Source organism: Eucalyptus grandis, chromosome 9 (genome assembly GCF_016545825.1).
Source record: "Eucalyptus grandis isolate ANBG69807.140 chromosome 9, ASM1654582v1, whole genome shotgun sequence".
Lineage (NCBI taxonomy): Eukaryota > Viridiplantae > Streptophyta > Magnoliopsida > Myrtales > Myrtaceae > Eucalyptus > Eucalyptus grandis.
The window spans coordinates 21,361,689-21,433,777 of record NC_052620.1 but is presented as its reverse complement, the minus strand read 5'-3'; the positions used below and the strand labels follow the sequence as shown (position 1 = coordinate 21,433,777).

The 72,089-nt window shown below is 38.2% G+C and overlaps 3 protein-coding genes across 4 annotated transcripts in view; 1 reads left to right on the top strand and 2 right to left on the bottom strand.

Annotated features, from left to right (window-relative positions):
- Nucleotides 1–18,346: 18,346 nt before the first annotated feature.
- On the top strand, nt 18,347–20,040 carry LOC104418570. The gene has a single exon (XM_010029951.3). It carries the CDS (start codon nt 18,547–18,549, stop codon nt 19,738–19,740), a length of 1,194 nt encoding a protein of 397 aa, XP_010028253.2. The 5' UTR covers nt 18,347–18,546; the 3' UTR covers nt 19,741–20,040.
- An 11,521-nt stretch (nt 20,041–31,561) lies between these two features.
- Nucleotides 31,562–40,691, bottom strand: LOC104418569 (zeaxanthin epoxidase, chloroplastic). Of its 2 annotated transcripts, none has more exons than XM_010029947.3 (16): nt 40,067–40,691; nt 36,934–37,096; nt 36,735–36,809; nt 36,296–36,396; nt 36,034–36,149; nt 35,422–35,633; nt 34,967–35,058; nt 33,419–33,533; nt 33,239–33,327; nt 33,061–33,106; nt 32,871–32,935; nt 32,675–32,761; nt 32,406–32,460; nt 32,239–32,327; nt 32,058–32,145; nt 31,562–31,911 (listed from the first exon to the last, which is right to left on the bottom strand). In XM_010029947.3, the coding sequence occupies exons 1-16, from the start codon at nt 40,576–40,578 to the stop codon at nt 31,831–31,833; spliced, it is 1,986 nt and encodes a 661-aa protein (XP_010028249.2). In that variant the 5' UTR covers nt 40,579–40,691; the 3' UTR covers nt 31,562–31,830. The 2 variants fall into 2 exon arrangements, with proteins under 2 accessions (XP_010028249.2, XP_010028250.2); XM_010029948.3 differs by having other exon boundaries at nt 33,239–33,321; nt 40,067–40,690.
- Nucleotides 40,692–71,639: 30,948 nt separating this feature from the next.
- LOC104418568 (zeaxanthin epoxidase, chloroplastic) overlaps nt 71,640–72,089 on the bottom strand; it is a 6,219-nt gene continuing 5,769 nt past the window's right edge. The window contains exon 16 of the mRNA XM_010029946.3: nt 71,640–72,015. Coding sequence (XP_010028248.2) covers nt 71,935–72,015 — 81 coding nt within the window. The 3' untranslated portion in view covers nt 71,640–71,934. The remainder of the gene's footprint in view (nt 72,016–72,089) is intronic.

Here is a 72,089-nt window from a genome sequence, read left to right as displayed (position 1 = left end):
TCCTTCACAGCATGAGGTGGTCTACAAGCTGGAACAATCTTTGTACAAGTTGAAACAGTCATACTGTGCTTGGTTTGGCCGATTCAGCATGGTGATGAAAATATGGGTACATTCAAAGTGGAGCAAGTCACACATTGTTCTTGACACATTTATTTTATTCAAATTTCTTTTAGAGGATCAATTAAATACCTTTGCACACAATGGGAACTCGTTGATGTATTTCTTTTTTCTTTTTTTCTGGTAAAAACTTGTTGATGAATCCTAATCTTATGGCTTACACATTTGATTTTTTGAAAATTCCGAACATTTAAAACTTCTTGTCGAGCCCCAAATTTCCTATCAATCCCTAATAAACAAGTTTGAGCCTTAATTTCATCACGGGGAGGGGGCGAAGGGGCCAAACCTGGATGAATGAGGATGGCGAGCGATGATGATGACCGACGGTGGTGACCGACGACAACGAGCGATGACCACCTCTGGGTGTGAATGGCGACGAAGAGAAGGGTCTTAGACCTAGTGTGAACGCAAGTGAATGGAGAGGAACGGCAACAGCCACGTCTACTTAAGCCAAAATAACATAAACAACATCGTTTAGCACTAAGGAAAAACGATGTCATTTAGGTCAGCCTAGCCAGCGTGGATGGATGACATCGTTTTTGTCATCCACGTGTGCTCTGAGTAAATGCCATGTGGTTGTGTTACAACATCTTTGTCTCTTACACGTCAATAATTCGAGCTTTTCTTTTTCACGGACGTATTTTCGACATGCATCTTTACACAGTAACTTTTCCCTTAGTAAAGCTTGGCTTATTATGCTTGTTGTAACCATGCCAGCCATATTAGCCACGACTGTCCCGAAGCAAAGTCGACCACAATGGAAGCATGCTACTTGACTCCAATTCCTCCGATTCTTGACTTTTAACTTCTTGTTTCAAGAAGCCGACACCATCACCAAACTCACAATCATTAGATTAGCAACATATTGAAATCTTCTCGTTAATGGAAGCTATGAGGCATCATACACATCGCCTCATCTCGAATTCATTGAAATTATTTTTATCAAAGATTTATTCTAATATTGCTAACATTTTTTATTCTCTAATTCTACAAGTGTCATACCCCGAACCTCAAGCGTGTGCCCATCCCTTGATGGTCGATAAAATTTTGCGACATCCTAGGACGCGTCGCTGACTATTTGTTTTAATGCACATAACGGAAGCGTATAAACTGATCCCTTGACAATAACATAGATTGGATAGAAAAGCAGGATACTCATTCACAACCAAAATACTTTTATAAACACCCCGGTTTATTATACAACAAGAGACTAAGGTCAAGATTCTACAGAAGATCAGTCCTCAAAACAAGGCTATCCTATGACCAGCTAGCCAGACCCATTCATTGATCCTTCGGTCTCCACAAGTTCCAAGGGCGTCGAGTCCTCCACAACACCATCAGGAGGGTCAGCTGCATTCTTGCCCAGAGCGGCATTGAGCGCAACGGCAAGGATATCAAATCCCTGGATGGGGCCTACCCTATACCCATTGCGTCCATGGAGGTACCATGCTTTGAATCAATGAGGTACCCTCTCAGATAGGCCCTCATCAACTCAGACGGTAGTCACCACTAGCTCATAGACCCAATGACTACCAGGGACCGGGACGTCCATACGTTGCTCAGTAATAGCCCGCAGCTGTCCAAAACATTTCTGAGGAACTGCTATCTAAGGACCTAAAAAGAGTGAGCCCACAACGAGATGAGACAATATCTCGGCAAATTCACCCCCTAAACTCCAACTAGGAAGGAAATACGCCCAAAGGCAATCTATGTGCACACAAGACAGATGACTTACCTTACCTCAGTTCCTTCCTGCAAGTTAGTGTAATTCCTATGCCACAAGCATCTCAAATCACATCTTCGTCAATCACCACATCTCAATCAATCAATCCATCCATCAATCTACCACAGAGATCTTGATTATAAGACCAAATTGTTATGACACATTGCATACCATGTCACACAATTTCGTCCCATAATCCGCACGTTCAACTCATTCAATCATGCATTCCAAGTGATTACAGCTATATAGGCATGGCCTATCATGCGTTTCAATTGATTACGGCCACACAGGCATGATCTAACCGTCACACAGTTATCTTCCGGCATAGTCGAGCGTCATCTCATCCCATTGAGCAAGGCTATATCTTTCCTAGATGGCTTTCACATAGGAGCATCATCCAACTTCTGCTACAACCGAAATCTGTTGTCGAGGGCTTTCCACATAGGAGCATCACCCACCCAACACAAAGCGGGTGACAGATTCTCTTAACCAACACACAATTATCCAATCTCGGCCAAGGACATTGTGCTTCACACACCAATTCCTTGATTAAAATAACGCACTTGGCCTAATTTCATCGTATTAAAATACCCGATAAAAATAATCATGTGTGAGTACACGGTCGGTCTGAGCCAAAATATCATATATTTCTTTTCAAAAATCTCACTATTTAGTATGGTGCCTAAAAACATTTTTTGCATTAAAAACTGATGCCCCGGTATTTTCTAATTAAAATACTAAAATTCCCCAATTTTGGAATAAATAACCAAAATCACCAATTCCACTCAATTTGCACAATTTAGCATTTAATTAGATAAACCAAATATGCCATCGCAATTAGCACGAAATTCCAGTCACCAGTTATCTCGGTATAATTTCCGGAAAATAATAAATAATTAAATAATTACAAAAAATATTTAAATAAATGCAATTAAATGCCAAAAATAGAAACTTAGGCTGGAAATGCCTAATTAAATACCGAGACAGGCTCGAAAAATTTCCGAACCAATCTAAATAATCAGCACAACCTATCTAGTCCTTAATTAGGCTATTCTAGCCACCTAAACGCATAAACAAATATTTAAATCGTTAATCCATTCTACCTAACCACCTAAATCATACTTAGTCTAAACTAATCAACTCTTAAGCATCATTAACTCTCTAAGCAGAGTTTAGTGAGTAAAACTCACCGATTTCGCGATCCGGTGAGTCCACGGTGACGGCAATGCGAAGATGGGCAACAAACCTCCTAATGGCGACACCAAACGAGGACATGATGAGCCTAAAAAATGGGCCTTGAAGTCCGCGAACCCTTGCTGGCTTCGGTTTTGCTTGGCTGAGCTTGCTGGCCAGGGCTGCTAGTGGTGCAGCTAAGGAATTCTGGTGGTCTTGGTGATGCGATGAGCTAGTGAGGAGTCGGGCCTTAGGGCGGTGGACGTGTAGACGTGTGGGCTGAGTTGCGGGCTATTGGGCTCGCTGGAACACTGGAGTTGGGCAATGGCATCATTGGAAATGGGGCTGATGCTTGGCTATTAGATGCAAATTGGTGGAATAAGTGAAGGAGTCAACTTTGAGGGAGGCTTCGCTGGGTTTGACCGATGGGGGGAGATGGGCTGACGTGTGGCAGCTGGGGAAGAATTCGATGGATGCTGCTCGATTGAAGTGCTAAAGATAGGAGGGAAGTGGGCTTGTAATTGCTGCTGTTAGGGTGGGTTGCGGAGACGAAGAAGAGAGACGATCGTGGGACAACTTCAGTGGGGCTGTTGCAGGCGTGTCAGCAGGATGGAGGCGGTAACCGAGCAAAGGAACAACAGGATGGGAGGAGCTACTTCGAAGAAAAGAATGAAAAGAAAAAGCAAAAGCAGAGGGATCGAGGAATTGGCATGCGAGAGAGAAGCTGAATGAGGGGGACACTCGAGGCGTGCTTGAGAAGTTGGAGAAAAAGAGGGCCAAAGTCTATGTAAATATCTTTTTCATCAATGCTTGGTCCCCCAAAGTCTTCATGCACATCCCTTTGTGTCCCCGCAATACTTTCTTGTACATTAAATTCCACAATTAGCCAATTTGGTGCCAAATGTTGAAGCCCCCATACCAACCTCCGAATTTCACTCACTTGGACTTTAATTTCTTCAATTTGATGTCCAATTTTGTTGAGGAAGAAACCCACACAAATTCCACAATTTCCCTTTGCCTAATAGCTCACTAAGGAAGCCACACGTCCACTCAATTTAGCCCCTCCGAATTTCCTTTCATTTCCGAATCGTTCGAATTGATTTTTCGTAAAAATCTCAAGCTCGCCTAAAATTTTCAAAGGATAAATCGACGTTCGTAAAATAAATCGTGATATGACTGAACTCTCAATTTCTGAAATCGGGTTCAAATTCGTGGTAAATTTCAATCTAACGCGATTTTAATGTGACTTAACCTATCAAGTAGCTTTTAGGAATTCTTACTGCAATTGACCCGTGGTCGATTATTTTCAAGCCACAATATACATCTTCGACACATTGGTAACTCTCGGTTGTCGTGAAAATCTCTAGATTTCAAATACGGACACAGGGTACTAAAACGATAGAAAAATCGATCTAGTACCATTCGACGGAATTTTTGCAATCAAGTGGTATCACCCACACACTAATCACATGCGTCTGTCGAATTGACCTATCTTCGATCCTTGATCGATTTTGACAATGTCATAATGACCCTTGTAGACTAGCACAGTCGAGCAGTCGATTCCTGATTGAATTCTCAAGTCTATTGCATTTATATTCCTTGACGGCTTCATCTAATAAACTAGTTATCTTGTGAGTGGCCAACTCAGAGAAAAGAACTATAGGCGCGTTGATGAAAAAAACAATTTATTCAATCGAAAACAAAGCCTGAAAATCAGGATATCACAACAAGTGTCAGAATGGTGATTAAATTCCTCTTGAATTGGTACATCACGGTGTACAGCTTGTGTAGCCATGGAAAGAATAGGTTATGCACCTAATTTTTACTTAAGACTCTTCATTGTCGCTCAGCTGGTGTAGCAATTCACTCCATATTTTCATACATCGAATGTCTATCCTAAAAGGGCTGCTTTGAGTTTGAGCGGCGTGATGCGAAACATATTTTATAAGGGAAAATCTCAAATAAGAACCCAAAGTGAGCCTATTTTCTCAAATAAGGACCTGAAGTGGCCGTTGTCCCAAATAAGGACCTAAAGTGGCTAACAAGTCTCAAATAAGGACCTAAACTTGCTGGCCGGCCAAAATGTTCATCGGCCAGCGAAAGTGTGACATTTCCAGTGGCCGGAATATGGGTATTTTTGTCCAATATATATATATATATATAGAAATTAACAAACCCTAAAAACCACCCCCCAAACTCTTCACATTATTTTGACCTAAAAAGAAAAACTCTTAATGTTCTCACGTTTTTCTTCTTTTGCTCTTCATCTTTTCCGTTCTTTGTCCTCTCTTGCTTGGAGCACGGAAGTTTTTTGTTAATAGAACACAAATTGAAACACAACAAGAAACCCCTACCTTCGTTTCTTCACATCTTCTTCTTTTGTTTTCTGCCTTCGTTTCTTTCCAATGAAGAAGACAAATCTTGAGTAAAGCCACGTTTTCGTTATTGAGACACTCGTGTGTAACACGAGGGCCTCGATTCTTCATTATATTTTCCTAGGTTCGCCATAAACTTTGATTCACACTCCCTTCAATCGAGGTCAATTTCGTTCAAAATGAGAGAGGGAGGGAGTGAGGGAGGGCACGTACCTTTGGAACTTAGGGAGACAGGGATCTTGCTCCTTCAACAAAGAATTTGGGTTCTCCAAATGAGAGTGGACAAAGAAAGTAAAAGATGAAGAGCGGAAGAAGAAGAACGTGAAGAGTTTTGAGGTTTTGTTTTTAGGGTTTGTTAATTTCTATCTATACCAACCAAAAAAAAAAATTATATCTATAATTTTTTGGGACAAAATTGCCCATATTCCGGCCATCGGAAATGTCACACGCTCGCCGGCTGGTGAACATTTTAGCCGGCCGACGAGTTTAGGTCTTTATTTAAGACTTGTTAGCCACTTCGGGTCCTTATTTGGAACAACAGTCACTTCATGTCCTTATTTGAGAAAGTAGGCTCACTTTGGGTCTTTATTTGAGATTTTCCTTATTTTATTATCCCACGGGATGACTTGTGCATAATCGTCAATGAGATATAATATAACAACTCATGCTAGAGAGGAATCCATAAATTCATAATCAATCCCAATTTGAAAAGTAACAGGGGTATTGAGAACATTCTTTGTTTTTTTTTTCCCTTAAAAATACTATTTCATATAGCTACAAAAAGAGAATCATGATAATATCAAAGGTCATACTGAACTAGTATTTCATTTATACCGTCATGGTAAAAATATTGTATAATTAAAATTCTTTGTTGCCACGAGTACGCAGCATCCTTCTCAATCTTTTACTTAATCATTTTAAAACAATGACGGAAATTTCCAAAAATCCTTTAGTAGCAAGGCCTATCTCTCAAAGATTCTCAAACTTGATTTTGTTAAAACGTACTCTCTAAACTTGATCAGTTTGATGAGCACATCGCCATTGTTAATAATTGCTAGCCAATGAGCACATGCTCGTTGTCATGCGCCTCCCAAGGTTATCGTATCCCTTAATGACCCTACCCAATTTTCTAACAAACAATAAAGCAACAAGTTAGGTTCGCCTTAGTCCATAACATTCTCATTACAAGTATCCACCTTGAGCTAAGTGATCTATCATCTCCAATTTTCCAGCCTATGCTCGAGAATCTCTAGCTCTTTCTTATTGATTTGAAAAATTGAGACAATCGAGGCTGCTAAGGTTTTCAATTGTGCACGGGGTGGCAAGGGGTAAATGTATTTTTTCGAACAGAATTCCCCTAAAAAAGGCATGAAACATGTGCCTGACGAGCACGCGTTTATTAATTGTCAATTATAATTATTATCAGCCACGGCCAACTTAAAGGATTATTGAATCAAAATAATCAAGTTCAAGAGTAATTGGGAATAATATACAAATTGTAGAAAACCTATAGAAATGCAACCCCACTTCGAAGGATTTTTAGAATTTTTCCAACCAAAGGGAAAGAGTGTAATATGAACTGTGGCTTCTTCAGAGAAATCAAGTTCCCAGCCCCAAGTGATGAGAGAAGACTTAAGTGCACAAATCTTCTTGGTGGTTCTTAAATTGTTTTCTTTTTATCTGACCATCTTGTTTGCTTATGTTTTTTAAAAAGCAAAAAGCAACATCCGCTTAAGCAACTTTAAATAAATATTTGAAAAAATTACCCGTGGATTTACCATCAATATTTCCATATAAGTTTCGGGTGTTTCAAATTGGAAAAAATTCAAAATACGTTCATCAAAAAGTTTTAAACTAAGCCATAGAAAATAGAAAAGTAAAATCCTTGCACGCATTACTACAAGTTGCTTTATAGCTTATTGTGTACGTGAGTTTGTAAAGGCTAAATGATTTCTTCTCCACATATGTCCCGTGATCTACACGAGATCCCCCTAAAAGAAAAGAGGCATCATTAGAAACCTCACCTTTATTCCATCCTTATCGCACGCACACACATGACCCATCAATCTTTTCTTTTCTCTTTGGTTAAATCCTTTCATATTCTTAGCAACCTATCAACCTTTGGAGCGTAAAAGGGAATGTGGAAGAAGAAAAGTTGAAAGAGGAGCTTCTATGCACCGCACGAGGGGCCACTTTTTCTAATTAAAGTTCGCATAGCTTTACGTCCATTTCGAAACTCCTCGTCGACTTCAAGATGCGATGTCCTCTTTGTCCATGGAATTCAATGCTACGTTGCAAATTTGCAAGCTTCCAATAGATTTAAAGCATGATCAAATCGAATTTCAATGTTGGGTTTTCGTGATTATTCTCCACATATGAAACCCGAAAGTTTGATGTTCACGGATACATTTTCTTATTTAATGGGAAGCATCATCATCACTTTATTTAAAGGCCATTTGTTTTCTTCACCTTGTGCATCGGAGTAGGCTTTGCTTTTCATAGAAGCTAGTAAATACTTCTAGGCTTAGAAAATGGGGGAGCGAAGGTTCACCGAACCTTATATCCATGCTTCTACTTTATTTCTAAATTTCATCTCTCAGTAATCACTCAAGAAAAATGAGCGTTGTGTACTCGACAATTGCTGATATGACACAACATAGCATGACTACAAATAAGACTCAGTTTGATATAAAGGCAGAGAATTTGCATTTTATGTAAACCATATCATACATAGGCGAGGGTTTCCAACACGAAATAAGAATACATAGTTAATCTTGAAACCTACTGAGTGAAGTTGGGTCCATCTTAATCATTTTCGTGTCAAAATTGTGCTAGCTTGCTTTACAGGGGACTATATTCACATAATTTACTTATACTAGTGATGAGACACGCGTTACGCATGCACATGAGGTAGAAATGTTACATAGGATTGTCATTTAAGAGAACGAATGATTATTTAATTGATTGAATATGCAGTGAGCAATTATTAAAGATGTGTGAAGTGGGTAGCTATTTGATGAAGAGAGTAGTGAGTAGTTTTAACTTTGGATGCAAAGTTAATTTGGAAAGCCAAAAATGAGTTAACGCATTTTTTAACTTAAATATATAGATGATTCCAAATTCACCGATGCAATCGACTTAGGTAGTGATATTATGAGTTTTTTTTTAGTCATATATCATCTAAAAATTTTTATTAGGTTAATTTAGTTCTAAATTTTTTTGACAATTTTTTAATATAGTCCTTCTAACTAATTTTGGCAAATAATCACTTATGTAGATGTTAGCCATTCTATGTGAGCCTTTCTTAAGTTAATGTGGATAATTTTTGCAAATTAATGTGGATAATTTTTGCAAATTTTTATAAAATTCTCAATTTTTTTCATTTTTTTATTTTCATTTTTTTTCCTCCTATTTCCCTCCACCAATAATCGGGACCTCAACGATGGCCAAAGGAGGTTGCTAATGCAAATCGATATCTATATAATTGGTTTGAGACTTTTTTTATAATTGTCTCGGGCAACTATGCATTTAGGTACTTGAGAGTTGCATTAGATCCCACACCTTCTGAAAGTGAAAGCACCGCCGATGAGTCGCTTAAGGACCGTCAACTATGAAAGCATTAAGGACCAACTATATAAATTAATCCTAGCTAGGATCTTCCTAGCTCTCTACATGGGTGGATATTTACATGATCAATGACATGGGCATGATATGAGTCAGTGATAGAGCATTATATATAGATCATAATTCAAAGTGTAAGATCTACTCTCTTAAGAATGATGATGATGATAGTAATTATATAAAATTGAGATATAAAATTAAGAGGAATTTGTCTTGGCCCAGTAGAGTCTATAAAGAACCACACAATACATTGGGATGATCATAAGGTGAGAGTGCATGCTCACAAGAATAAAAATCATTTCTCAGGGTAAAGATCTACCAACTTCCTTAACCTTATTTTAATGGTTGCCCTTGGATTAAAGATTCTTCCTTAACGCATGATTTAATCAATTTAATCAGTCCAAGAGAGAGATGTACCACCCCATGTGCCCCATAAGCAACGGGAAAACGGGAGGAAGAAGATTTGTGCTTCGCTTAGGCTCTATAATTAGGAGAATCATGGGTGGGTAAAGCCTAACACAACTTGGCTTTTCAAATATTATCGAGTATACTATGATTATATATAATAAGATCGATTGCTTGATTCTTTTGCGAGACCCTAAAGCTAGATGGGCGATTAGTACTAAAATAATCTAAGTTAAAGGTACAAAAGTATACTTGATTAAGAAGGGTCCTTTTCACGAAGGTTGAGAGATTAAGTGGACACACAGAAACAAGAAAATGATGCTTTTCCTAGGGCACCTAACTGTATGAAGCAATTGAAAATGACATGATGCATGTAAACTTGACGTGGTATATAGTGCTCTTGAATATTATTTTGTGAAAGAGATCGAATTTACACATGGAGAAAGTATCTCATCAATCGTATACATCATATATCATTGATCATGATTATTTTTCATTTGCCACGTATCAAATGAGTTGAGATAGTTAGTGGAAAACTACCTATCAGTATTAAATCTATTGTACAAATGTCGATTCAATTGTAAAATTTTCAATTTTGCAAATTTAATCATAAACCTTTAATGTAGTCTTTTCGATCTATTTTCACCAAAAATCGTTGATGTGGTGGTCTAGTAGCCACCGGCTGTCTTACATGACACATCACTATGTCAATAACTTTCAACAAAAATTGACCTGAATGATTACATTAAAATTTTGTGCAAATGTGTAAGACTAAATTGATAAAATTGAAAAAAAAAAACTCAAAATTCAATTGCTATATGCACAATAAGTTGAAGGATTGATTAGACAATTTTTCCATGGTTGTCTAGTAACGTAATTTGTTATTCCAAAAAAAAAAAAAAAATCACACAACCTCCTTGGTTGTGGGCTATAACATAAATGATCTTTTTTAGGTCGTGCGCTTTCGTTTAGCGAGTATAGATTTCATCGATCAAGATTCCTTGTAAATTTATAAAATAATGAAGCTAATGTTCAAAGCTAAAAAGGGAAAGGCAAAAAGAGCTATTAGAGACTATCAGCAAGGTTGATTATCTAACCCAACCCCTACTCATTAGTAAAAGGAGATGCCATGGGTTGATGTCCATGTCGATAAATAGTCTCAACACCCATTCCATGTTGGTTTTACTAAAATCTAGCTTTCCAACTTTGCTCATCATGTCACACGCCATATTATCAGTTGATGTGGTGCTTATATGCGGCAACCGAATAATATCATGTCATAAGTGATTGAAAGACTGATATTCCCCATAATAGAGAAAAGTAGAGAATTGATCTATTTCAAGTGATATATTCCGATGAATCTAGAAAAGGAAGAACTTAGAAGTCAAGAAAAAAAAAAAAAGACATTAAAGGAAAAAGATGGGATCCTTCCTTGAAAGAACTTGCCCTAATTAGGGGTAATTGCGGATGGGAAGAGATGTAATGGGCATGACTAATCACTTTTCAAGGAATATATCGAGGCATAAGATTGGAGAAGACAAGGAAACCATGTAGCCCACTAACTCCACGAGCATCTGATTTTGTGTATCTAAATGGACCACTCCTTGTTCACTATCTCCATGCACACAACACATCACAAAGTCATGGGAGTGACCGACTGGTTCCACAATCACACCACACTTCATGACCCTTCCTCAGACTTTTGTAGCTTCTTGGCTCCATGTGATAATTGGTCCATTCTATACACTCAAAAATTCGTGCACATTCTGCTTGATTATTTGGTGTTTTTGACCATCTTAGTAAGTGTTTGACTTTTGGACAATGTGCAAGTCGTCTTCTTTTTTCTGTTTTCTTTTTTTTAACAAATGGAGTAACTAATAAGTCATTTCACAATGTAAAAAATTGGCCAGTGGAGGTGCAAAGAAGAGATAGCTCAATGGATTGACAAATGTAGACTGTCAAATTGATAATTCCTAATGAGAAAATTACAGAGTCAGTTCTCAAACAATTGTACAAATGTAATTTCAATCGTAAGTTTTTAACTTTGCTAATGCAATTCTAAAATATTTATTGAAATTTCAATGTAGTCATTTCACCAATTGTAGTCTAAAATTGCCAATGTGGCAACCTATTCATTGGTGGCCATATTACGTGGCGCGACCGATGATCTTACATGAATAAACTCAATTGCAATGACATTGTTTTACTTAGTTTCTTGAATTTTCTAATTTTTTTATCCTCACTTTTCTTTTCTTACTATTCATCCTCTTCCTTTCTCTGTTTCTCTTTATTGAACATTATCCACACCAAACACCAACCCTACTGTGTAGAATGGTTGGCAAAAACTTGACTGCCACATCAGTATTTTCAAGTAAAAATTAGCTAAAAAGACTACATTAAAAATGCATGAAATGGTTTAGAACTATATTCATTAAATTCAAAAGTTTGGAATTAAATTAACATTCATACAATACGTTCAGAAGTGGTTTGATAATTTTCCCATTTTGAATGGCACCCATTTATATTGTGGATTGCTTGGATGCAATTTTTTTCTTTTTTTTACCTTATATTAAAATATGGCCTGTGATGCTACAATTGCACTATATTGACTTCACATGGAAGCTGCAAAGTTCAGGAAACTCGATTCCCCCGGTTGACCGTTCACCTGTAGCCAACCAAATTGATTCTGACAGTAGCACAATAACATAAGAAGATTCTAATTTTCTTGATGTTTAAACGATACCTAAGGGCTCCTTCACATGCCAGTACCTTATATTTGCATGTCGTAGTCGAATTCGTTCCATAAAATATTGGTGACTTAATTTGAATTCGTTCCATAAAATATTGTACCCACGAAACGGTCCTTTCCTCGCCAGATTCTACGGCAAATTCAAATTTATAAATAAAGAAAATCGGTGACTTAATCATGTGCTTAGAGTTTAGATTAATTATGAAAAAAATAAATTCTCGTTTTGATTAAGAGGCGCTCTAGATTGCGAGGAACGCTCCAAAGTCATGATTGCCCACCTTCGGATTTTGAAAGCTGGAGCGAGTCAGCCATTTATTTTTCTTCATTGTCTTATCGGTAATAATTAATTGAAAGAAGAAAGAACCAAGAAAGATCCTGAAGAATATCATTTTGTGAATATATGACGTCACATTTAGTAGAAAAAGCGGCACATTTATATATATGATGACCGAATTATATATTCCTCGAAACATTGAATTCATTAATTTATCACACATGATCAGATGCGGATATATAAAAGTATAATTTTGATTCTCAAGTTTTCAGCGATGTGCCACAGTCATTAAATAATTATATTCAAATTGTAAAATCATGAAATTTGACAATTGTAAATAGCGTATGATCCTAATCATTATATGAATAATGATTTTGGTTCTAATGATAAATTTGATGAGAATTGATTTTATTTTTAGTTTCTTTTGTTTTAAATTTTAGATTTAGTTGTTGCGATGTTTCTCGTCTACTTTTGACATAGACTGTTAGGCTACTCGGTCGAGGATGCACCGATGGAATCATGAAGTAGTTTATATGTCTCTCTCACAGATTCTTTCCCCATGGTAGAGGTACTTTAAATATTTGCATTTTCTGGTACTTATAACATAAAGTTTGCTTTTAATTTGAGCATGCTTTTCATCTCCTAGCTATTGTGAAACATGCGATTAAGTCCCAAAACTTTTCTTTTTATAACTAAATCTCAATACTTGTCTCTACTCAACTATAACAATTCATTAATTTGCTGACATGGTCAAAAATTTTCCAATTGAAGATGATGTCCCACGCCATATTAAGGAGGAAAAAAGAAAAGTAAACCAGTAAATGAAGAGAGAGAAGGGGGAACTGGCGAGAGCTGATGACCTTTCCGGAGGTTAGGGTAATAAATGTCGGTGGCCTTTGCTTGTCCTTCAACAAGGGACGGCAAGGGCAAGTTAGCCCTTGCTTGGATCGCTTGGATGGCGGCAATTAATGAAGCATCCCCTCGGGCACCAGCAAGGATCATGGTCTCTCGGTGGTGGTGGAGTCTTTTTATACAAATCAAACAAGTTTTAGAATTCGATTGCATAAATCAAATAAATATATCAATTATGGAACAAAAAGAATTGAGGACTCAATTGCATGTTTGACAAGAGTTAGGGGATAGAAGAGTCCATGTAATTCTTTAATCTCTTTTGTCGTTTACAATAACACGAGAGACAAGGTTTTTTATTCTTTTTTTTCGAGGGGGTAAGTATAATCTTACAATTTCACACTATATGATCTTACCATTCGATTTTGTCCATCTCACTGCTTACCTTATTAGAGCAGAGCCTTAGCAATCTGGAGTTCGCGCAATTTTGATCTTCATTATGTAATTTGATCTTCCTACTCTTTCTCTTTAATCAGCCATTAACTTTGTGGATCAAAGCCTAAAAATATCAATCTTCTCACCTTTTTTTTTCCTTTCAATTAAATCTTTAATTGGTTCGATTTGTCAAATCAGGACTTAATCCTCATTGTCATGGTTATCGACTCCCATCAATCGGAGGAGGACGCTCAACATGTGGAAATTACCACATAACCCACTCACAAGTTTTTGTGGTCCGAACATTTAACGCAAGTGTTGACTAATCTGAAAACCGCATTGGATCATAAACTCCACTGAATAAGGAAAAATTGTGCGGCAATTACTTTGGAGTTATTCAACGTGCCAGCAATGTATGCTACAGAAAGAGAGAGAGAGAGAGAGAGAGAGTAAATGAGAGCTTCAGCAATTGCCGGGCTCCCGTCCAGAAGCGGTCTGAAAACCATGTGACTGCTGCACCGACTCATCTTCCCATCTTGTGCGTGAATTTATTGCCCCCCACTCCTTCATGCTTTCCAGATGAGGCTCCTCCTTTTCTCTTGGCTACATGTGAACCATATTTGATTCAGCTCTAACGCACCGTTCCATGACTAAGGCAAAAAAAAAATGCGAGCCAAATTGATGCGTATAATGTGGCGAATCCCATTAAAATTCACTGCCGTCGGATGATTAAACACATACCCATCTGTCGAATAGACGGGTGTGAATATCTTTCACGCAGAGTCAAAACTAAACTGTGCAATTGACCTTATTCTCACTTTAATTAATGTTTCATTGCATGGTGGGCAGCCCAAAAGCAAGTAGTGGAAGTGTCCTGTCGTTAAGGGACATTAGCTCCTTGATAATCCCATGCTGAATGGCCAATCATTAGTTGATAACTTTCATTAACAGCGCGCCTGCCCGCCTTTTACTTCTTTTTCTTCCCTGAAAAAAATAATCACAGGGAAAAAAAATAGATAGAAGATAGATAAATATATAAAAACAAAGAATGATTAAAATAAGGGCACGACAATGTGGTATTATCATTGTCTGGGTTCTCTCGCCTTTTTCATCTCCCTTGTTCCCGCGAGTAATTATTGCTAATAGGCCCATGATCTTTGGTTTTATTTGCAGAAAAGAGCAGGACATCCAAAGTACATAACAGCAGAAAAGGTCTATGCTTAATGGAATCGAATTCCCTGGAAAATTGTGGTTGTATGAGAAATAGTGCAGATATTACCGGCCAAAAGTAAAAGGGGGTAAATAAAGAAGTAAGGATTTTTGTGAGGGGCCACCACAAGGATAATCCTTGAATTCTTTAAGAAGACTGTCCAATAAATTTCGATTTAAGTGAATCAATTATTTAAAGTTTAGCAGCAACCGACCTAAACATGTTTAAGTGATATCATTATGAAGATATCGACTGAAATTCTATGTTCGGACTCAAACAATGTGCGTGGCAAAGTAGGATCTGGCTTCATCACCATCGATGACAGAACCATACTAGCACCGTCAATTTGAGTTGAGTCATATCCGGCTCTGTTGATGTCAAGAAAGCCAAGATCGAATGCCTCGATCATAACTTATATAGGTTCAATCTATTGTAAGTACGCATGCACGAGAGAGAGAGAGAGTAGTGAAATATATATGTTTTTGTGGGATTAATAAGGGTTTTTAGAAGTATGGCTTTTTAAGATTAAAGAACACAAATGAGTGATAGAGTGAAAAATCAAAAGTTGTTCTTAAGGCTATCGAGAAAGCTCAAGTCGACCCAAATTGAATCAAAAGTTTTAGGTCTTTTCAGGTCGGATCTCCTTTGATTCAAATAAAAATTTTAAAATGGGGTTTTTAGAAGTATGGCTTTTAAGATTAAAGTACACAAATGAGTGAAAGAGCGAAAACCAAAAGGTGTCTTTAGGGCTGTCAAAAAAGCTCAACCCAAATCGAACCAAAAGTTTCAGGTCTTTTCATATTGGATCTCCTCTTATTCGAGTAAAAGATTAAAAGATAGGGTTTTCAGAAGTATGGCTTTTTAAAATTAAGGTACACAAATGAGAGATAGAGCGAAAAACCAAAAGTTGTCCTTAAGGCTGTCAAAAAAGCTCAACCCAAATCGAACCAAAAGTTTAAGGTGTTTTCACGTTGGATCTCCTATGATTTGAGTAAAAGATTAAAAAATAGGGTTTTCAAAAGTATGGCTTTTTAAGATTAAGGTACACAAACGAGAGATAGAACAAAAAACCAAAAGTTGTCCTTAGGGCTATCAAACAAGCTCAAGTTGACCCAAATCGAACCAAAATTTCAAGTCCTTTCAGGTCGGATCTCTTCTCATTCGGGTAAAAGATTAAAAAAAAAAAAAAAACAGGTTTTAGAAATATGGCTTTTTAAATAAAAGTACACAAATGAGAGATAGAGCCAAAAAAACAAAAGTTGTCCTTAGGGCTATCATAAAAGCTCAAGTCAACCCAAGTCGAACCCAAAGTTTTAGGTCTTTTTAGATTGGACCTTCTCTTATTTGGGTAAAAGATTAAAAAATAGGGTTTTAGAAATATGTCTATTTAAGATTAAAGTACACAAATGAGAAATAGAGCGAAAAACCAAAGGTTGTCCTTAGGGCTATCAAAAAAGATCAAAGTTGACCCAAGTCGAACAAAAAATTTCAAGTCTTTTCAAGTCGGATCTCATCTGATTCGGGTAAAAGATTAAAAATGAAGTTTTCAAAAGTATGATTTTTTTTAAGATTAAAGTACAATGAGAGATAGAGGGAAAAATAAAAAATTGTCATTAGGGCTGTCAAAAAAGCTTAAATCGACCCAAATCGAATCAAAAGTTTTAGGTCTTTTCAGGTCGAATTTGCTCTAATTTGAGTGAAAGATTAAAAAATCGGGTAGTGTAATTGTCTCACTTCAATTCGATGGGGGCGGTAATAGCGAGAGAGTGGAGATAGAAGGGGCCGTGGTGGTGGGGAAGAAGATGGGTTCTAGGGAAAGAGACAAAAAGGGAGGGGAATGCTGCAGAATTTGATGCCGGGAGAGGACAATACATACTTATAATTATTTCAATAATAAAAAAAAAATCAGGTCAACATATCAACGCCATTAACCACTTACGATAATTCGAAACAAAAAAATCATGGTGATCATCTTTTATTCGTACTGTGCGAAAGTCGGTGCAATTTTTTTGAAAATTTCAAGAGTGAAGCCAAATAAATCTCGAGGGTATGCAGACGCGGATTTTTTTTTAATCGCCTTGAAAAGAAGTTCGAATCTCATTTGTATCTAAACTCCAACAAATTTCTTTTAAAATGTACATCTTAATGTTTTTCCATTTCAACAGGAGAATCAAAAAAAGAGCAGACATATTTAAGGAGGCATTCTCAAGACCGACCACCCAAAAGGTGGGGGTGAAATGCAACAGCTGCTGCTGGAGCCGAAGACACCTCCACTGTACTCCCATGCCCTGTCAAATCATTTCCCGGGGAAATACCGTTTAGAAACAGAAGAAGATAACGTCGCGAAAGATAGGGATCTCGATTTCCATTGTTTCTTCTTTTCTTTTTTTTTAATTTTCCATGAACAGTTGATAAATTATTTAATCTTTTTTTTCCCCGTACATCGCCCATGAAAAGAGCCGTTGCTTCCTGTTCTGCAGACCTAATCTTGGGAGTATGCCGCCTTGGCTCTGACCTAATTGTAGCATGATCTAGGAAGTCATTGAATAGAGCCAAGAATATTAAACCTGCTCTCAAACTTGTTATGACAATCGGTATTTTGAAAATTGAATATTTTTCCTCATAAAATATTACCAAGCATTAATTAACAGGATCTATTATGATTAATTTAGTTTTATACAGATATGAAATGGAGAACTCACGTCTTTTTCAGACAAGAAATTAAGTACATTCAATATGTTCTTCATTTCTTTTTAGTGTAGATACAAGAAAGGATATACACCAATTGTATATCATGGGAACCCTAATTAAATGGTGCAAATTGAAATAATTTGGACAATTAAGATAAAACATACAAGATATGATATAAATAGCGATAGATCTGTTTCGATTTGGAACATTACTTATGTAATGGATGAATTGATGATAGTTAAAATCGCTTAAAATTTATATACTCTCATATTAGGTCTATTATAAATTTGGAATGGAGTGTAATGTCATTAATTAGGATCTATTTGATTTTTATTTTGCTTAATCTTGAAGCTTACACACTTCTGATTAACACGCAGAAATACAAATATTGCTCTCGATATCTCTCGTACACATTTTAATAGAAATAGTTTAGCCCTGAAAAAAAGAAGAAATTTGGATGCATATTGTTGGGTTGGTAAGCACTCGAGCTAATAATCTCAAAACGCACATATCCTTTTCTTTCTTTTTTCGGTAATGTGTAGCATTAGCAAGGAAAAAAATCAAGGGAACTTTCATTATGGTCAAAGTCCGCGACCCCATTTAAGTAAAAAAAAAACATATTTTCTTAATTAAAAAGAACAATAAACTAAAAATCCGAAAGTGGGGGCCCACTCTTCCACCTGCTATAAGTACTCCTCTCCTCTGGAGTCCCTTTACTCTCTTTCTTCTCTCTCTCTCTCTAGCAGAAAAGCACTCGGTCGTCTTTCCATTCCTCCATTTTCACACTTCCGAACACTCTCATTCACGCAATCATCATCATCATCTCCTTCCCTTCTCTCTGCCCCACCATACGCTCGGACCGAAAACCCTCGCGACGAAAGGGAGCACGAACCTCGGCGAACGACGCGGCCTCCGCCACCCGCCATGGTCGACGTAGACCGCAGGATGACCGGCCTCACCCCGGCCCACATCGCCGGCCTCCGCCGCCTCTCGGCCCGGGCCGCCGCCGCCCCCTCCACCCCGGCCGCCTCCACCCGCAACGGCCTCTTCTCCTTCTCCAACCTGGCCGACCAGGTCATCGCCCACCTCCGCGGCTCCGGCGTCCAGGTCCGGCCCGGCCTCTCCGACGCCGAGTTCGCCCTCACCGAGGCCGAGTTCGGCTTCACCTTCCCGCCCGACCTCCGCGCCGTGCTCTCCGCCGGCCTCCCCGTCGGCCCCGGGTTCCCCGACTGGCGCGCCGCCGGCCCCGCCCGGCATCAGCTCCGCGCCTCCATCGACCTCCCCATTGCCGCCATCACGTTCCAGATAGCCCGCGACGCGCTCTGGCCCAAGTCGTGGGGCCCGAGGCCGTCCGACCCGGAGAGGGCGCTCCGGGTCGCGAGGAACGCCCTGAAGAAAGCGCCGCTCTTGATCCCCATCTTCAACCACTGCTACATTCCCTGCAACCCGCCGTTGGCCGGTAACCCGATCTTCTTCGTCGACGAGAGCCGGATCTTCCTGTGCGGGCTGGATCTCTCCGATTTCTTCGAGCGGCGGAGCTCCGATTCCGAGCCGCACACGCTCCGGAAGCAGCGATCCCTGGGGGAGAAGAACTCGAAATCGGCCGGCTCCCTGTCAGAGTTCTCGCGGCGGAGCCTCGACGCCGCCGGGGGCAGGACGCCGAGGTGGGTCGAGTTCTGGAGCGACGCGGCCGTCGACCGGCGGCGGAGGAACTCGTCGTCGTCCTCCTCCTCGTCGCCGGACAGGTACCCGGACATGCCGAGATCCGGGATGCCCAAGTGGGTCGAGGAGTACGTGGACCGGATCGGGTCGGTGCTGAGGGGAGGCGGGTGGAGCGAGTCGGACGTGACGGAGATCGTGGGCGTGTCGGCGTCGGGCTTCTTCGAGGGCGGCGAGATGGTGCTGCTGGACAACCAGGCGGTGCTGGACGCGCTCCTGCTGAAGGCGGATCGGTTCTCGGACTCGCTCCGGAAGGCCGGGTGGAGCTCCGAGGAGGTGTCGGAGGCCCTCGGGTTCGACTTCCGGCGACCGGAGAAGGACAAGAGGCCGGCCAAGAAGCTGTCGCCGGAGCTCGTGGAGAGGATCGGGAAACTGGCCGAGTCGGTGTCCCGGTCGTAGCACCGGGCCTTCTTCGAGATTCTTTTTTCTTTTTTTCTTATTTTCCTCCCTTTTTTATTAAATATTAACCCCCTTTTCTTAATTTGGTTTTGCAAAAATTGAGGCCTCGGGCTTTGGGTTTTCCCTCTTTTGGGTTAGAGAGAAAAAAAACTTTTATAATTACAAAGTGAATACAAAACACATGGGGAAACGCGACGATGTACTATGTGAGGAAGATGTTGGAAATTACGTAATGCCATTGTTCATACACCAAGTAAAGAATTTAAATAAAAGAGTCTTAGTATGTAGTTTCTATTTTTATATTTGTATATGTATCGTTCGATATTGTTATGTGAATAATTTTACAGCTCATCGTTATCGGAGGCAGCACTGGCTCGGGTTCCTAGAATCGGCAGCACCTGTGCACGTGTGCGTCGCTTTCGAAGCCCCAAAAGCAAAGGGTTGTCTGGTGGAATTGGATGGGATGGTCTGTTTTGGATCGGTGCTGCTGCTGCTTCCTGGTAGCTAGTTGCTTCTGGGGTAGGCTTTTGGAATTTAAATCGAATGAATATGATCGAAGATCGTATGAGGGACGATGAAGCTTAGCTTCGAAATTGATTTGCACGTTCGACCGGCGATTACACAAATTGATTTTGGGGGGCCGAGTGAATTTCAATAGTGATGATGGTTTATAAGTGTACCCAATCATGTTGTAACTGGGGTGATATTTTGAGTCAGTTTGAACAAGTTAGCCAAATTCATTAGGGGTGATCAATTGTAGAGTAAGTCGATTCTTACCTCAAAATCAAAGACAAGACAAGACATGATTGGTTTTCATTTTATGAAATCGGGAACTAACCTTGTCCACCCTCGATCTAGACTAGTTGATCCGAGGAGTTGGTGGTGTTATTATTAGTTTTTTTTTTTTTTTTTTGAAATATTTTGTTTTTTATCTCAAAGATTCTCAAATATATAAGAAGTTACTTTAATGAAAAACAAACACTAACACATGAAAGTTACTAGTAAAAGTAAAAGAAGACATCACTCTCACAAATTATCTTTACTTTTTGTGCCGAATAAAAAATAAAAAATCAATTTCAGTCTGGTTTCTCCCCATGAATGGGAATCAAATCAATTTTCTCTTGGGAACTACTTAGAACAGTTCAATTCAGTCCGGATCCAAGGTTGAACCGTGCACGTCCTTGATTTTTTTTTCTTTAGGTCGTAGCACGTCCTTAATTTTAAATAAGTAATAGATGTTTTGAATGGGGACATTAGGTTTGCTTTTTGCGTCTTCCTCCGGACGTGGGTTTTCTTGGTTGGAAAAGGAAGATCCGAGTGACTTTGAGAAGCGCAGGCACAATCGCACGAGCACATTTTGCTCAGAAAAGTCTCTTCTTTTGAAAGGGAGAAGAGACCCAAAGCGAGACGGAGACATTCGAATCGAATTGAGGACGCAACTTTCTCTTTTCTCGTGTTTTCGGCCCCCCTAGAAAACAGGGAAAGATGGTTTTGTGACAGCAGAGAGAATCTGACACGGAAACCTTCTCCGTGTCCTAGCTTTTGAGAGGCGGAACAACGAGGGGATGCTGCTTCTCTGTGTTCTGCTCGAAAAAGAGATTTGTTTTACGGATTCCCGTTTGCCTTTGCAGATCTTCCCAACTCGGATCGCGGAAGATGGTCCCGATTCTTATCCGAACTCGACCCGGCAATCCTTGAGTAGAAAGATCTTCCCCAAAAATATATATAAGTTGGATCCCATCCTTAGAACCCGTTCGGTCGATCCTCCCGTATAATAATAAGGTATTTCATCTTAAATCTCATACAAAATGTCGCGACACACAAAACTTAAAAAAAGTTAATAGTCGGCAGGTGATATTTACTCTTGCTTGATTTTAAGATTCTCTGGTTATTATAGAAACTATTGTATAGCTACGTCGTGACTCGTATCATTTGGTGAGGCCCAATTCCCTAAGAAACTCCAAACTTTAAATCTGGTCTCAATTCTTTTCATACTTTTTTTTTCTTCATAAAAAATTTAAACCCATACTCTAAACTCAAATCTATTCACATATCCAAAAATCCTCCCTAATTTACTCAAAATTATCAACATCAGAATCAGTTGGAAGTTCATCAACATCCTCACCTTGTAAGGTATAATAGCAACCTTCTAATGTTGATAATATTGAAGAAATAAGTGGTGATTTTTTTTTACTGCAAGCAAATTTGAAATTATAGTGAAAGTTGAGAATCTTTTATGAGACCAAAAAAGGTTGGGGCAAAATTGAGCATCGACCTAAAGTTGAGGATTTTTTAAGGGAATTTGCCCGTTTTGGAAACCTACGTTTACATTTGCTACACCCAATTTTTAGAAGGGGGAAAATTTGAAATTGGGAGAATGACACAAATAATCAATAAATTTTGTCCCAATATGCAATTTGATCCATAAATTTTTTATTTGTTTAATATGATCCTTAAATTTTAACATAATATATAACGTGATCCCTAAATTTTTTATTTGTTTGATATAATCCCTGGAGTTTAGGTACATATTTAAATTAGTCCTTGAATTATGAGAAAATATTCAATGATGTTCCTAAACATGAATTAAATAAAGGATAGTATTGAACATCTTTACATAATTGAGGAATTAAGTTGAACATATACTAAAAGTCCATAGATCATATTAAACAAATTAAAAGCTCGGAAATCACACTACACGTTGAGTTAAAATTTAGAGATCACATTAAATATATTAAAATTCATGGATCATATTTTATATCAGGCCAAAATTCAAAGTCGGTACGAGACATTAGCGCTTGGAAATTCTGAGGGATTGAGGGAAGGAAGAGGGGGATGAAGTGAATAGCGCGAGAGGAGAAGGGCGAATCGGGGAAATCAGGGGGGGAAGGGAGAGTTGGCGCTCCCAGTGGGGGGGGCCCGTGCACGATCATGAGATCGTAGGGTCAGATGGTTGGGGGATCGAAGAGTACGCTCTCGTGGGGGTGCGGGCGCTTTCGCAGAATCCTTCACATTTGCTTGTCTCCTTAACTGGTCTTTTCCATATTTTAAATTTATTCGTGTCTTGGCTTATTTTCGGAAACGACGATGGCGATGGTTTCACCTCTGGGTCCACGTGACAAGGCGTACGAAGATCCGAGATCCGAGATCCGTATGTCGAAATTTGAAAATTGCTGGAGCGTGGTGGATTTCGATCCCAATTGAACCGGCCTGTCTCTTTTGGTTCGAGGGTTCGAGTTAGTGCACGCACGACGATTCTGAACCCCCCTTGAAAACTGGGTGATGTTTCGATACGGATCGCCACGAAGCACCGTCCTCCTTCCTTCTGATGGAAGAGCATCGACGCATTTGAGGACGGGGAGATTGCTCGATGAGTGCTTTCGCGGCGCTTCTTTGACTAAATTATCTTAACAGTTGAGTGAGACCAGTTCGAATGAGAGATTACATTAGTAGCATATTCAAACATATGTTTGTTGGGAATCACTTTTGGTGATTCTACTCCGGGTCTCATTTTAGGTAATTTTCATGTATGCATGACTAATAATGTATATAACTAACTAAAAAAAAAAAAAATAAAAAAAGACTAATAATGTATATAGACTTTAGCCATGCGATGCGCATGGTTGACTCCTAATTAGTGATTGGATCCTAAGTTTTATGGTGTGCCGTTATTCTTGAACATCTTGTTAGAGTAATTAAATGATAAACAATGCCTTTATTTAATAATAGTTTAAGCTTTTAGAAAAATCGACAGTGATCTTATAAAATCTCAAATGATATCAGCAGATTTGAAAGTGATGAATTCAAATTTTTCATAACTCCATTTACCTCCTCAATTAAATTTCTACAATTAGTACTAAATAAAAAGAGAAGACTAAGTACGAGGGGAGGGAGAGGCTTAGACTAATTAAATAGTCTCACACGTCTTACCAAGTTTTGACGGGGCTTGGATTTTTTTCCTTTAGAGAGTTCGATATTCGACCCAACATCCAATGACACATGGAAGGATTTACAGTAGGTTGATTTAACTTCTTTCTTTTTTTGGTTCACACAAAACATTAATTGTACTCTTGTGGTATCAATCTATCCACTAATTTCATTACATTAAAGACGGGTTCGTTAGTTGGGGACTCTCATAATTCTCATTGATTTCTATTGGAAAATTGGGTAGGCTAGGCAAAGCATCATCTCAACTATTATCAAGCATTCAAACTTATAGTTGGTGGACTATATATAATCAGGAGTTGTTGAGTTGAATTATGAATGTCTTGATAGTTGAACTTGAACTAATCACTTCATAGTAGTTAATTCGGTATGGCGGCGTGTCATTTTCACTCAATCACTACTATTGGTAGATCGCATCATTATATATGACAACCTACATTGAGATAAAATATCACTCACAATCTTTGTCATGCTCTCACTCAAAATTTTCCAAATTCTCCATCTACCTTCTTCTCTTTTGTTCAGAGTAGTCCATGTGCTTTTCATAGAAGTTCACCGTGACTTCTTCGGTTAAGTTAGTCCGTTGGAGTACTGATATGGACAAGATGAATACAAGCATCATAGCCTTATTGGCACATATGATGCTAATACGTCTTATATGGCATGAAATTGCTATGTAGGAATCTCTATTAGCAACGCAAGAAATTGAGAGATAAGCCATGGTAACTTCTTGCACCCTCTCTCACATGTTGCCGGTCGCATGGGGAGGTGACTGCTGCTAGTGCTCTCTTAGATCTCATATAATAACTGTAATACAACCTAATTCGATGGATATGGATCAAGATGAGATTTTTCCCTGTAGGTCCTTCTTATCCCAAATACTATTTATATTATGATTCATGTTATTCATAATTTCTTTGATATATGAAAAACATATGCACATTCCATAAAACAAAGATACACGAAGAAAGTGGAAAAATGTAAACATAGGCTATTGCCGAATCGGCTATGCTTAAAACCTTTGCGTGGCGGGTGGCGGATTACAGCCGAAATCTTCCAACGGTAGGTCTCCACATCCATAGACAAGCAAAGGGAATTATCAAGGAAATACAAAAAAAAAAAAAAGCAATAAAAAAATATATGTGGAATATATATAAAAGTTCTCATGAAAGTACCTGGATAAAGACTTCACCAATCACAAATGTTTCTATAGGCCTACAGTAGTACAGCTAATCAGCTCAACCTAATTAATAAAAAAACCAATTCATAATATTTTCAATGTGCAAATTTATTTCAATGTACAAATTACCTTAGATTTAGATTTCGTTGCATCGATTTGTAACAGAGAAAGAAAAATAGTAGAAGAGAGATTTTATGGCACTTTTTTTTTTGGTCGGTCCTACTTTAATATTCAGATTTTTGCCCTGCCTCCTTATAGGGTGTAAGAATCAAAATCCACTATAAAATGAAATCGTCTCTACCTCAATTCTCCATGAAGAGATGTGGATTTGAACCCCCCACCTCCCCCTCTCAAATTGAAAGAGTAGCCACTAGGGTGAATATCCCGTGGTTAGATTTTATGGCATTTGCTAAGTTATAACAATGCTACAAAATGTTCTTTACCAAAAAAAAAAAAAAAATGCTACAAAATGTATTGTGGTAATGAAAATATTTATTTTTCTTCTATGATGGGTAAGTCAACTTTTCATGATTCCATTGCCTAGAAAGTCAAATAAGTAGGCTTGATAAATTTGCCATGGGCCCATAGGGACCGTATCTTTTCTTTTCTTTTTTTTTTTTTTTTTTTTTTTTTTTGGGATAGGGCCAAAGTGTGGGGACCCACTTGGAAAGAACCTTAGAAGCAAAGCAAAATAAAAGGGAAAAGAAAATACCCCAGAAAAATATATTGGTCAGCTAGAAAATAGTCGGCACCAGAAAATCACTATGCCCAAATTGCTATCTTTTATTCAATTTTTTTTATTGAAGTAATTTCTGATTCTTCAGTAGATATTCATTATATATATGTATATATATTTATTGAAGTCTCCAACGGTCGCTGCCACCAGCCCACCACCTCCTTTGTTTACCGTTGGGAGTCACGTGTCGCCCCACCGCCACTCATCTTCCTCACGTGCTTCTTTTCCTTGTGATTGAAATCTCTCTCTCTCTCCCCCTCCCTCTCCCTTCTTTTCTACCATTTCAGTGTCTATCGTTATTGGCCAAAAATATGTCCCTTCTCTATTCTCCACTTGAATGTCGGCCATTTAATAAGAATTATTATTATTTTTTAATTAAGACAACGGTTTATATGACAAAATATAGGATCCATCTTAAACATAAATACCCAATGGATAAAAAAGAACATCCGACAAGATTAACGAAACTTCAAAGGCTAATTGGATTGTGAAAAAGGGAATTCTCTGACTTCCCCCAAGATCTTTTACACACACACACACACACACACACACACACACACACACACGTGTTTGAGTGAAATTCTCCTTCATCAAAAGTTTTGCTTGTTTCATAAAAAATGAATTATTTGAAAAATATAATGATAGTTTATATCATTTAAAATAATTTAGTCAATAAATAATATTTTTATTATTGATAATAATTTATTTCTACACAGTTTGTGGAATTTTGTGGACAATGAAAAATGTTTTTCATTCTTTGTAATTGAATTAAACAATTATCTTTTAAAAAATATTTTTCAAATCATTTATTTTCTGCGAAATATACGCATCTAAGTCGAATCCTTTGCCAAGAGAGCAACAATTTTTTGGACGCTCGAGGATTTGAATGAGGGCCATGGGGGTGACGAAAGAGCTGGGCCAATTCACCAGTAGCCTAGCCTTTTGTCTGCTGGTTCGAAGACACGGCAAAGACTTTAAAAAGTCCCATGAAATCAAACCCCCACTTTGAGCGATCCAACTCTTAAGATCCTATCTTTATTTGTCATCAATCCTGCGGAATCCATCTTTTTTTTCTTTTCATTTAGGATGAATCAGCAGATGAAGTAGGACGACGGATCGTGACAAATTCGACCTCAAAGATCCATCTGTCCGCCATCCTCCCCTCGGCCCCAGACGAAACCCTAGGGACAAGAAATGACACTCGACACTCGACCACCGACCCAAAGTCCAACCCTTGTCTGCTCAAGGGGTGGTCGTGGTGGTGGCCGATTGGCCAATCGTGTCCCACGCGAAAATGCGCCACAACACAACCACCCCCCCCCCCCCCTTTCTCTCTCTCTCTGACTTGCCTAGGCAAGAGGGTGTCCGGACATGTTGAGGCCTGTTCACGACATTGCGAGACAGGTGCACTTGGGTCCGGAGTGGCAAATTCAAAGGGAAAGATTCAGGATAGCGACCACACGTTTGACATTAGAATGGGGATGTTTTGGACGCTTGTGCCCGAGATGTTGCTATGTGATGATGGTGGTGGTGGTGGCGGGATGGGATCACGGGAGCAAAAGGCGACTGGCGAGTTATTGTAAGGGACCAGCTCAAGATCGATACCTTTGTGTGGTGTTTGTGCATAGGCGCATGACATTTTTGGATCACCGCCTAAGGAGCTCAGTCTAAAAAGTGTTTTGTCAGTTTGGGACAGGTTACAGCCATTGACTTCGGTGAGAAATTGACTGGTGATAGCTAGGGTTTGGGTGTTGGTGGGCTGTGCTAAATGTTAGAGTTGCACTTGAGGTTGCTTTGTGAGTTTAGGTTGCATTTTTTTTTTTTTTGGCTGTGTGTGAATTTTGCTTTCTCTTGAAAAGGTCATAATAATTGTTAAGGAATAGAGATTATGGTGTCATTAGACTGCATACTAAAGTAATAATAGAAAGCAAAATCATAGCTAGGTCAAATATGCGGGTGAGTCCAACCCTTGGAGTTTTAGATTCTAAAACTTGCTTGTCCCAACCGGCCCGAAAGCCTTCGTCGTCTCTCCTCTTTTTCTCCCTTACGTTCTATCTCTCCCGAGTCTCTCTACCTTCTCTCCCTCATGCTCACGGTCAAGATGCATCTTCTGTCCCTCTCTACCATTTTCTCGGTCACGACTTGCCCGCCAACCACCACACCACCACCGCATGATCATCGAGCCGCCATCATGCATCCAATGCACCTCCACGGCTCCACTAGTCACCATAGTCCTCGATGGCTTTTTTTCAGACTCATCATTCTCTTGTCTATCGAGGCTACTATCTTGGGGTATATAGTCACAGGTTTGAATAATCCAACATCATAAGTTAGGAAAAAAGCCACCAAAAACCTCAAACATTACTCGGAAAGACAAATTTATCTTAAACTTTTTTTTTGTAACATAAAAAACCCCCAAACTTATCAATCGTAACACATTTACCTCAAACTCTATGGCCAACGGCATTTTTGTCTTTTTGTTTTTTGTTTTTTCTTCTTCTCTCTTCCCTTGGGGCCATGGCGGAGGGAAGCCGAACTTAGGCATTGGGCCATCCTCGCCAACGTCAAGTGAGGACAGCCCCAGTCAGATCCGGCGAGGGCCGCCCTAGTGAGGGCTGTCCTCGCTCAACCTAGGCAAGGGCAATAGGCGAGGGCTGCCCTCGCCCGACGTTGACGAGGGGCCCGACGCGCCGAGTCGGCTTCCCTCCATGAGAGGAGAAGAAGAAAAAAAAAAAAAAAAATTAAAAAGTAAAAGACAAAAATGCTTTATAATTTGGGATAAATGTGTCATGAAAAAGAGTTTTTGAGTTAAATGTGTCACAAAAAAATAAGTATTTTTGTGTCACAAAAAAAAAAAAAGAGTTTAGGATAAATTTATCACTTTGGACAAATTTGGGGTTTTTGGTGACTTTTTTTCCTATAAGTTAATATTATGTTTCATTTGTTTCATGAGAAATGAATAATTTTGAAAAATATTTTCCTAGAAATAATCGCTTGAATTAATTAGCCACAATTTTTTTTTTTATCGACAACAATTTATATCTAAATATTTTTGTAGACTATGAAATATTATTCTTTCATTCATGCTTGTAAACAATATAAATGATCATTTTTAACAAAATATTTTCTAAATTATTTATATTCTGCAAAATAAATGGAATCTTTATCACATATCCATGTGCTCCACAACATATGTTTTTTCTGGGCAAGCAAATATCATTTCATTGCACAAACGCATCAGTAGCTGGACAAGGTCCACGACATGTCCCCATCTCTCGTACAGTCCACAAATGACCCTCCAATTGATCCAAAGATCCAATAAATGTCCCAATTACCTAAGAAACGGCCCAAAAAATTGATCCATTGGCCCAATTACCTCTAGCCCAACCCAAATATACAACTCAAAACCATCAGACCACTTTTCGACCACCAAAAAAAGAAAAAAATATATCAGATCACACCTTTTTTCACCTTCTATCAGTAATCCGCAATAACAGAGGCAACGGCATCAACTCATCGCTCAGCACATATACAACCTACAAAAATAGAACTTTTCTCCACCTTTGGCGTAACCATTCTAGGAATTGCCCTACAACATGTTATTTATCTACAATAATATCTCCAAAAGGCAAATGTTTCCTTACCTGACATCGAAAATGGCCCAAGAAGTGAAATTGTGTGGGTGGGTGCGCACGCGAGAGAGTATATTTTCTAGAAGAATTAATTGTAAGGGTACAATAGTATGTAATAACAAAAAAAAGGAAAAAACAAAGAAAATATTGGATCTTTTGGATAGGGAATAAATTGGTGGACTACTTTATTTTCTCATAACTTCCGGATGAATTAATTCTATTAAAAATTTGGGTTAATACCCAGAAAAATCTTAAATCGGTACACTTGTGACAAATTTATCAAAATAATTTTTTGACTATGAAAAACTCTAAACTGGTATATCAATGATAAATTTAATACGACTGATTATAAAAAAAAATCATAAACTGGTACACTTGTGACAAATTTACCTCAAACTAACTAATTCGACCGTAAAAAAACCTCAAACTGATACATTTGCGACAAACATACTCTTCATTAAATTAGATTAATACCACGAAAAAAGAATAAAATTTCAAATTGATATACTAGTCAACTGTCATATGTCATTCAATTTAGTAATTTGACAGTAAAATTTAACAGAAACTAATAGAGGGTAAATTTGTTACAACTATACCACTTTGGGGTAAATTGGTCAAAGATGTATTGGTTTAAGGCTTTTAGTGGTCAAAAAATTAGTTTGGGATAAAATTGTCACATATATACTAATTTGGGATTTTTAAAGTATTAACCCTATTTTTTTTTTTAAAAATTTGGTATTTGTCAAAAAAAAATTTCCACAAAAGTAATCACAATAATCACACGACAATAATCTTAAACATTTATCTTGAGTCTAAATATTATATTATACAAAATGATAAGGTTAATCTCTCCTATTGCATATACACCTATAAATTTTTAATTTTATATAGCAAATTTATCTAATCTTTCATACTTCAAATGTTTTCTATTCTCTCTTTCCTAGGTAAACAATATAGCTCACCGAATACTTTGTATCAGCATATGAATTATCAAATATTCATCAAACTAAGCATCATTATTTCGTGGGACATTGTTCATTTCGTGTTCATTGAAATATCTCATGTTAAAAGAACAACAATGACATCGATGCTGATAATAATGGCCAGCAAACAAATACATGATTGAAGAATTTTCATCTAATTACCGTTGATGTATGGAAAATATCATCCAAATTAAGTTGTATTGGACTATTCTGATAACTACTATGTGGTTAAAAAAAAGAGATATACAGATGTAAATTCATTTATAATTTTTCTTTTTGAATTTTGTCAATGTAGTCATAAACCTTTACGCAAAATTTTAATGTGCTTCTTCTCACCAATTGCCATCAGAAAATGTTGACATAACAATCTACAAATTATCCACATCATCGTGTTACATAAGACGGCTGACGATAACTGGACACTATGTCAACAATTTTAGAGGTAACAACTGAGAAGACTATATTGGAATTTTGCGCAAAAGTTATAACTAAATTGGTATTCGTACAATAGTTTTAGGACAAATTGGGTAATGATTTGATAAAAAAGAGCAACGTACAATTTGAAGTTTCTTGATTTATGTATTCCTCGTGTGAGAAATTCAACTTGTGTTGGAAATTGTCAAGCTACACTTTCATTCATTAGAAACTTAAACTAATACATGGAGGAAGACTCTATGTAAACAAACAGCATATACAACTTGTAGTCAAATAACAAAAAATTCTAAAAAAAAATTCTAAACCTATTACACTTTTACCAATTCAGTTCCAAAGTTTTTAATTGTGTCAATTGAGTCATAAATATTTTCATATTTTGCCAATTGAATCATTCTGGTTAATTTTGATCAAAGATTGTTAACGTGGACATCTACCGTCCTATGTGACATGACTGGTGGCCGGCACTCATGTGGATATTTTTAATAATATTTTTAATTTTATGTTTTTTTCGCTTCTCTTTACTTCTTTTTTGTAATATGTTTTTGGAGTGAGGGCCAATGACCCTTGGGTGCTATGGCCTTGCCAGATTTAGGCAAGGGCTCATGTAACCTCACTTTGGCCAACGAGGGCATCAGGCAAGGGTGTTGTGGCTTTTGCCCAGGCCAACAAGGGGCCCAAAAAATAATAGTAAAGAAAAGGAAACAAAAAAGAAAAAACCATAAAAATTATAAAAATTCCAAAAACTATTAAGATATAATTAAAAATTGGCTAATTATTAACATTAATTGGATTGACTCAATTGACAAAATATGAAAATGTTCATAATTCAATTGGCACAATTAAAAGGTTTAACAATAGGTTTAAGAATTTTTTGATAATTTCCCATCAATACTTTAACACTATTCTCATGTGCAAGCTGAATTAGGAATAGCATGGAATTTTATGAGTGAGGAGTCGCATGCTCAAATAAGGTGAGCAAAACTCGGCTCTCATGTTATATTAAAAAGTTTGACAAAAAAGGTTAAAATGATAGAAAGAGGGAGACCGCATATGTATATAAATAGTGTAAAAAACCTTATTGTCAAGCCATGTGAGATTCTTTAACAAGCTCTATATCACTTTGACTCCAATGTGTTTGGAATTAATCGCTGCACAAATCGAATGCTGAACTCCTGCTTATCATGATTCCTGGAGCATTCTGCTTCTTTCAGCCTCTGGAATTTTCGAAGGAGACCTCACGACTTTCACGCGATACGTCGCCTACAATAAGCAATGACAGATTTGCATAGTTGGTTTGTTAGCAAAGCTGGAACCGAGGAGGATCAGTAAACTTTGATGGGGAAAAACTATGGAAGAAATCAGTAGTGTTGCTATTACGATACAGACTCTAAAACGAAAATACGGACCCTCTTGTCTGAACCAAACTCGATGATGTCTGAGGGATGAATCCTAGCCGGAGAATTCGGAGTTGCACGATACCGATGCCTGGCATTACTGCAAAAGCGATCTCGTAACATCCTACAACTAAAAACTTGGTGAACGATAGGAGAAAAATAAACAAAGAAGACCCTTTTCCATGCTGCTTACTTGGTGATCCAGGTACCATGTTCACTCCGCAAATCAGTCACGAAAAAAGCACCATCCTTGTAGCTGATCTGAGCATGTACCTTTGAAATCTGAGACAAGAATGCATGCAACTCAGATAAAGTGAAGTGGAAAGGTGTGAAGAAAACAAAAATGTAATGAACATTCACCTGTGGCAAAGGTATTGTCACCGGAACTCCGGGAAGATCATCATTCTGTTCGCTCCTATAAACCCAAGAAGCTATTCTTAACAAGAATACGGAAGGCCAGTGTCGTGAAACTAATGTAAAGCGATGCCTAGGGCACATTACTTGGTAATAAGATGCAGCATGAAATTGCTTTTTGAGAGTCATTCCCCAACTTGCAGGAAGCTGACTCGGTACTATGCCACCTCTATACTACACAAAAACTAGGAGAGCCAAAAGACACTAGTCCGTACCCAATTATGCACCCGGTGCTTTCATCTCTACCTAAACAAATAGGTTGCTGTGGACTAGTCTCCTTTCCAGAAGGTAAAAGAAGCCATCTGCAAAGGGCGAAATACATGACAAGTGCATGAAAAAACAGTGACTTGCAGTCACAAAGAGTAAATATGGTGGGAACTGAACAAATAAACGCAAAGCTCAAATACGTACTCCCCATTCATAGCACGCTCCAGCGCATCATCATCTTTGAACCATCTTCTTAACTGATCATTTGCCTTTCATCACGTGTTTTATATTCATTAGCTTCAACATTGATGATTTTATCAAGTATTTACAATGGACTGAATCAGCTATAAATTTTAAATTCCTGTAATAATTTGCAGGAATGCAGGGATCATACTTTGTCTGAGAGTCTGCAACATAGTGTCCTCCCCTCGAGTTTCAAGCTGTCAAAAACCATACCTCCAGCTTCAGTCCAATTACATTAAAAAAAGAACAGTGTTCCAAAGAATTTATCGCAAGTTTTATTCTGCAGTTGCAGGATCATTATAAAGAAAGCCAGCGTTCCAAAGATTGACCTGTTACCAACCAATACGCAGTTGAGGATCAAGGGCATTGCGATTGCTATAAAGAATCTCCCAACTGTTCCAGCATGTGGTATCTGAAGCTTCGTCAGAAACATAGTGAGAATCAATGATTGAAGGACCATATCAACATAATGTTTGCTTTTATAGCCTGATTCTTTGACAAGTACCTACCAAGAGTGGACCAAGTCCCACACCTGAATAACCTCTGTACAGTGAGGCCATCAGCGTAGCCGTTCTTGCCATTCCATGGATGGCAGCAACTCTCAGCCATCTGGCTTTCTCGTAGCTGGAGGAAATTCCAAAAGAAATTTGGAGCTAAGTTGACTGACAAATTGAAACTTTGAGCAAGCTTAGCATACAAAAGATAAAAAGGGTATTAAATATGTCTTCTAGCATGCACTTACTCTAGAAACTAAATTGATGTTGTTACTGTTGGAGAAAACTCTTATGATATTTTGAAGCTAACAAAACTTATCTAAGTTCTATTCTGAAGAATGCCAGACTTCTGTGTCAAAGTCTATCTTATATAAGAAGTTTGCCCACTCTGATAAGTTCCAAACTGAACGCAAGAATGAAGACTTAATCAGACTCATGATTATTTTCTTCAAGGTTTCAGTATGTACAAGATATATCAGGCTTTCTAGTTGGAAATATCACCTACCATCTTGGTTAACTTAATTGGAATCAATTTCAAAGAAGCAAATCATTTTGGAAAGCAAGCTTATTTGGAAAAAATCTACTTATGAAAATCAAGATTTTGATTGTATGGGCGAACATGATTGACAGGCTTTCATCTCAATTTTCAAACGGCTCGAGATCTCCCTGATTGATTCTATCCAACGAGTTGATTGGAAGAATTCCTCTTGAAAAGTGCCAATGGTCAAGAAGGCATGGGAGAGTATTTAAGGAGGTTTTTCAAGTCATTCCTAGAAGAGTGTGAAAGAAGAATTCGAAAGTCGAAGCTACCGAATCACTTGTCCTTCATCATTTAGTACTTGAACTTGTATTTGAAAGAGAGAAACTCTAGAAAGTGATTGTGTGAGAGCAGTAGAATCACCTCATTGAAAAATTGAGATCACAGGACTGTAACATTCTCTTTCGATTCATAATGGAAATCAGCTAGAAGGCTGACAGCATGAGAGAGTGGACGTAAGCTTGATCTAAGCCGAACCACTATAAATCTTGTGTTTATTTTTCTCTTCCTTAAACTCCTTTACTTTATTTGCTATGATATACTCCTGTATTTTGAAATAGTTGTTAAAGTCTGAATCTTTTTGCAAAGTCCGTAGTCAGTCAAACTAAGTTTAAAAGAAAAGCATTTTTACTGCATTTTGCAAAAATCTATTTTCACACCCATTCATCTCCCTCTAGGTGTTCATACTAGCCCTTTTATTTACTTGGATCCTAGAAACAGAAAGACGGCGTTCTATGAAGTTAGAACTATGATAGTATAGTGTGCTTATTCAGGGGTGGTTGCTTGCTTGCACTATGGAGCATAAATGTGTCAAGAGTCTGATTGAACATCCGTGCTTTGTTTTGTGCATCAAATAGCAGAGCATAGTTGCTGGTAAGTCTTGACAGGTTTTAGAACCAAAAAGAAAAGTCTTCCCATTTGTCACAGCAAGATATATCCAAAGAGAGTAAATATCTGAGAGTTAACATTGTCTCCACGGGAACTTAACATTCTGAGCATTATGCAACAAAGATGCTATTGATTACCTCTTCAGAGCATTAACCACATCAATCGGGGTCCCAGATAAAGTGTTATTTTTCCATGCCTTCTCAAGCTCCAGGGAGAGTTGGTAACTATCCTGTGCATATGATAAAGCAATTACTGGCTTTATTTCAACGGCAATGTTCCAGCATTTGAATCGAGCTTTGAGTACAAACCTTCATGATGTTTTAAGATCTCAAATGGAAAGAAATAAGCAGATGAAAAACATGCTAACTATAACACGCCTCTACACAAAAAATTGACCAAGCATGTATGTACAATCTAAAGAGCAGATATCTTCTGATTCATAAAAGGGGGGAAACTCAATGAGAAATATACTGAAACATCACAAAAGAAAACATCGGAATATTTCTTGAACCAACTGACCACAAACATGTAATGGCAAGCGACATAGTCTTATTGACAGAATACTTATTACATTTGAATTTTGGAAACATACTTCAATGGCCATGCATCCCCCCTGTCCCATTGTTGGCTGCATAGCGTGTATGGAATCCCCAAGCAAAGTCACACGACCTTTTCCCCACATAAAATCCAGTGTCCGGTCATATATGTCACGTCGAAGGATCTCCTCTTCATCCGTGGCAAGTATTTGATCTATCACATTATCACACCAACCTTCAAATATTTTCAGGAGGCTTTCTTTCTTACCTGAGGAATCGTCACATGAAAGAAGATATGGTCATTACAAGTGAATAGATACTCAGCATTACATCACAGGAACGGTTATTACAAGATCTGGTCGAATCCACTGCTGCTAATCACAACAACGACGTCCAAGCCATGAAACTAATGATGACAGATATAGCTCTAGTAAATACTGCTTCTCCACAAAAGATAGGGGCAAAAAAAATAAAAAATAAAAAAGCTTACAAGTCAATAAGATAATGACATGCTAGTGCGAACCAATTGCTACCAGGTCAGTGGAACTTAGGTAGATTATAAAGGATAACCTCACAGAAACCATGGAATGTGTAGATCAGTTCCGAAACATGACAAGCACAATCAGATTGAACTTGGGATCTTCAACTGAAAGTAGGAAAAAATGTACCATTTGGACCATCCACACCACCGGGTGGTTCCTTGTGAAATGCGTACCACTGCATCTTTCCAGCGATAACATCTGAAAAGACAAAGTATCGCTTGTGTCCCAGAAATACTCGAAACCTTCAGAGCAAGAATAACACATCTCGTGAGAGGCTTGAAGATCGAAACATATACCAGGGCACGATTAACTTCCCTTTAATACCATGCCAATCAAGCTAATTCATGACCCTGACACTGACAGTAGAGGAAAAGGCTTTAGAACTTACCCGACAGTCTCAACGTCAGCCGGTACAAAATCTGTGACGCCAGTGTAACAGGTGTAGCCTGAATAGGTGGCATCCTTAGGTCCAAATAACCTTTTCCTCACCTATTCTCAAATAAAAGACCTCTCAGGATGACAGGATAGGAATAGTGACTTTACAGCCATATTTTTCGCAGACAATGATTTCGTAATTATCTCTCTCTTCTTTAATGATGGAAGGAACTAGAATGAACAGGCGATATTGCATATGATTCTTAGACCCAAAACTTCCTTACTTGCCTAGAATGAATAGGATGATGCATTTTGTCTGGACATCTAATTCGGTGCTCGTTAGATTTTCTTTCATCATGTTAGGACGATAAGTTGAACCAAAAAACTTTAAGTTCCCTCATTGGGCAAGCATTTTCTCTTCTATTTGAAAAGGACAGGGAACAACATAGTACCTTTGACCATATACCATCGGCTCCAACAAGGAGATCACCTTCAAAACGCTGTCCATTCCCAAGAATGACAGCAACCTTCAATCAGTAATAGGAATGACATGATGAGAAATGTCAAATGACGCCAATAAACAATCAACAAGATTAACTTGAAACTAGTTGGTGAAGAAATCATCTCAAAAGCCTCCGTGGTAAAATTCACCTTCGTGCCATCATCCTCAAAGTCAACCACGTTACTGTCATTTAAGATAACATCTTCCCCCACTGCTCGAGCGAGAATCTGCTGAAGGGACATTCGGCTAATAATCCTAGTGAGCGGAAGCCCCCGTTCCACCGCAGGAGTGAACATATCCATCTTGATATACCTGTAGCCAACCGCATATCACTTTCTGAGACTTCTCTCCAAAAATAAGTTCCTCCGCTGAGATATGTGTAAACTTCTGATCGAGTAAAGAAATCAAAACCATGAATGGCGAAGGAGGCGGTGCTGACCCCACTAGTGCCTTTTTCTTTTCCCAGTACTCTCAATACCATATATTAATGCTTGTTTCTATGTACATATTTTTTTTTTAAATTTCTATCCTGTTTTGCGAAAAACTTGGTAATTCTAGAATTGTTTCTTCCAAGAAGTCATTTTCATTGAAAATGACAATATTTTGCAATGTTTGGCTGAAATATAAAAATAAACGGGAATTTTTTTTCCGTTATTTGGAAAGGAATACTTCATTTATTTTTAGAAATGGCATGCATTATTTGTGCGAAATAAGGGATACACAGCTACTAGGCTTCTGATCGCCAAAGCCAAGGTTTCACAAGCCCAATCACTTGGAACCCAAGCATAGGTGTTGAAGACTTGCACTCCGCATTGATAGACCCAGACTCAGGCTCGGATGACTTGGGAAGGGCAGTCAAGTACAAAGACACGGCCATTGAGACTCAAGAATGGGCACTGGGGTCTTAAGCCCAATCTTGAGGGACCTAGGTCTAGCCTTGGGGACTTGGCCTAGATGTTGAGAATTGAGGCTTAGTGCCAATGACTTGGGTGCAGGAGCTGGCCACCTAAAGATGAGCCCAATTTCCCAAGCCCTACCTCGAGAAGCCTAAGACTAGCCTCTTTGGACTTAAGCCCTTACTTGGACGAATGAGTCGAGTATCTAGACTTGGCCACCAAGGACTCAAGCAAAGGCACTAGGGTGCTGAGCATGGTTGCCAAGAATTCAAGCACACGTATTGAGATATTGGGCTCAGCCTCTTTGGACCATACCCTGAGCACAGATGACCTATGCAAGTACCCAAGCATGAGTGCTAGGGACTTAGGAAAGAGCACTAGGTCTTGGATTAGGCTTTTATGGATCTAAATCTTGACTTGGATGTGGGAGCTAGTACCTGGGATGGCTTTAGCCTTTTGGTGACCCAGGCAAAAGCATTGGCATTCCAGGCATGGTCATTGGGATACTCAAGCATGGACATTGCGTCCCGGGCTAGGCTTCAAGAGACCTAGCCCATATGCTAGTGAGATGGGCACGAGAGTTGAGTGCTCAAGCACCAAGATTCTCTAGGGACCTAGGCCTCAATTGATTTAGGTCTCGAGTGTCAGTAACTTGGGCATGAGAGTTGAGTACCTGGGCATGGCTACCAAGGACTTGGGCTCAATCTTTGTGGACTTGGGGTAGGCACCAATGATGCGGGCATGGGAATGGGGTACTTGAGCATGGCCATTAGGGACTCGAGCACGATCACTGGGATGTTGGGCTCAACCTCTGTAGACCTAGGCTCAATATCAATGACCAAGCTAAGAATCGGTGACTTGGACATAAGTGTTGAGTACAAGTACATCCGCCAAGGATTCAGCCACATACACCAATGTCTTGGACCATACCTCAAGGGACCTAGGCCTAGGCTTTGTGGGGCTAGGCTATCAAGGAACTTATCCCTGCCCCGATGGACCTAAAGCAGGAGCCTAATGCCCAGGCATGGTCACTGGGGTCCAAGGCCTAGTCTTTGTGGACCTGGGCTTGGATGCTAAGGACCCAAGCACAGGCATTGGGATTCCCTTGCTCAGTATCAAGATTTTTTGTCTAAATGCTGATACTTAATCATATTTTGGGAAATGATTTTTTATTTTTAATAGGAGAAATCATTTTTTTAATATAAACATAAATTTTTCATTGACTCATTTTTCTAAGTGATCCAAAAGCAGAAAAATGAGGGAAATGTTTTTCAACATAATATATTTTGTAAAACAAACAGAGCCAAAATGTAATGAGATTGATGATGTTATTGTCAGATTCAGAGAACGGGCCACTTCATACATCCAGCCACTACGAAATCCTAGAGGTCCACACAGGCTCAAACCACTTCGAAACTTGTAGTACTCTAAATTCTTATGCATTTCAGAACAGCTTGCATAATAATAGATAGCTTCATATACTGAACCCATTGTGAAAAATCCAGTGGTCTAAAATCTCACTAACGCCGGCTCAAATCACTTCATTAATATATATAATACACGCATACTCTTATTTCCAGTAAATTAAGACTGCATGATACAAAACCGTAACTTTGTAGTCCTTCGCTCACTCAGCCAACAGAGATGCATGAAGATATACATAATTTGTGTGCTTACTTACTCATATCCAATTATAGTTTGGAGCGTGTATGTTGATTTAAAAGCAAAAATTAAAAATTGGTATAGTGACACAAATGTTTCCAGAACTTTGGTCCAATGTGCAATGTGAATTCTAAACTTTTAATTTATTCAATGTGGTTCATAAATTTTACTCCATTGTGCAATATGGTCTTGGAACTTTTGATTTGTTCAACAAAGTCTAGACTTTTAATACATGTTAAATCTAGTCCTTAAAAAAATATGAAAATGTTCGATGCTATTCCCGAACTTGAATTAATGGGCCGCGTCACTCAACTCGACAAACACCATTGTGCCCAGAGGTCTAATGAACTTCCAAATCTAAAGCCATGCCTTTAGATATGGCCACGATCGGCTCGCCATGGCCATGGTGGTCAAGGGTGGCTTGGCTTGGATGCCGGGCAATGGTCGGCCTAGACTCGGCACCAGCAACTCTGCCGATGGTGACAGGCAGGGGAGGCGAGGAGGTCCAACTCAATGTTCTGTGTGAAGGAGGAAGAGAGGTGGATGAAGAGGAAAAGAGAGAAAAATCGTACTTCCATTTTGTTTTTGATGTGCATGTGCCAATTTGTAAGTGGATCTTAGTAAATAAATGACCACCGGGTATTTTCTCAACGCACGCCTTCTCTTTCAATTGGAAAACCAAAAAGGTTAAGCAAATCAACAGACGAAAGCCAAGTGAACTCACCAAGTACCAGAAACCCCATCGACAAGGCCATTAATCCTGTTCCCAATGATACAACCAGTCCTCATTACCTCCTCAGCCACCTCCATATCAATAACCTCCAAAGCAGCCAACGCATTGCTCTGTATCAGAATTGGACCCCTGTAACGTCCCTCCCCTCTAATTGTACTCACGTCCTTCTCGAACACCACCACCTCAAACCCCTTCCTCTTCACTGCCAGTGCGAAGACCAGCCCTCCGATGCCACCTCCGGCAACAAGCACCCGGAGCTTCTTGCTCGGTGCCGCTGGGCTTTTGGCATCAGAGCTATTCGCTTGAACCCCAGGGGATTCGACCGCGGTGACTTTTACTTGTCGGGTACATCTCCTCTTCTGGGAACTGATTTTTCTACATCTTGAGTGGTGGGGGGGAGAGAAATCTAGTGGACGATTTTTGGAGATGGGGACTGAGAAGCGGGTCTTGGAGGAAACTGAGGATGAAGGGTGGGTTAGGTTGAGACGCAGAGTTGAAGCCATTGATAATGTCCAAAAACACTTCGCTTGTAGTTGAACCTTCTCATCGAGGGAATGAAGAAGCAAAAGTTTGAACGTTTCCTTCTCTTCTTTTTTTGCCGTGGTTGTTGGCGAGAGAGATATAGAGCCAATCGAAGCCCAATACGGAGATACGCTTCCTTCTTTCCAATTCCCGTGGGTTAAACAAACCCATCACGTGCGTCGGCAAACAGGTTTTCTTTTGTTTGTATTGGGAAATAAGAAGCAGACGGCACCTTCAAATTATTTTCCGAAGGAAACGGACAACTTGCTTGTCCGATTGCCCGAGAAATTCTTGTTGAATTCTCTTTTCCTTATATTTTTAGCTAGGTGTTACTGAGAGTTGTCTTGTCCCTTCGAGCTCTCTCTTCTCTATGACCCCTTAAGCGCTGTCCCCGCAACTGCTACTTCTAGGGTTTATATATATTTTTCCTCTCAATCTGCCCATCTGCACGACTGTGAGTGAGTAGCGGGCAAAGAGAGCAGAAGCAAGGTGCTACTGCAAAGAGAAGAAGATGCTCAAATTTAGCTTCTCGCAAAAGGAAAATGACAAGGTTACGGGCCGTCATTGACAATGAAAGTAACGGCCGGTCATCTACCACTTGTTTTTCTTGGTAAAATGGTATAGCTGTTGTACAAGTTTTTAATTTCTTATCGTTATAATATCTATCAATGTCTATTAACATCACTTGTATATTAACTTGCTTTTTTTTTACTACATTAAACTATCTAAACTAGAGGTAAGTATTGTGATATCCTGGATTTTCAATCTTGTTTTCAATTGAATAAATTGGCCCTTTTATCAACGCGCCTCTAGTACCATTCTTAGCGTTGATCACTCTTGAGATAACTAGACTATTTGGGAAAGTTATTAAGAGATTTTAAAGCAATAAACTTGAGGATTCGACCAGGTATCGGCTACTTGACCGTGTTTATCTGCTGAGATTATTACAACATAGTAAGATCAATTAAAAATTAGAGATATGTCAGTTCGATTGAGATATGTGATTAAACGTGGGCGATTCCACTAAATTGCAAAATTCTCATCGATCGTAACTAGATTGATTTTTTTATCGTTTTGGTACTCTGTGTCCGTAATTAAAACCTCGAGATTTTCACGATCACCGAAAGTCGCCAATGTGTCGAAGAGGTTCATTGTGACTCGAAGAAAATTGACCACGAGTCATTTGCACTAAAAATTTTAGAAGCTACCGGGTAGGTTAGGTCACGCTAAAATCATGTTTGATTGAAATTAACCGCGAATTTGAACCCGATTTCAGAAATTAAAAGTTCTATCATGTCACGGGTCATTTTAGGAACATCGACTTATCTTTCGAGGAATTTTCGGTGAGTTCGGGATTTTTACGGAAAATCGTTTCGGACTATTCAGAAAACGAATGGAAATTCGGATTGGCCAAATGGAAGAGATTTTTGGCCTCTAGCGTGAGTTACTTGGTGAATGGAAATTGTGTGGGTTTTTTCTTCATCAAAATTGGACCTCAATCGAAGATTGGATCCCGAGAAAAAAAATGAAGTAGATTTTGGAATCGAAGGAAATTACTGTTTTTGTTGCCCAAGACTTGTTGTTTGGGGGAAATTTGGTGCAAGAAAGCAAGTGAGGATCAAATGCTTTAGCTTGGGGATTTTTAGGGACGAAATTGGATTAAACAAGAGCAAACGGGACTAACATTTTTGAGTTATAGGATTTTCTCTTTAATTTTTCTATTTCCTTTCCCTTCGGCCGCCCACGTTCCCTCTTCTCTCTCTTTCCCTTCGACAAGGAATGAACCACTTAAAGTGGTTGGCCACTTAAAGTGATTGATTTGATTGAAAGAGGAGGCAAAATGCAATGAACCCTTGTTGAACAGTATGTTTGACAATCAGAGAATAAAGGAAATTCTTGCTATTCCTATAGGCCTCCTAACTACAGAAGATAAACTCGTGAAGGTTAACAACAAGTCAAGGACAAACACAGGTCAAAATTGGGTAAATAAGCAACAAAGAATTGATAGCTCCAACACACACAAGAAGTTAAAATAGAGATGGAAATAGTGCCGCCCATTAATGAATAATGATAAACTGTCTAAATGCACATCATTGTCACGTCCTTCTCTACTAGCATTTTCTTAGAAAAATAGCTCGAATTCCTGTCAGTATGCATTGATTGTAACAGGTAAAAAAAAGGGGAAGTTTAGAATGACCGGCTAATTGACTTCATAGTTCAAATAAAAGGGATTGTTTAAGTAATATTAATTGAGACGAAAAAATTTACTGAGAACAATTGATCTTGACTGCTAATGATTTCTATTATATGAAATAACTTGCTACAATGAGAAGATTTACCAAAGTTTACTGCTTACAAGTAATTTTTGTAAATATAACTAGAAAGTCTAGGAATCAAAGAGGTATTATGGTGGCTGATGATTTTTAAGAGTATCAAGTCGCCAAAGTGAGGTCCGGTTCATAGATCCAAGCCTTAGGCCACAGTGTGGGTCAAAACCTTCGGCTCATGATTTCTTGTTGCCATGTGAGCATTCCAATGAGCCTATTATTAATAATAAGACTAAGACATGCCAACGGACAAATCACGGGCCCAGGAAGTGGCACGCCTTGATTGGAGGCTGCTGCCTTGTCCTGCAAAACTAATTCAACCCTTTCGGTTGTTAAGTGTAGCTCATGTTTCTAATATACTTATTAAACATAGGAAAAATAAAGTACACACCGCCATTATAAAAGGAGGCTTCACACAATTGGCCTCGTCCATAATTTGATGATTATAACTCCCCGTTGGTGGATAAACTGCTTGTGCAAATTCTTCTCGGCATTGACAGTATATGCTATCGTTACTTGTACAATTGTGTCTTAATCTTTAGCCATCACGTAAAAAGGAAGGAAAGAGTTTCTAATATGATTAGAAGATGGTTTGCATATAAGTAATATTTCCTTTTCTTGTGCTCTAATTGGTGATACGCTTCTTTGTGCCGTCAAGGCTAATGTTTAGAATTTTTCCCCTATGTCCTTTACGAGAAATTGTGAGGACAGCATTGAGGGTCGTCAAGGTGCATTTGGAGGTTGGATATAATTCACATTGATCAAACCCTAAATCTGGTATTTAATCTTCTTTTTTCTGTTTTTATGTGCTCAAATCGCTTTTTTCGCAATAATACTAAGCTGACATAAAGAAGAGTCATTTGGCCTTATACTTTGCTACTGACTTTTATATTTGAGACTTGATGAGCGGTGTTTTTCTAGTTCCATGTAATGCACTCATTTTTATCCACATCCGTCAAATTGATCATATTATTGGCTAATATTGCCACATTGGATCGAGTCACCTTTTCAAGGGATAAGGACGGTATGGTGTCATATCTACTATATGGCTCTCTCTTCAGTTAAAAAAAATAAAATTCAAATGATCATTTAAGTATCACTATTTTCAAAGAGCGATCACTTAAGTGACTCCGATTATGAAAAATCTGACATAGGTCACCGGGATCACTTAAATAGACACTTAGAAAGTTTTGGCACTGAATTAAACGTTCATAAAGTTTTAGCACCAAAGTAATTGTTCTTTTAAGTTTTGACATAAAACAGTCTAAAATTGTATGTTGTGTAATTTTTGCACCAAACTGGTTTTTTTTTTTTTTTTGTTGGAAGATAGTGAATGTCATTGCTAGCCCACAAAAAGGGCACCATTAGTTGGAAAGTCTAAACATAGTAAAGAGATTAAGGGCTAAGGAGGAAAATAAACCCAATTACTAGGAAGGGAATTGGCTCGGTGGGCTGTGGCGACCCAATCCGCGACCTTGTTGATTTCCCTCGGCTTGTGGAAGATAGAAACGCCACTCATCTAGGCCATGAGACTGTGCAATCAGCAACAATGGATTGTGCCTGCCAAAGGGGCTTTTCATGGCCTGATAAGCATTCAACAAGAGATAATTTATCTGAAGATAAGAGCACTTTCATATCAGTTTTAGCTAGGAGTTTCGGTTGAAGATTAATTCGGGCAATTCGAGCTTTTCGTTCCTCCTTTACCCACAACAACGGTTCTCTCACGGCTAGGGTTTCTGCAACCCAGGCGGTCGGAGCATAGATCTTCTTTGCGAAACTGGTGACAAGGAGTCCAACAGCGTTCTGGCATACTCCCGCGACCGAGCCTTCCAGTGTCGAGTTGCACCAGGACGTGTCAACACTCACCTTCAGCGTTTGTGGGTCAAGTGGTTTCCAATTTTTTGAGCTGCTAAGGTCTATTTGTTGTCGACTAATTCCTTTCTTCCCCTTGGCGAGCCATTTCGTGCAAAGATCTGCTACTATTCGAGCTTTTGTTTGAGTGCAAAGAGGGTCGGGCTTCTTCCCTTGGAAGACCACTAAGTTGCAGGTCTTCCAAATCTGCCACAGTAAAGCAGCAAAATGAGTCTTCAGTTCTTATCCAACCCTTGAGGTAAGGTTTTCTAAGATCCATTTATCAATTCGAGTGATACTTGCTGGATTTGTGTCGGCTTGAAAGTCAGGGGCTGACCATAACATTCTTGTCCAGTTGCAAAGGATGAAGATGTGCTCTGTTGTCTTTGGAGCTTGGCCACAGATCTGGCAAGTTGGTTCAAGTATCATTTGTCTTCTATACAAATTTTCCTTTGTTAGGAGAAAGTTGCTACATATATTCCAAAGTAAGAATCTAATTTTGGGGGAAGTTGGGAGCCTCCATATCTCGTTCCAAAGTGACTTTGGTATTTGGTAAGAAGGAGATGAGTTTTGTTTGGTGGAGGGATCGGTAGGGTTATGTATTCGGTTATAGCCACTCTTGACAGTATATGAATGCGAGTTGTTTGCTGTCCACACTAGTTTGTCTGAGTGGGGGTGCAGACTAAGAGGATGAGCGAGGATCTCTTTTGCTACATTTTCCGGAAGAAGTTCATTTACTCTATGCATATCCCATGCCTTTGTATATTTGTCAATTAAATCAGCCACCATTCTTGGGTCTTCTTTATTTGCTTGGCCTATGATTCTTCCAAAAGGCAGCCATCTATCTTCTCTAATTCGTATTTTTTGTCCATCACCAACCTTCCATCTAGTTGCAGGTTCGATTGCATCTCTCCCCACCAATAAACTTTGCCATCCCCATGAAGGACGAGTACCTTTGTTTGCTGCCCAAAAATCACCTTGAGGATAATACATACTTTTTAGCACTTGGCACCATAAAGAGTTTGGTTGTTTGACAATCCTTCAAGCTTGTTTTCTCAACATAACTTTGTTAAAATCCACCAAGTCTTTAAAGCCAAGGCCTCCATAATCCTTCCTGATTTTTAGATCTTCCCATTTCTTCCATTGAACTCCTCTTCTAGGTACATTATGTTTCCACCAAAAGGAGGCCACTATATTCTCAATAGTGTGACAAATAGAAGTTGGGATTTTAAAGATGGACATTGCATATTGGGAAAGGGCTTGAATAACTGTCTCGATAAGAATTTCTTTACCCTCCTTCAAGATCAATCTCTCTTTCCACCCTTCAAGTTTTCTTTCAACTTTAGCAAGGATCCAAGCAAACATTTGCTTTTTTGTTCTTCCTTAGTCGGATGGGATTCCGAGGTATTTTCCTAGACTTTTTGAGATAGGCACTCTCAGTTCTACTGCTAGGTTCTGTTTAAGATTCTGAGGACAATCTCTCCTAAAGAAAAGGCCTGATTTATTGAGGTTTATAGCTTATCCGGACACGTAGCAGTATTGGTTCAATACATTGGATACACTCTAGGCTTCTCTTATCGTGATATCTAAGAAGAAAACGGCATCATCAGCAAAAAAGAGATGTGAGAGAGCTGAGTATGTAGAATTGAGATGAATACCCTTTTATACTTCAATCTTGTACAGATTTGCTCATTAGGGTCGAGAGGATATTGGCCATAATGATGAATAGGTAGGGGGAGAGGGGGTCCCCTTGTCGAATTCCTCTAGTTTTGCTGAAGGTTCATCATTACGTAATATGCTAAAAGATACCGATGAGATACAATACTTTATCCACTTGACCCATTTCTCATGGAATCCCAACTTTAGCATATAAGCACTTAAAAAGTCTCATTCAACTCTGTCATATGCTTTTTGCATGTCTAGTTTTAGAATGGCTTGGAAATTACGCTTCCTCCTTCTCACCCTTAGTTGATGAATCACCTCTTGGACAATAAATATGTTGTCTTGGATCTGTCTGCCACTTATAATAGTTGTTTGCTCTTCAGAAACTATCATTGGCAGCAATGGTTTCAGCCTATTAGCCAACACTTTTGCTATAATTTTATAATTGAAATTGCAAAGGCTTATAGGTCTGAATTGTGTGATGTTCTCTGGGTTTGTTACTTTAGGAATGAGAGTAATGTGTGTTCTATTAAGCTTTGGTTCAAACGTACCTTGATTGAAGAAGGACTGTACCATGCTGAAAATGTTGTCATTGATGATTGGCCAATGATTCTGGTAAAATAAGCCATTTAGCCCATCCGGACTCGGTGCCTTTGTAGCCCCTAGCTGAAACACAGTAGCCTTTACTTCTTCTTTTGTGACTGGTTTAGTCAAGTCTTCATTCATCTCCTCGTTGATCACCACTTGGCATTGCTCTAATACTGGTTGATAGTTCTAGTCTCCAATTGAGGTGAATAAAGATTGATAATAGTTGCGGCTATGATGACTAAGAGTCTCGGGATCCCTACACTAGGTTTGATCATCTAGCTGAAGCATAGAAATTTTATTTCTCTGTCTTCTTTGAATTGTAGTTGCATGGAAATATTTGGTGTTTTGATCCCCTCATTTTAACCAATCTATTATAGACTTCATGCACCAATACATCTCTTCTTGCCTCCACAAATCTTCAATTTTCCAGATAATGATGCTGATTTCCTCTCCGTTTTACTCCCCAGTCGTTGTATTTGTTAACTCCATGAACCGAAATTTGAGCCAATCGAAGCCCAATACGGAGATACGCTTCCTTCTTTCCAATTCCCGTGGGTTAAACAAACCCATCACGTGCGTCGGCAAACAGGTTTTCTTTTGTTTGTATTGGGAAATAAGAAGCATACGGCACCTTCAAATTATTTTTCGAAGGAAACGGACAACTTGCTTGTCCGATTGCCCAAGAAATTCTTGTTGAATTCTCTTTTCCTTATATTTTTAGCTAGGTGTTACTGAGAGTTGTCTTGTCCCTTCGAGCTCTCTCTTCTCTATGACCCCTTAAGCGCCGTCCCCGCAACTGCTACTTCTACGGTTTATATTTTTTTTTTCCTCTCAATCTGCCCATCTGCGCAACTGTGAGTGAGTGGCAAGGAAAGAGAGTAGAAGCAAGGTGCTACTACAAAGAGAAGAAGATGCTCAAATTTAGCTTCTCGCAAAAGGAAAATGACAAGGTTACGGGCCGTCATTGACAGTGAAAGTAACGGCCTGTCATCTACCACTTGTTTTTCTTGGTAACACGGTATACCCGTTGTACAAGTTTTTAATTTCTTATCCTTATAATATCTATCAATTTCTATTAATATCACTTGTGTATTAACTTGCTTTTTTTACTACATTAAACTATCTAAACTAGAGGTAAGTATTGTGATATCCTGGATTTTCAATCTTGTATTCAATTGAATAAATCGGGCCTTTCATCGACGTGCCTCTAGTGCTATTCTCAGAACTAATCACTCTTGAGATAACTAAACTATTTGGGGAAGTCATTAAAAGATTTTAAGGCAATAAACTAGAGGATTCGACTAGGAATCGGCTACTCAACCGTGTTCATTTGCCGAGATCATTACAACACAGTATGATTGATTAAAAATCAGAGATAGGTCGGTTCGACTGAGATATGTGGTTAAATATGGGTGATTACACTAAATTACAAAATTGTCGTCGATCGGCACTAGATTGATTTTTCTATCATTTTGGTACCCTATGTCCGTAAATGAAACCTCAAGATTTTCATAACCACTAAGAGTTGCCAATGTGTCGAAGAGGTTCATTGTGGCTCGAAAAAATCGACCACAAGTCATTTGCGCTAAAAATTTCTAAAAGCTTCCGGGTAGGTTAAGTCACGCTAAAATCGCATCTTGATTGAAATTAACCATAAATTTGAACCCGATTTTAGAAATTGAAAGTTCTATCATGTCACAGGTCATTTTAGGAACGTCAACTCATCTATCGAGGAATTTCAGTGAGTTCAAGATTTTTTACGAAAAATCATTTCGGATAATTTGGAAAACGAGCGAAAATTCAAATTGGCCAAATGGAAGAGATTTTTGGCCTTCGACGTGAGTTACTTGGTGAATGGAAGTTGTGTGGGTTTTTTCTTCATCAAAATTGGACCTCAATCGGAGAAGTTTGTTTAGAAAATCGGATTCCAAGAAAGAATGAATTAGAAGTCAGAATTGAAGGAAATTGCCATTTTTGTTGCCCAAGACTTGTTGTTTGAGAGAAATTTGGTGCAAGAAAGCAAGTGAGGATCAAATTCTTTAGCTTGGGAATTTTTAGAACCAAATTGGATTAAACAAGAGCAAGTGGGACCAAGATTTTTTGAGTTATAGGATTTTCTCTTTAATTTTTCTATTTCCTTTCCCTTCGGCCACCCACGTTCCCTCTTCTCTCTCTCTCTCTCTCTCTCTCTCTCTCTCTCTCTCTCTCTCTCATGAATCCCCCCAAACCGACGTCCCCTCTCTCTCTCTGTCGTGTCTCACTTCTCTCCCATTATCTTTGACTTTTTAGTCATCTTTATCTTCTCCCCCACGTTGCCAAGGCCACCCTCTCTCCTTTCCCTCTTTCTTTCTTTCTTTCTTTTCTTTTATCATTTGCTACACATTCATCCCCTTTTGGCCGACACATAAGCCCTCCATCTCTCTCTCTTTTGTTCAACCGCCCCTCTCAACCAATTCGGTAGCTTCTTTTTCATTGGTTTCTCTACTGTTGCTACCTCACATTCGTGAAGGGACCTCTGCCAGTCAACCCTCGTGTTTGCAGTAATTTGGTTCAGCCCCAACAGGTGTGGAAATCCAGCAGCACCATGAGGCTTTGCGAGTCAATTTTCGAGCCCGATCCATGCCCCATTGGCATCACCACTTTGGAGCTTTTCGTTCCTCGCCACGTCCCCGTCGTTTTGATTCGAATGGATCATTAATCAAGTGAGTTTAACTCACTAATCCTCGCTAAGTAGGTTAATGATGCTTAATGGTTGATTAATTTATACTAAGATTGGTTTAGTGGATAATTAGAACGGTTTAGTGAATTAGTTAATTACCGATGCATGTTAGGTGGTTAGTTTTATGTAATTAGCGAGTAGATAAACTCTAATATTTATTTAACGAGTCTCGAAATTTTTCCGGGTCTGTTCTGGCATATAATTAGGCTTTACGGGCCTAAGTATACGTTTTTGGTATTTATTTGCATTATTTAATTAATTTTCGTAATTATTTATTTAATTAATTATATTTCGAAAATTAGACTGGGATAGTCGATGACCGGAATTTTATGTTGATTGCAATGGTGTGATTTTTTTTTAAATTGAGCTTTAATTTGTGCAGATTTTGTGTGATTTGTATTTTAGGAATTTATTCATAATTTATTTAATTTTAGTAATTAATTGGAAAATAACCAAGCGACGATTTACAACGGCAAAAATATTTTGGTGGACCATATAAAATGGTGGGATTTATGGAAAGGAAATTACTGTATTTTGGCTAAGACCGACCATGTACCCACACACGAGTATTTTTATCGGGTATGCATATTAGTTCGGTGATTCTATATGTCATATTGGAGAAGGAATAATATGCATATCAACTCGGTGACTCTATATGTCATATTGGAGAAGGAATAATATGCATGTCAGCTCGATCACTTTATATGTTATCTTGAAGAAGGAATAGTATGCATATCAGCTCGATGACTCTATATGTCATCTTGGAGAAAGAATAATATACATATCAAGTCGGTGACTCTATATGTCATCTTGGAGAAGGAATAGTATGCATATCAGCTCAGTGACTCTATATGTCATCTTAGAGAATGAATAGTATGCATATCAGCTCGGTGATTCTATATGTCATCTTGGAGAATGAATAGTATATCAATTCGATAACTTTGTATGTCATCTTAGAGAAAGAATAGTCTATTATTTATTAGCCATGAGGCAAGCTACTATCTATTTTCAGCTTAGAGTAAGTTGTCCACAAGGCGGTTGGACTTTATAGATAGTATTGATTGGGCCGATCGAGAGAATGTGGTGATGATATGTAATCGATGGAATCAATTGATCGATAGTTCGATCCGATTGATTGGTTGATGTGATTTGTGTATCTATGAGATATACTGACTTGCAGGAAGGGAACAGAGGCAAAGGTAAGACCTTCGACTCGTGTTGTGCTTAGGTAGCCTTAGGGCATATTTTCTTCCTAATCGAGTCTTAGGGGGTTGAACTTGCTGAGACATTGTCTCATTGGTTATTGTATAACCATTTTTAGGTCTCTAGTTGACACCGGTGGAGGACCCAAGGCCCGAAGTTTAGAAGGTGAAGCCCGAAGAATCGGTGTTCTTGTTTGACTAGTTAGTCATAGGACACTTCTATTTTGGTGAAAGTTGATTCCTTTCTATAAGCTTCTGTGTACAAACCTGTGTGTTTATAAAAAGGTCTTTGTGAAAAATTGGTCCTACTTTTCTATCCCATTGTTTTATTGTCTAGGGATTATTTATATGTTTTTGCATGCGTATTAAAAAGAAATGGTCGACGATGTGTCCTGGGATGTCGCTTTTAATTGACTAGTGAGGGATGGACACGCACTCGAAGGATTGGGGCATGACATCCCCATTTAAATGGTATCAAAGCAAGGTTAGTAGATGGAGTGATAAGGTGCGATGAGTCATAAGATTGTTAGTAGGAATGACCTTTATTTCATGCCAGTGCATGTGAGTGATAACTGGTTGGTAGCTTGTTTAATGTGGATCACTCAAATTCTAATCTGGAATTGGAATTGGAAAACAGGTTTCTATACAGATCCTATAGATGAGTGATCAGGAGTTGAGGACTCCTAGTAAGAGGGTTGTAACCTCTGTGACTCGGAGTAGAACGCCGACAAGGATCGGTGCCCGAGGCAGTCATGGTAGAGTGCAAGCTCAGGCTAGCACGAATGTAAGAGTACCGCCGCATGTCGGTACTAGTGTAGTAGCAACGAATGATCCTAGGTTCGATGGGATTGTTCAGGCGCTAGTGACCCTTGGAAATTTGTTGAGCCAGCAAGCTCAGGACTAAGCCCTGTTGTTATTGCCACACTTGCTGAGATCCAACATGAAGATGTGATCTGAGAGTATTCCATTGCATTTGAGTCGAGGTTCAGTTCAGGTAGAGATGGAAACCAATTTAAGAAGGAGCCTATGACCGGAGAAAAGTATTCTATTTCATCTAATAGGAAGAGTGGGATATGCAAGTCAGCACCGAATCAAAATAGAGTATGCCGTTCTTGTGGGAGACGACAGGGATCAGCCTCGTGTCTTTCCTAGGATAAGGATTTGTTATGAGTGTCACCATCACGGCCACCTGGTCAAGGATTGTCCGCATAAGCCGATGGGATCGCAAGTGCCATCGCCACCGATGGGACGAATTAGAGAGAATGCGCAACATAATGCACAATAGAGGTTTTTGGAATAGGCCTCCGGTATAAGAAAGTGTGAATGCTTGTCACGTGATAGGAGACAAAGGATTCATTAGTTGTGTGCCGAATTTGTAGAAGGAAGCATGGATCAATCTAGTGTTCAAGTATAACAGGAATGTGCTATAACTGTGGCTAGCACGGCCATTAGGTGAGGGACTGTCAATGAAGTCCAATGGAGCATAGACACCGCTACCACAATTAGAACGCCACTAGGATGGTGAAAAGGATAGGAATTGGACTGACCATGCACTGACCAGAAGAAGAATGTTTTTAGAGTGATTTTATCAGAGTAGCGCAACAGGGTTTTGGTTAAGTTTGTGGAACTTCAATTTGTTGTATTAAAGCTGTAGAAAGGAGAGTCACTAACTAGAACGGTACTTGACTGGTTGGCTGATGTGTACTTTGATGCCAGGTATAAAAAGCTTGACTCCAAGAACATCTAGTAGTAAAGAATCATTGTAATGGAGGAATCCGACTTAATCCGTTAGCATGTGAAAGTGTCGAATTTATTGGGAGTCGAGAAGGACCTTCGATTACCTTAATCTCATTGCTTGAAGGCAACTCTTTTGTTAGATGGGGGTCGCCTAGATTACTGGACGATTGTCATAGAAAAGACAGATTAAAGAACTAAAGATTGAGGACATCTTAGTAGTATAAGAATTTCTAGGTGTATTTCCACAGGAATTGTCAAGTCTGTCGTTAGAGAAAGAGATAGAATTCACGATTGAGTTAGTACCTGAGACAGAGCCACTCTCTAAGGCTTCTTACCTTATGTTACTGTCTGAGTTGAAAGGACGGATGGTGCAAATGCGAAAATTACTAGATAAGGGATTTGTACATACCAGTGCAACACCTTGAGGAGCACAGGTTTCATTTATGAAGAAAGATAGTTCGTTGTATTTATGCATCGACTATTGTTAACTCAATCGAGTGACGATCAAGAACAATTGTTCATGGCTGAAGATCAACAAATTGTGTGACTAGTTGTAAAGAGTGTCAATATCTTCAAAGATCGACTTGAGGACATAGTATTATCAGTTGAGGAATTAAAAGGAAGGCATGCCGGACTTAATGTTTCATACTTAAGGTGACTATTATGAGAGTTGTAATGCCATTTGGTCTGATGAACGCTCCAGCTACTGTCATGGATTTAACAAATTGAGTGTGTAAATAATATCTAGATCAGTCCGTGATCGTGTCTATCAAGGATATTTTGGTGTGTTCAAGTAGTGCTGATAAATGTGAGAGTTATCTGAGAACGGTACCTTAGACCCTGAGAATGCATGGATAGTGTAGTTTAACAAATGCGAGTTTTGGTTGACTCATGTAGCATTCATAGGTCACGTGATTTCAGCTGAAGGAATCTCCGTAGACACGACCAAGATTGAAGCAGTTATCAGTGGACCAAGACCAATAACAGTATCAGAGATCAGAAGCCATATGGGTTGTACAAGTTACTATAGAAGGTTTGTGGAAGGGTTTCCAACATCAGCGTCATTGTGGACTCGACTTTCAAAGAAAGAAGAAAAGTTCATATGGGTCGACAAGTGCGAGCATAGTTTTCAAGAGCTTAAGTAGAAGTTGACTACCGCACATGTGCTAACCTTTCTTTCTAGTCCTGAAGGATATGAGATCTATAGTGACGCGTCATTCAGAAGACTGGGTTGAGTGCTAATGCAACATGGTAGGGTGGTTGCATACGCTTCCCATCAACTGAGGCCTCATGAGCAGAATTACCCGACGCATGACTTGGAACTCACAGCGACCATTTTCACTATAAAGATTTGGAGACATTACTTGTGTGGAGATAGATTTCAGATCTTCATTGACCATCAAAGTCTCAAGTATTTATTCTCTCAGAATGAGTTAAATATGAGACATCATTGTGAATTAGAACTTCGGAATGATTGTGATTGTAATAACTTGTATTACCTTGGAAAGACGAAAGAAGTCACTAAGGCGTTGAGTTGAGAGTCTTTAATTGTGCATATACTGGTTAAAGTATGGACCTTATTTGAGAAAGTTCGAGATTCGGTTTTCAAATTTGAGGTAGGCCACCTTTCTAATTTTATAGCCACCCTCAAAATTGAACCAGATATTCAGGTTAGAAGCAGACGCTTTAGTTGACAGACCGAAATGTTCAAAAGATCCTGCAAGAGGATACTGATAAGAGAGAGGCTGACCTTCAGATTTCTGAGGGTGGAACACTCAAGTTTCGAGAGTGATTGGGTGTACCTAATGATGTAGCACTCAGGGAAGAGACCTTGTCAGGAATTCACTGTAGCAATTGCAATATTCGACCAAACAGTACAAAGTAGGTCAGAATCGGCGCCGGCTCGATTGGTAGACCGATATAAAGATAGATATCGCCGGACATATTGCAAGTGTCAGATGTGTCAGTAAGTGGAAATTCAATAATGCAAATCGGAAGGATTTTTTTCAATCACTCGAGAGTCTCGAGTGGGAATGGGAGTATATCACGATGGACCTTGTGATGAGCATACCAAGGAGTCAGAGGAGTAATGATTCCATTTGGAGTTGTGGTTGACAGATTGACAAAGTCGGCTCACTTCTTAATAGTGCGAAAGGATCTAAACTTAGATAGACATGCAAAGTTGTATGTGCATCAAATAGTTCGTCTACATAGAGTAACAATGGCAAATTTATATTAGATCTAGACCTGAGGTTCCCAATTTCAACAGAGCTTTTAGATGGTTCCTTCTTAAGCATTGGTTAGCAGAGTGTGCAAAGCACCAGTGTGTTGGGATAAAGTCGGGAAAAGAAAGATCGCAGGCTAAAGTCAGTCCAGCAGTCAATAGATGTAGTTGCAGATATCAGTGATGGGTTAAAGACCTCTCGAGTCATCAAAAGTTGTATCGTTGAGCATCGAATGCCCTTAGAGTTCCAAATTGGTGATTACATCTTTCTGAAAATGTCATCAATGAGGGATACCTCGTGCTTCGGCAAGGAGGGAAAACTAAAACCGAGGTACGTAGATCCCTTTGAGATTCTAGAGAGAGAATCAGGATCCTAATGTGTCGTCTTGCACTGCCGCCGAAGTAGGCGTGATTGCATGACGTCTTTCACGTATCAATGTTAAGGACATATGAGTCTGACTCGACCCACGTGCTTAATTTCAATGAATTGGACATGGATGACCAAGTGTCATACGTTGAAAGCCCGATCCAAATTGTAGACTGAAAAGAGCAAGTTCAACATACAAAGACCATCCCGATGGTCAAAGTGGTCTGGCAACACCACGGCACTAAAGGAGCAACCTGGGAGAGCAAAGAGTCGATGAGACAATTGTACCCCTACCTTTTTGCTTAAAGACTGTAATGGTTTAAATTTCGAGGACAAAATTTTTATAAGAGGGGAAGAGTTGTGACATCCTGGATTTTCAATCATGTTTTCAATTGAATAAATCGAGTCTTTCATCAACGCACATCTAGTGCTATTCTCAGAGCTGATCACTCTTGAGATTTTGGGAAAGTCATTAAGAGATTTTAAGGTAATAAACTTGAGGATTCAATCAGAATCGACTACTCGACTGTGTTCATCTACCGAGATCATTACAACACAGTAAGATCGACTAAAAATCAAAGATAAGTCGGTTTGACTGAGATATATGGTTAAATGTGGATGATTCCACTAAATTGCAAAATTCTCGTCGATCGGCACTAGATTGATTTTTCTATCGTTTTGGTACTATGTATCCGTAATTGAAACCTCAAGATTTTCACAACCACCAAGAGTCGCCAATGTGTCGAAGAAGTTCATTATGGCTCAAAGAAAATTGACCAAGAGTCATTTGTACTAAAAATTTCTGAAAGCTACCCTATAAATTAAGTCACGCTAAAATTGCATTTGATTGAAATTAACCGTAAATTTGAACCCGATTTCAGAAATTGAAAGTTCTGTCATGTCACGTGTCATTTTAGGAACATCAACTCATCTTTCGAGGAATTTTTGATGAGTTTGGGATTTTTACGGAAAATTGTTTCGGGCAATTTGAAAAACAAACGGAAATTCATATTGGCCAAATGGAAGAGATTTTTGGCCTCTGGCGTGAGTTACTTGGTGAATGGAAGTCGTGTGGGTTTTTTTCTTCATCAAAATTGGACCTCAATCGGAGAAGTTTGTTCAAAAAATCGGATTCCGAGAAAAAAAATGAATTAGAATTCGGAATTGAAGGAAATTGCTGTTTTTGTTGCCCAAGGCTTGTTGTTTGGGGGAAATTTGGTGCAAGAAAACAAGTGAGGATCAAATTCTTTAGCTTGGGAATTTTTAGAACCAAATTGGATTAAACAAGAGCAAGTAGGACCAAGATTTTTGAGTTATAGGATTCTCTTTAATTTTTCTATTTCCTTTCCCTTCGGCCACCCACGTTCCCTCTTCTCTCTCTCTCTCTCTCTCTTGAATTCCCCCCCCCAAAAACCAACGTCCCCTCTCTCTCTGCCGTGTCTCACTTCTCTCCCCTTATCTTTGACTTTTTAGTCATCTTTATCTTCTCCCCCATGTTGCCGATGCCACCCTCTCTCATTTCCCTCTTTCTTTCTTTTTTTTCTTTTATCATTTGCTGCACATTCATCCCCTTTTATTGTCTGGGGATTATTTATGTGTTTCCGCATGTGTATTAAAAAGAAAGGGTCGGCGATGCGTCCTAGGATGTCGCTTTTAACCAACCAGTGAGGGATGAGCATGTACTCGAAGGATCGGGGCGTGACAAGTATGGGTCGGGTGGGCAATTCCCACCCTTGAATTGGGAACTACCTAGTAGAAACTAGGTCTGAAAAATTGGAATCAAGAATCACCCTTGATTCCATGGACCCACCCAGAAGGAAATTGGCTACCAGGAATGTTGTTAGGGGACAAAGTGAAGGAAATGGTTTTCCAGTTTCAAGGTTTCATTGCCATGGAGGTACAAGTACTTGCTGCGTTATCATGGACTCCAGATTTGTGGAGCAAACGAAGTTAAAAAATAAAAATGCTAGCTGCTCGTAGCACTTAGAATTTTAGGTTAGTAAATGGCCACCATATACAGATTGAACTCCAACTCAGCAAAGCTGAACCACGACGCCAATAATGACGAAACTTTCAAACAACCATAAGAATAGAAACAGAGCAAAGCAGCAGATTTGAACCCGAAATGAGTCAAAGCAAATCCAACGAGAATCAACCAGAAAAAAAGGAGCGACTAAGAGATTGAAGATCAGCACAGAAATGGAATTTCAAAGAGTTGGAGCTCGGTTCAGATCTGAGAACCGAGCGATGCGATCGTTCAACTTAGAGAAGCAAGATTGACTATGAGGGAGGGAGGGCAAGAAGCGACGCGTGAGAGGGAGAGTGAGATGAGGAGGTTAGGGTTTCAAATCTTCCTTTTCATTCTTGTTTTTGAGCGTCACGAACAAAGGGAAAGGGCTTCATTCTCTGTTTGCACTTTGTAGTGAGTAAAGTGAAAGAATTATATATATATATAGACCCGTCCTGTCCGGGTGGGCAGATGGGCAGTTCCATACTTGCAACTGGGAATCAGACTGATACTCATCGATTCTAGTAAATCGGAATCGGGAACCAAACCAATCTCCATTAAAATCACCATTCAGTCTAATTCCAGGTAGTTTCTGGTTCATATGCACACCCCTAATTCGAACAACAATTCTGATTTTAATAGAACCCATTAAGCCTACCGAAAAAGGGTCACAAAACCAAATTCCAAAGTTGATTGTTTGTGTTATGCAAACATGTTATGGTTTATTTAGGTCACGTGCAGAAACTAACTATGATCCTTCTTTCTGTTGTGAGAATTGAAAGCTGTTTTTTTTTTTTTTTTTTTTGGTATAAGTCTTGTGATTGTCTATGTCAACTATATTGCAAATATGTGTAATGGGAGTGTAATTCATTTTTTTTTTTTTTTTATCAAATAAGTTTTTGGATCATGTGATGAGTCATTTTTTTTTTATCATGTGCAAGATAATGTCCCCATTTAATCATAGATCTTTTGCAATATTAATTAATATATAATATGGTATAACGATGGATGTAACTTCATTCGTGTTAAAATAACTCTATATTTTCCTTTTGCTTCTCTATTAAAAAGCCCTAAGTCCAGGTGGTGATCAAAATATGGCATCCGTAGTTTATATGAATGTAGTGAAAGATGTCCGGAAAGGAAAGCCATTTTATGATAGGTACCCTACTTATTCTTACCGATTGTCCATCATTCTGAAAGCAGTGTTATTCTTTAGGAATAACGGTGCCGTTATATTAGCATGGTCCGTTTCTATGATGGCGTACGTTGCAATGCTATGGTCGACGAGTTCAGTGGTCTCCGAACAAAAACCCAGCTCCGAAGCTATTTTTAGCTGCTTCCATATCATGAGCAAGAAACCAGGCACTGTAGAAGAAGAAGAGAGTGAGCTTCAGCTCAGAAAGAGTTACAGAGAGCTTCTTTTTTATTTTATTTTTTGGTCGGCATGAACACAGGGTGGATCCCACTTCGTCGATCATCATCCATTTCCATCTTTCTGCCGAGCATGAGCCTGACTCATTGCGTCTCCGTCGGGTGTAAAAGGATCACTGGATCAATTTTCCGGTGGTGCTTAAAAGTCAAAACCACGCTCAACAAAAATTGATTAATGTGGATGCAAAACAAAAATGTCAAAGCCATCTTTCATAGACTTGATTGATGTGGACGCATAAATACATGTAGAATAATTTTAGATCCGTTCGATAAGTATTTAACATTTTACATATTAGAGTTCACTCTTGAGTAAACTTGATACATATATCTAACCCATATTTAATGGGTTGAGTAATTATATTAATTAAGTAATTCAATAAATGAGTAATAAACAAGTTTATAATGGCAATGTCCAAAAAAAAATTGTGTTGAATGGGTTCACAGTTTACCAAAACCCAACTTATATTTATGACTCTCTCTTCACCCTATACGACCAAAAAAAAAAAAAAAAGTGGACTCTTTAGATTATTCCAAGTTCAGAGAAGTCTTCGTGAGCCCACAAAATGAAGCCAACTTTCACTCTTCTTGTTTTAATGGAATATACCTTTCCTTGGTTGTATTTGTCATTGTTACTTTTATGTGATATTAGTTCTTGTCATTGCTATCCATGATAAACATAAATCATCTTCTTTAATTTCTTACATTCCATCTAATTAAAATTTCAATTCCCATGTTATTTGTTGCTGTAATTTGATAAATATATTACCAAGTATAATTTACTCTTATTCTTCATTGTGAATCAATACAAAAATTGAAGATTCTATGCTAATAATATATGGATACCAATTTTATCCGAATAATATATACACAAGAAGAGCTTAAGATATGTTAACTAGCTGGATATGGATTTTTAAGGTTGGATTCCATATGGAAGTATGTAAATGGGTCGGGTCGGGTTGAGTACCATATGAGTCAACAATTTTGTGTTGCATGCAAATAGGTCAATTTTGGTTGGACTAATTTTTACCCGACCCAACCCTCCATTTAGTGGCCCTACTCTTGAACAAGATATAAGAATGTCATTGTACTCAATTAAAAAAAAAATATTAAGATGAGTATAAACAGAAGCATCGATATAATCCACACACAAAAAAAATTTAAACAAGGGACTAAAGTGAACCCCTTTTTTAATAGAAAACCCAGAACGAACCTTGTTTTTAAATGGCCTATCAACCCCTTTTTTAATAGAAAACCCAGAACGAACCTTGTTTTTAAATGGCCTATCCTTTGGATGTCATAAAAATCAATCCCACCATCAAACATAATTTTGATTAAACATTATACATATGAGGAGAAAATTGAGTGATTTGGTGGAGTTTAATGTCACGCAAACAATTCCTCTTGACTGCTCCATATATAGAGCTCTCGTATGAAATATATGAAAAGTCTGAGTCGTATGGCAAAGAAAATTCTGATTCGACCTGCTAGAGTTCGGTTATTGGTTCAAAGATCACTTCAAGAAGAGAAACTGCAAGATCTCTAAAAATCCATCGGAGAATACTACACGACTTGGCTTTCTCATTGGTGGATGATTTTTTTTTTTTTAATTTCCGGTTTTATGTGGGGGTTGGTAGATTAATTGATTAAATCATTCTTTTCAGTTTCTTCAAATATGAAAGGAATAATGAAAAAATTCTAGAATCAAGAAAGGATGATTTCCAGTTATAGTTACTAGAATTTAGTGGATTCTATAATCAAGTCATAAAATTTAGCCATCTTGAGAAGAGTGAAGTCAAGCCCATCTTGCAGGCCCACCAAAACTTCTCTGAACTTGGAATAGTATGAGGAGTATTATTTTCTCATAGAAAATGAAGAGAGAGTCACAAATATAAGTTAAGTCTGGGTAAACTGTGAACCCATTTAATACCTATATTTTTTGGGCATTACCATTTTAAACTTGTTCATAATTCCTTTACTAAACATAGTTAACCCATATAATAATTTGGCCCATCAAATATAGGTTAAGAAATAGGTTTATGATTTACTTTAATAGGTCTACTCAAGAATAAACTATAATACATAAATTTTATGGATTTGTTGAAACTATGGCTACCAAATCTAATTGCAATAGAACAAAGTGTATTTGTGGGTGACAGACAAATTTAGAATAATATCCTAATTGTGCAAGAGGTTCTCCATCAATTAAGAATACGAGAAAGAAAAAAAAAGTTCCAAGTTGTTCTAAAGTTAGATATGTATAAAGTTTATGATCAAATAAAGTGGGATTTTCTTTGCAAATGCTTGATTAAGATGGGGTTTTGTGAAAGGTGGGTTAAATGGGTAATGCAATTTGTCACAATGGTGTCCTTTAGTGTAAAATTTAATGGTGAGCCCTGCCATACTTCAAGCCAACTTGAGGTATTCGTCAAGGCAACTCTTTATCTCCCTATCTCTTTATTCAAGTGGCTAATGTGCTTTCTCATTTGATGAAGCAAGTGACTCCAACAAGTACTATTTGAGGAATAAAGTTGAATAGAAACTATCTCATGCTATCACATCTTTGTTTTGCGGATGATTCTATTTTTTTCCTCGAGGGTACTTTTATGGAATGTAAAAATCTTGTAACTGTTTTACATCAGACCGGCTATAAACTTACGTAAATCCAAGATGCATCTCAATATAGGTTGCCCATAGAGTTTGAGGAGGAATATGACTTCAAGAGTATCAAAGATAGGAAAAACTAGGAAATACCTAGGGTTCCTTTGGATTGGGGTGCCTCAAAGAACGACATGTTTGCTCATCCTTGCAAGGGTCAACATGATATTAGAAAGTTGGAAGTAAAACGTATTGTCAAAAGCGGGGAAGGAAAAATTGACAAAGGTAGTGATGCAGGCGCTTCCTCAGTATGCAATGTCCATTTTTAAAATTGCAGTTTCAATTAGTAAAGCCATTGAGAGGAGAATAGCCACTTTATGGTGGAGGAATAACAATAAATTGGTTGGGTTACATTGGAGGAAACGGGAAGTTCTAAAGCATAGAAAGGATGAAGGGGGTCTTGGATTCAAAGAATTATCGGCTTTTAATAAAGCCATGTTAGGGAAACAAGTGTGGTGGATTTTGCAGCATCTTGAGATGCTTTGTTGGAACCAAATTATGAAGGGATTTTGCATCATCTTGAGATGATGGTGTTATTTTTTGGCAAGCCAGACAAAGGGTCTCGCCCTTGGTGGGGCTGGCAAAGGCTTGTATTAGGAAGAGATTTAATCTCTCCTCATGTTGCGTGGGCTGATGTCAATGGCAAGAAAATCACCATTAGAGAAGATAACTAGTTGAAAAGTGACTCGTTAGGGGGCCAACGACAAGGAATGAACCACTTAAAGTGGTTGGTTTGATTGAAAGAGGAGGCAAAATGGAATGAACCCTTGTTGAATAGTATGTTTGACAATCGGAAAATAAAGGAAATTCTTGCTATTCCTATAGGCCTCCTAACTACAGAAGATAAACTCGTGAAGGTTAACAACAAGTCAAGGACAAACACAGGTCAAAATTGGGTAAATAAGCAAAAAATAATTGATAGCTCCAACACACACAAGAAGTTAAAATAGAGATGGAAATAGTGCCACCCATTAGTGAATAATGATAAACTGTCTAAATGCACATCATTGTCACATCCTTCTCCACTAGCATTTTCTTAGAAAAATAGCTCGAATTCTTGTCAATATGCATCGATTGTAACAGGAAAAAAAAAGGGAAGTTTAGACCGGCGAATTGACTTCAAAGTTCAAATAAAAGGGATTGTTTAAGTAATATTAATGAGATGAAATAATTTACCAAGAACAATTGATCTTGACTGCTAATGATTTTTATTATATGAAATAACTTGCGACAATGAGAAGATTTACCAAAGTTTACTGCTTACAAATAATTTTTGTAAATATAACTAGAAAGTCTAGGAATCAAAGAGGTATTATGGTGACTAATGGTTTTTAAGAGTATCAAGTCGCCAAAGTGAGGTCCGGTTCACAGATCCAAGCCTTAGGCCATAGTGTGGGTCAAAACCTTTGGCTCATGATTTCATGTTACCATGTGAGCATTCCAATGAGCCTAATATTAATAATAAGACATAGGGGGTGAGCATGTTCGGGTTGGGCCGGTTCACCCCCTAACCCTAAGACCAACCCACACAGTACTAGTCCTCAATTTTTGGCACCGAGGACCGACCCTATTGAGCTTCGGACTAATGACCGAACCGACTCAATGGATTCGATCCGGTTCCAAGGTCAACCCGGGACCAATCGATAATTTTTTATTTCATTTTTTGTACTTCTTAAAAAAGTGATTGAGGACCGGACCGACCCAATGGGTTCGGTTCGGTTTCCAAGTCAATCTAAGACCAACCAATAATTTTTTATTTTATTTTTTGTACTCATTGAAAGGGCAACCGAGGACCGTACCGACCCAATGGGTTTCATAATGAGCGAGGTCAGCTAAGAAAGGCAAGCAATGAGGGTCAAGTGTAAAATTTAATGGTGAACCCTTGCCATACTTCAAACCAACTCGAGGTATTCATCAAGGCAACTTGTTATGTCCCTATCTCTTTATTCAAGTGGCTAATGTGCTTTCTCATTTGATGAAGCAAGTGACTCCAACAAGTACTATTTGATGAATTAAGTTGAATAGAAACTATCTCATGCCATCAAATCTTTTTTTGTGGTTGATTTTATTTTTTTCTTGGAGGGTACTTTTATGGAATGTAAAAATCTTGTAAATGTTTTACATCAGACTGGCTATAAACTTACGTAAATCCAAGATGCATCTCAGTAAAGGTTGCCCATAGAGTTTGAAGAGGAATATGACTTCAAGAGTATCAGAGATAGGAAAAACTAGGAAATACCTAGGGGTCCTTTGGATTGGGGTGCCTCAAAGAATGACATGTTTGCTCATCCTTGCAAGGGTCAACATGATATTAGAAAGTTGGAAGTAAAACGTATTGTCAAAAGCGGGGAAGGAAATATTGACAAAGGTAGTGATGCAAGCGCTTCCTCAGTATGCAATGTCCATTTTTAAAATTGCAGTTTCAATTAGTAAAGCCATTGAGAGGAGAATAGCCACTTTATGGTGGAGGAATAACAATAAATTGGTTGGGTTACATTGGAGGAAATGGGAAGTTCTAAAGCATAGAAAGGATGAAGGGGGTCTTGGATTCAAAGACTTATCGGCTTTTAATAAAGCCATGTTAGGGAAACAAGTGTGGTGGATTTCGCAGCATTTTGAGATGCTTTGGAACCAAATTATGAAGGGAATTTACTTATGATGGTGTTATTTTTGGCAAGCCATAAAAAGGGTCTCACCCTTGGTGGGGCTGGTAAAGGCTTGTATTAGGAAGAGATATAATCTCTCTTCATGTTGCGTGGGCTGATGTCAATGGCAAGAAAATCACCATTAGAGAAGATAACCGGTTGAAAAGTGACTCGTTGGGGGGCCAGCGACAAGGAATGAACCACTTAAAGTGGTTGGCCACTTAAAGTGGTTGGTATGATTGAAAGAGGAGGCAAAATGGAATGAACCCTTGTTAAACAGTATGTTTGACAACCGGAGAATAAAGGAAATTCTTGCTATTCCTATAAGCCTCCTAACTACGGAAGATAAACTCGTGAAGTTTAACAACAAGTCAAGGACAAACACAGGTCAAAAGTGGGTAAATAAGCAACAAAGAATTGATAGCTCCAACACACACAAGAAGTTAAAATAGAGATGGAAATAGTGCCACCCATTAGTGAATAATGATAAACTGTCTAAATGCACATCATTGTCACGTCCTTCTCCACTAGCATTTTCTTAGAAAAGTAGCTCGAATTCCTATCAGTATGCATTGATTGTAACGGGAAAAAGAAAGGGAAGTTTAGACCGGCTACTTGACTTCAGAGTTCAAATAAAAAAGATTGTTTAAGTAATAATAATTGAGATGAAAAAATTTATTGAGAACAATTGATCTTGACTGCTAATGATTTTTATTATATGAAATAACTTGCTACAATGAGAAGATTTACCAAAGTTTACTACTTACAAATAATTTTTGTGAATATAACTAGAAAGTCTATGAATCAAAGAGGTATTATGGTGACTGATGATTTTTAAGAGTATCAAGTTGCCAAAGTGAGGTCCGGTTCATAGATCCAAGCCTTAGGCCACAGTGCGGGTCAAAACCTTCAGCTCATGATTTCATGTTTCCATGTGAACATTCCAATGTGCCTATTATTAATAATAAGACATAGGAGTGAGCATGGTCCAAGTTAGGCCGGTCCACCCCCTAACCCAATGACCAACTCGCACAGTGCCGGTCCTCAATTTTTGGGACTAAGGACTGACCCTATTGAGCTTGAGACCAAGGATCAAACCGACTCAATGGGTTTGGTCCGATTCCAGGGTTAACCCGGGACCAACCGATAATTTTTTATTTATTTTTTTGTACTCCTTAAAAAGCAATTGAGGATTGGACTGGCCTAATGGGTTCGGTTCGATTTCCAAGTCAACCTAGGACCAACCAATAATTTTTTATTTCATTTTTGTACTCCTTGAAAGGGCAACCGAGGACTGTACCAACCCAATGGGTTTGATAATGAGCAAGGTCAGCTAAGAAAGGCAAACGATGAGGGTCAAGTGGGGTGAGCGTCGAACAGAATGAGCATCGAATATGTTGAGCAGGGAGCAACAAGCCAAGCGAGCATCGAGCAGCGAGCGGCACGAATGACCCAAAGCAAGCGAGGTGAGTGTCGAGTGGTGAGCAGAGAAGTTGTTTCTTTCGATTTTGGCAAATTAAAGACTAAGAGGACAAATAAGACAGAAGAAAACGAATACTAGAGAATGATGCCATAAGGAATTGTTTATGCCTTTTTAGACGCCATGAGGACTCATCACAAAAACATTTTCCTCCTTTGTGAATTATGATTATTGATACTATAAAATACATTAAAATCAATAATCTAAGTTATTAAAGAATAATGTAAAATTATTTGAACTCATTACTAAATAACTATTTAATGTTGTTGATGTTATTTATTTTAAGGTTTTCACTATATAAATTTTATATATATATATATAGGGTTGGTCTAGGTTGGACCGACCCGCACAGTGCTAGTTTAGGAATTGTAGGACCAATGACCGACCTAGTTTCTCTGGGAACCGGACCAAAACCAGCAGAGTTGGGCCAATCCAAGGTCGGTCCAGGGTCAACCCTGGACTGATGCTCACTCCTAATAAGACATGTCGACGGACAAATCACGGCCCAGGAAGTGGCACGCCTTGATTGGAGGCTGCTGCCTTGTCCTGCAAAACTAATTCAACCCTTTCGGTTTTTAAGTGTAGCTTATTTTTCTAATATACTTATTAAACATAGGAAAAATAAAGTACACACCGCCATTATAAAAGGAGGCTTCACACAATTGACCTTGTCCATAATTTGACGATTATAACTCCCCGTTGGTGGATAACTGCTTGTGCAAATTCTTCTTGGCATTGACAGTATATGCTATCATTACTTGTACAAATGTGTCTTAATCTTTAGCCATCACGTAAAAAGGAAGGAAAGAGTTTATAATATGATTATAAGATGGTTTGCGCATAAGTAATATTTCCTTTTCTTGTGCTCTAATTGGTGATACCCTTCTTTGTGCCGTCAAGGCTAATGTTTATAATTTTTCGCCTATGTCCTTTACGAGAAATTGTGAGGACAGCATTGAGGGTCGTCAAGGTGCATTTGGAGGTTGGATATAATTCTCATTGATCAAACCCTAAATCTGGTATTTAATTTTTTTTTTTCTGTTTTTATGTGCTCGAATCGCTTTTTTCGCAATAATACTAAGCTGACATAAAGAAGAGTCATTTGGCCTTATACTTTGCTACTGACTTTTATATTTGAGACTTGATGAGCGGTGTTTTTCTAGTTCCATGTAATGCACTCATTTTTATCCACATCCGTCAAATTGATCATATTATTGGCTAATATTGCCACATTGGATCGAGTCACCTTTTCAAGTGATAAGGACGGTATGGTGTCATATCTACTATATGGCTCTCTCTTCAGTTTTAAAAAAAAAAAAATCAAATGATCATTTAAGTATCACTATTTTCAAAGAGCGATCACTTAAGTGACTCCGATTATGAAAAATCTGACATAGGTCACCGGGATCACTTAAATAGACACTCTTAGAAAGTTTTGGCACTGAATTAAACGTCCATAAAGTTTTAGCACCAAAGTAATTGTTCTTTTAAGTTTTGACGTAAAACAGTCTAAAATTGTATGTTGTGTAATTTTTGCACCGAACTGGTTAAATGCATCAAATTTTCAAAAATTGATAAATTTGGGTTTAATTGGTTCCCAAATGTTCCCTAGTATTGATCCTCGCAATTAATCAAAGAGATGTGGACTATTTCCACGGGGCTTCAAGCTCTGTCGTTCTATCTCAAAACAGTGCAAAGTCCAAGAAGAAATAAATGTGAAGTTACAAGAGGTGAAAAAATAATTACTTCCTCTTTGTGGGAATGAAATAGTTTTTTGTCATCTTAATAAATTGGAGAGAATGTTTGCTCTATGATTTTGCTCAAAGTCTAACAAAACAAAGAAAAATAGCGGTAAAATTATAATAGTTGCTTTATGATTTTTGCTTTTGTCTCCCGTGTTGTTTTGTCAACTTTCTAATTTTAGAAATTTTAAAGCACAAATTTTATAAATATAAATTCAATGCCGAAAATTTATGAACGACCTCTTTAGCACCCAAACTATTTTAAAGGTCTATTTAAGTGACTCCAGCAAGCCACATAAGATTTTCCAACAAATTTAGTCACTGAAGTCACTTAAGTGATCATTTTTTCAAAAGTTATAACACTTAAATGGTCTTTGAAAAGTTTTAGCACTAAAGTTGGCATCAAACAAAAGTTGTAATTTGCCTTTTTCAATCTTTCTGATCTCATCAATGGCAGGTTATTAATGTACATCTTTGAATGCTTTCTGTAATTTATCACGTGACTTTTGTTGTTCTCCTTTCAAAGTTGGGATTAGTGTATTGGCAATCGTGAAATTTGTCAAGAAGTTTCAATTGAGTCTTAAGACTTTAAAAAAAAAAAATCACAATTAAATTGTAAAACCTATCACGAAATGCAATTGAATCTTAAAATTTTGAAAAAAAAAATGCAATTAAATCATAAAATTTGTCAAATTGATCTAATCAAATCCATATGTTAATTACACCTCCAATACTTTTATGACAAATTTTAGGACTTAATTACACTTTTGAATTGATTGCACTTTTATGATAGGTTTTAGGATTTAATTGTACTTTTTAAATGTTTTAGGATTCAATTGTACTTTCGTGACAAATTTTACTTTTAGTGTACTTATTCTTTCTAAGTTTGTGAATGTTGTTGTTAACAAGCTTCACTAGACTAAAATGAACCTAAGATCTAGGTTAGGCTTGTTATTGGAGGGTCAATCATTTGAGTCTTTCTGGGTCTTATCCACATGAATTGGCTTATTCTAGTCAGACATTTTCACTGATCTCCCTTTAATTTTAAATTAAAAATATCATTAAACCATTGTTCTTTTTAATTTTGAATTTCTTAATCATTCAGCTTGATTGCCAACCAATTCTAAAGATTCAAAACTTCAACTCCATTGTGAATTTAGCAATTATAGTTTATTTGGCTGATTTCCATATTAAAGCACCTCCATTAAGAATGAACACGTATCCAATAGTGAATTTTGTCTCATCTAAATTTGAGATTCAGTTAGTATCACCACATCATTTTAATGCAAAGGGAAATCCACTATATAAAATGTCATAGTTTATGGTTCCTCTCATATATTTCTTTACTCTTCTCAAGGCAGTCCAATGATCATAATTGGGACTGTGTATGTATATGCTTAATTTACTCATAGCATAAGCTATATTAGATTAAGTGTAGTTCATTAAATCCATTCGACTTCTAATAAAATTGAGCAACACTATCTTCACTCATTTTTTGAGTATTAGCACCATAAGTACTCATAGGTGTGACATTGAAGTGTCCATATTTTGTAAGTAGCCTCTCCACATAATGCTCTTAGGTAAGCATTAGGCCACTATCATTTCTTATGATTTTTAAAACCAAAATAACATTATTTTCTCCCAAGTCCTTCATATCAAATTCAGAAGTCATTTTTTTTTTCATTCACAGGATCAATGCATGTACAAAAAATAAGCATGTCATCAACATATAAGTCAATAATTATAGATTCACTATTAATAGTTTTTGTGTACATACATTTATCCACTTCAATAAAGGAAAATCCATTATTAACTAAAACTTGATCAAATTTCTCATGCCATTTTTTTGGTGATTGCTTTAGACCATATAAAGATTTAAAGAGCTCACAAACTTTGTTTTCTTGGCCAAGAAGAATACATCTATCAGGTTGCGCTATATAAATATCTTCTTCAAGATCACCATTTTAGAAAAGCTTAACATCTATTTGGTCAATAATAAGTTTGTAAGAGAAGTTAAGGCAATTAAAATACAAATAGATGAAATTCAAGTTACTAGAGCAAAGATATCAAGATAATAAAAAAAAAAATTATAGTAAAACCTTGTTTTTGCAGTTTCTTAATGTAGGAAATACTAACATGTCCTAATCTACAATGCTATAAGTCAATAGATTCAACTAACTAAGTAAAAGAATGAGCATTTACATTGATAACATTGGAAAAGTTAATAACAAGAAGTCCCTGATTACGATACCCCTTTCCCACAAAGATATTATTCTTTGTCATTAGATTCAAATGACACCTTCTCCCCAACCTATACCAACAAAGCTACAAAAACTAGGTTCATCCTCATATTAGGGGCATGCAATACATCATTCAAAGCCAAAGTCTTGTCAAATGTGAGTTTGAGAAGAACTTTCCATTTTCTCAATTACTTGAGTAGTTCTCGAATCACTAAGACAAAAATTTCTTCTTCTTCTCCTACTCAAGGTGTAGGAGAAAAGGGCATTGTTGTCTACACCTATATGTCTAGTAACACCTAACTCTACCACCCATTCTTCCATATTGGCTGCAATATACACTTGGGAAATGACCGCATCAATTATGTCTTCAAAATTATCTACTTCAACTAAGTTAACGTTTAGTTTAGTAGGAATACCATTTCCCATTATTCTCTTTCTGTATTGTGCTACATGATGATTTGACTTACCACAAATATTATGAGAACCTTTCTTTTTAAGGCAGGGTGAGCGAATTTGGGCTTATAATCAGGTTTTTTGTTATTATATCTGCTTTTGGCGATAATGAGGACTATCTTGCACCAAATTTGCCCTAACATCAATCTCCTTTGCTTTGGTACCCTTGATCTTGTTACAAGTTGTGCCCTCAAAGATGATATGCACGACTAGATCTGCCAATGATAGTTGCTTGTCTTTGTGCTTGAGTTGTGGCTTGCAATCATTTCAAGATTTTGGCAGCTTTTCAATGAACAACCTCACAATAAATTCTTCTAGTAAATCGATGTTTTCTGCCTTCAAGTCCTTCGCTAGCTTGTGATATTCATTTACATGTGTCTTGATCTCCTTTTCATTGATACTTCCCATTGATAATAATATCTGATTACGAATTTTTATGTATTTTGTAATCATGGAGTCCCACATTTGTTTTGCTTTTTCTTATGGTTAGTAGACATCAAACAAATTATTAGAGAGCATATTAAAAATTGTGTGCCTACATACCTTATTAGCTTGATCCATCGTTCCAGCAACTTATTATTATGTGGTTTGGCTTCCACTCCACTCGGATCTAAGATGGAGAAAATTCTTTCTTGCCACTTTTTAGAGTTGTTTCCATTAAAAGCTTCGATCTTTTATATCTAAGGAAATAGTTTAGCATGGGATATATCTAGTAATAATGGCAGTGCAATTAGAGCGATGCAAGCGGAGGAATCGATTGTAACAGTGGTGGTAGCAGCTATGGCAACAATGACAGTGGCAATGGCAATTTCAACTTTGGAATTCATAAGATTTATCTTTAAGATTGTTATAAATTTGAAGAAAATGAAAATAAGATCCATTGTCTGAGGCATGTGAATTATCATTAAGGATAACTTGGCCCTCAGAGTATGAAACTCGGTAGAACATGTTTTTGCAGCTATCTCCTCAGGATACAACAGACATTTATCTTTACTCTGTACTAATAGAGGGAACGGAAACAACATAATTATGTATAAAACTAAAACAAATTTGGAAAGAAATGTAAGGGGAAGAGAGCATTTTCTTGTGGTGGTGGTTTTTTTTTTTTTTTTGGATTGTGGTCTAATGGCTATACTTACAGCTAAATGAAAAGGAGGGTTGGGTAGAAACAAATTAAATTAGTCGGCTATGATATTTTAAAATCAAGCCATTTTTCATCAAATTGATGACAGTCAAAACCTTTCCAGAACAATTGGCAGTTATAGAATTGTTGACTGTCAGAACCGCTAAAATTTAATTGTTTTCAAATCTCCAAAACTGCTAATATATCAACATATTTCATCGAGTACCTTGTATCGGTAATGTCCTAACTATTATAAATTTGTTCAAACTAAGTATGATTGTTTCGCAGAACATCGCTTATTTCGTGTTCTTTGAAATATCTCATGCTAAAATAACGATAACAAGGACGCTGGTGTTAATGGTGGTGATGACCGTGGCCACGAGTGGAGAATTCTAAATCTTCTTACCATTGGTGTGCAGAAGATATCATTCAAATTAAGTTGTGTTGGACACTGCACGGTCAATTTAAGCATCAATACAAATTTTAAGTTTCTTAGTATTTGCGCCCTCCAGTGCTCTCGTTGTAGAGAGTCCGGAGATAAGGTCAAGCTCATATTACTTCGGTTCACTGGGCAAGTCAGTAGTAAACTTAGTAAAAGCTCTATCACCTGAGATGGTTTTTAGCAAACTGAAAGAGATAGGCCCCCCGTTAAAAGCAACGAGAAGCCAAAGATCTAAAGATGTTCGAGCAAGGCTGTCGTAGAGACGACAGAAGACTTGAATCACTAATCAATTTCACTATTCGTTATAAGATCAATCAATGACATCTTTCCCTGCGCGAGAAATTCTCAAAATGTGTCGGAAATCGTCAGAGCTCTATGTCGCTTTGACTCTGATGTTTTTTAATCAATCGCTGTACAAATCGAGGGTCTGCCTCCAGCTTTTCATGCTGCCTGGAGCATTCCGCTTCTTTCAGCCTTTGGAATTTCCGTAGGAGACCCCACGACTTTCACGCGATACACCGCCTGCAAATAAGCACGACGGGTTTTCATAGTCAGTTTTCTTAGCAAATCTGACAAGCGAGGAGGATCGCATGAAC

What these genes read in the sequence shown, in the direction of transcription:
- LOC104418570 (XM_010029951.3), top strand. Translation starts at nt 18,547, where the DNA reads ATGGTCGACGTAGACCGCAGGATGACCGGCCTCACCCCGGCCCACATC.
- LOC104418569 (XM_010029947.3), bottom strand. Translation starts at nt 40,578, where the DNA reads ATGGCTTCAACTCTGCGTCTCAACCTAACCCACCCTTCATCCTCAGTT. An exon ending in TTGAGGATGATGGCACGAAG is followed by an intron (nt 36,810 to 36,933) that starts GTGAATTTTACC and finishes TACTGATTGAAG; the next exon opens with GTTGCTGTCATTCTTGGGAA. An exon ending in GTGGTTAATGCTCTGAAGAG is followed by an intron (nt 33,534 to 34,966) that starts GTAATCAATAGC and finishes AATTTCCTCCAG; the next exon opens with CTACGAGAAAGCCAGATGGC.